Source organism: Rhineura floridana, chromosome 1, assembly GCF_030035675.1.
Source record: "Rhineura floridana isolate rRhiFlo1 chromosome 1, rRhiFlo1.hap2, whole genome shotgun sequence".
NCBI classification, from domain to species: Eukaryota; Metazoa; Chordata; class Lepidosauria; order Squamata; family Rhineuridae; genus Rhineura; species Rhineura floridana.
The window spans coordinates 292,945,102-293,017,190 of NC_084480.1; the positions used below are offsets into that span (position 1 = coordinate 292,945,102).

The 72,089-nt window shown below is 40.2% G+C and overlaps 1 protein-coding gene across 3 annotated transcripts; it reads left to right on the top strand.

Annotated features, from left to right (window-relative positions):
- The first annotated feature begins 2,768 nt into the window (after positions 1 to 2,768).
- On the top strand, positions 2,769 to 56,361 carry EMC2 (ER membrane protein complex subunit 2). 3 transcript variants are annotated; one of them, XM_061605148.1, is made up of 11 exons: positions 2,769 to 2,878; positions 12,956 to 13,069; positions 16,191 to 16,255; positions 23,768 to 23,853; positions 25,279 to 25,336; positions 37,290 to 37,375; positions 37,530 to 37,589; positions 43,422 to 43,503; positions 43,890 to 44,000; positions 49,942 to 50,046; positions 56,052 to 56,361. In XM_061605148.1, the coding sequence occupies exons 1-11, from the start codon at positions 2,839 to 2,841 to the stop codon at positions 56,136 to 56,138; spliced, it is 894 nt and encodes a 297-aa protein (XP_061461132.1). In that variant the 5' UTR covers positions 2,769 to 2,838; the 3' UTR covers positions 56,139 to 56,361. The 3 variants fall into 3 exon arrangements, with proteins under 3 accessions (XP_061461132.1, XP_061461146.1, XP_061461138.1); XM_061605154.1 differs by lacking the exon at positions 2,769 to 2,878 and adding an exon at positions 2,963 to 2,986; XM_061605162.1 differs by lacking the exons at positions 23,768 to 23,853; positions 25,279 to 25,336.
- Positions 56,362 to 72,089: the final 15,728 nt, after the last annotated feature.

The following is a 72,089-nucleotide window of genomic DNA, read 5'->3' on the forward strand; positions in this document are numbered from 1 at the left end:
AATTTAACCAACTGACGAAGGGTTACACAGTAGGGATAAGAGCATTGGGGGAGAGTGAGTGAGAAGTACCTATGATCCTACCCATTGCCATTTCTGGTCCCACATACTGCTGAAGGCTTAATCCAAGACAATCCAGCTCTTCCCACCCACCCCTTTTTTTTTTGCCAAAGAGGCAATGGGGTTTTTTTTTAAGAAAAAAAGGGGAGAAGGCTAGGTCAATGATTTCCAAACTTGCCCTCCCCCAGACCACTTGAAAATTTCCATGGGTCTTGGCAGACCACTTCATGATTTTTTTCCTGCTTGTTGTAGCAATTGTACTGCATTGTGCTAGATGCTGTATGACAGTGGTATCCAACCTGGGGGCTATGACGTAATCCAGAGGGGCCCCAAACAGTAAAGAAATGATTTTTTTTTTTTAAAGTCTTCATTCCCTGGATGCTGTCTATTCCCAACTGCTGCTGCAGACGACACCTCCCCCTTGCTCCAAACAAGAGGGGAGGACTTTTGCTGAAGCACCAGAGCATCTTTCAGGTGCGCCAAAGGCAGGCATCTGCCTATAAAACACATGACAGATGCCAAAGAAGGCTGAGGGTGGAACTACCAGGAAGAAGATGGGATTACTATCACTGACGCCCGTCTCCTCGCACTGCCGCTGCTGACGACACCCTTACTCAGAACAAGAAGAAAAGGCTTTTCGTGAAGCAAAAAGAAGCAAGGCTGCAAGGAAAGGCTGCTTTTCCCCTTCCTTCCTGGCAGCCAGCCTGCCTGTCTTTCTTGGCTCCTGATTCACTGCCATCTCTTTTTAAAAATATTGGTTATTTGCAAGGTTGCCCAGATCTCACCTTCGGCCTATATGGAGCCAAGGAGCAATGAGGAAGCTCAGGACTTGCTCGTCCCCCATTTCTGGGGCTAAGTGTGTGTGCCAGCGTCCCCCTACTTTCTTCCACCTACACTCTGCCCCCCACCTCTCTCTCCAAGATGCTGCAGCAGCTGAGGGCTTCCCCCCCCCACATGCCTGAATGCATGCACACCTGCAGATGCTTGCAGGAGAGTCAGGTGTGCTTATGTATGTGGGTGTGCTGATCCGTCTTGTGCTCTACTCTCATTTCCCAAGTGCACACTAACCAAGTCTTCAGTTCTGGTGATCATCCCAAGGCCTAAAAGCACTACCCCCCTACTCAATCTATCCAACCTTTTGTCTTCACCATCTAGCATCCCCACCACTACCACATTGCTGCTTATTTTATTTATTAATTATTTAAAAAGCTCAGCAGGTTGGCTGAGGCTGGGGTCCACATACTGTAGATGAAATGCATTTATGTATTTAAATATTATTGCATTTATATCCCACCTTTCCTTCAAGTTTCTCACAGTGGTGCACATAGTCCCCCCCTTTCCATTTTATCCTTACACAGACCCTGTGACATGGGTCAGGCTGAGACTGTGTCTGGCCCAAGGTCACCCAGTGGGCTTCATGGATGGACAGGATTTGAACCTGGATCTTAATCCAACACTGTAACCCACTGTTGTTGGGAGACAGGACTGTACATCTTCAGACTGTTGGGAGTGGAGGGGGATCCCAATTTGATTGGACCTTTGCATTGAGAAAAGAAAGCAACACCTCCCTGCGTGCAAGGAACTTTTTATGGAAAGCGGTATTTGGAGATGTGATTTTGCCACACACCATCTTTTTCAATTAACAGAGGCTAAAATTACAATTAGCATGGGGGGGTTCATTAAATTTTTTGAACTTGTAAAGGGGGTCCCTTACTCAGAAAGTTTGAGAACCACTGCTGTGTGATATTTGTGTTTTTTACACATATCGCAGACCAGTCGCATGAAGTTCATGGACCACTGGTGATCCACAGACCAGTTTCGGAATACTTGGTCTAGGTTACCTCTCTGGAAAACCTTTTTGGATGGGCAAACACTGACATTCACTTGGTCAATTAAATTAAATTAAACTAGTAAATCCCTCCCTCTTCTCTTCCTGTCGCTTTCCCCTTGTGTGTTTTGTCTTTTCGATTGTAAGCCTGCAGGGAGGGACTCCTTTTTAAAAACAATCATTGTACGTAAGCGGCTGTGGGAGCCTTTTTGGCGAAAGAGTGGAGTACAAATTCACTAAATCAGAGGCTCCCCAACTGTGGTCCACCACAAGCTTCATTCATTTGCTCTGATGCAGGGCCATATTAAATAGTCACACTGATTTTAACTGCATTTTTATTGCTGCATTTATTTTTTATATTGCATTTTTATTGTTTTACAGTTTGAATTCTACAGAATGCAAACGGTAATACAACAAAATTACAATATAAGAAATAAAAGAAGCAATAAAATACAATTTAAAAAAAATCACAGTGCACTGCAATTGCTACAACAGGCAGGAAAATCATTAAGTAGTTCCCCAAGACCCCCAGCAATTTCCATTTGGTTCGTGGGGGGGGGAGTGTGGGAACCACTGCTCTAAATAATAAATGCTGATGGCAATAATAATTAATAAACAGAATAAACTTAAAATAAGTAAAAGGCACCTAATTAATTATCTCATCCCCGCAGCACCGCTCTCTCAGAGCTACACAGAGCCCTGCGACACCCTGAATACAAGGACACGTTTGTGGTTGCATCGTAACATTTCTTGCCCACGTTGTTCGACTCAGCCCTACACAGAGTGGCCCTGGAGCGAACCCCCATAACGGATCGCTCTGTTCCAGCCCTCCGGGCGCTCAACCAATCCAACTCAGGTTTGTCGGCGGTTGCTCGGCATGGGCCAGAAAACCCTGTGGGCGGGGCTCCGGCTGGTCACGTGAGCCAAGCGAGGGAAGAGGGGAGCCGGGCAAGATGGCGAAGGTCTCGGACATGTACGATGTGACTTGGGAAGGTAACAACTCGCCGGCCGTTGAGTGAGAAGGGGAATACGGGCAAAAGGGGAGGAGGTCTCGACGACCGCAGTGGGAGCTCTGTAGGGAAGGCTTTCGTCGCTTCAGAGGTGTGGCTGAGGTCTTGGCTAGGCACTCTCCATTCCCAGGCGAAGCCTCGTCGCCTCAGCAGCTTCACCCCAAGGAAGGGAGAGTTGGGCAGGGAGCCCTTCTTAGGCCGTATTCTCGAAGATGATTTACGCATAATTCGGATTAATTAACCCCATAATAGCCGAAACCCTCTAAGGTTGCAGTCCTGGGCCTATTTACTGGGAATAAGCCCCACTGATTCAGCGGGGTTTACGTCTGAGTAGAAATGTATAGGAATGCACAGTCTGCATCTGTGTTGGAATTGCTTTTTAAGATGTTTTAAAAACTTTCTTTAAACGTGTTTTGTTTTAATATATTTTTAACACGTTTTGGTTTAATATATGTTAAAGTTTGTGTTTAAGATGTTTTAGAGTGTTTTAAGTGTTTTTGTTTGCTGTCCTGGGCTCCTTCAGGGAGGAAGGACAGAATATCAATTAATTAATTAATAATAAGAAATGTATAAGCTTCCCTTCACCACCCTGTTGTAGCCACAGGGAAGTATAAGGCTTAACCTTACCTCTGGTCCTTTGATTTCTTAAATCCATGTTGGAGATTGTGGGTGTAGAACTTGGAGGTGAAGGTGGAGTTTCTTTCTCCTTTCTCTTTCTTTTTTACTTCCTTTGTCTTATCCTTCAGGTCTCTTCCCAAGAATGTCTCTGAAAAGTTGTTGCCTTTATTCTTTCATCCTCCTTCCCAATTGTAAACATGCCTAAATACCTTTAAATGCACATCCTGAAATGAACATCCCATTCATGTTGCCAAAATGTGGAATGTAAGCCCTTTGGGGCAGGGACTTTAAAAAAAATGAAACTCTGTAAAATACTGTGTATGGGTCTGTATAAGTAATGATATATATTATATATATATATAGGATATATTACTATGTAATATACAGGTACATAGCCTAACACAAGCTGTGTTAGCTTGTTTAGCACAGATGGTAATACAGTGGTCATGCCTTGGTGGTTTCCTGTTGCCATGCTTGGGAGCATTGGGAAGGAAGGCAGCAGGGGACTCCCGACCCCAGTAATGATTTACCAGGATGTTATATGGATATTATTACTCAGTTAATTATACCCAGAAACATTAGATGTCTGCACTTCATGTTCATTCTTCTTCTGTGTTCCTATAGTGCAAGCTATAAGGGTTCCGTACATGTGAACACAGTTAGGCCTGCCTCTTAAACTACTCACTGTTCATATTCTCTATTTGGATTCAGTGGCCTTATAGGCCCCTCCAACTCTACTATTCTATGATTAATATAATATTCTAGTACAGAGTACAGGGGTGTGACCTTGTGGGTGGGTGGGATGTATGTGGATGTTAATTAGAGGGAGCTTCTCATTTCTGACAGTACCTTGTTTCTTTCATTGATGTATATGTTAAGGTGCATACTGAAGATCAGAAAATGCAGAATAAATTTGTTAATCCTTTATTTACAGCCAAAGTGGTAAAAGGGAATTCTTTCCTCTCTTTATGCTTTTGATACAATTCACTTTTGTAGATTTTCACATTGTTATATGGAGTGAAAACTCAGGATCACAAGCAGAGCAATCCTAACATGGCATGGGGAGTAGCACACCAGCCAGAGTAGAAGGTGTGTGTGGGTGGAATTATTTTGTACATTTCACTACACAGTTCATGTATGGTGTAGCTAAGGACTTGAGATCAGGTCCCTCAGGGGATCTGCTGGACTTTAGAACTAGCATATCCAAAGGTGCTGGTACCCTGCACCCAAAACTCCCCATTTCGGAAGTGTCCACTTTCTACTGCCAGGGAGTTACCAGCTTTCTACCTGCTAGGATGCAGGTGTTGTATAGGCATCTATGTGCCACCTTAGCCCTGTCTCCAACCGTCAGCACTGGAGGGTAGGATTGTGTTTTAAGTACCTAATCTTTCTGTTCTCAATTTAGGGTAATTAAAGGTTTATTTATTACAGATGCAGTGTTTCTAGGTGAAATTTGTGACAATGAATATGAGATCAGAGGGAATTGGTAATAGTGAATTTGTCTAATGTAGTTCAAACTCATATCTTGATCCAGAATAAACTCTTGTTTAATAGTCACAGTAGATGTGCTTGTTGCAGAAAAGTGGTTGAACTTGATATCTGTTTTTCATATTACGTCTGTATCCTCTTCCTCCCAGGAATCCAGGGTAGTATGGATTATGTCTCTTGTCTTCACAACCACCCTATAAGGTCATTTAGACTGAGAAAGAGTGACTGGATCTAGATGACTTAGTGTTCAGTACAGCACAGTGGCCTCTCTTATATGATACATTCTGAAAATGATAGAGAAGTACATCTTGCACATTTGTTATCTGGGTCTGAAGATACAGTAGTGCTATATGTTCTAATGAATGTTCTGATAAAGGTCTGTAGGTGTTATATTGGTATGTAGGGGGCAAGACAGGTTGTTTGTATTGATTTACTGAGGGCCTAAACTGTACCTCACTGGGCAATTTGTATAATCACTTCAGCATATTAGAAAAGAACTACTAATAATTATCATTTCAATATTACTTTTTGCCTGTTTGAAGCTCTTTACAATGCTTCATGACCAATATAATTGCGCTCAGTTGAGCGACTGAGGCTGGGAGAAAGTGGTTTGCTTAAGGTCAGCTAAAACCTGGGATTTCCTGTTTTGCAGCTCATACACTTAGCTATTACATTCCATCAGTTGTAAACTCATACATATATAGAAAAGCGAAAATGTTTCAATCACTCTTAAAGTTCTTGCAGATTCACCTTGTGCATATTTACTTGGAAGTAAGATCCACTGAGTTTGGTGGGATGAACTCCACGTAAGGGTATGTGGGATTGCAGTTTTAATTTCTTGCTTTCTTTGTGATTTTTGAAATAATTTCTTATGTTTGTAGATAGTTTGTACTTGACTTTTAGGTAACAAAGTGTTTTTACTAGAATATGGTTAGTCTTCCCTCTCTTAAAACTTTAGATAGACTTGTTAATGGCAATTTACTAGTGTGGAGGATGAAAAGGCCAAACAGATTACACCCTACAAGGCAGATCATTCAACTGCCTAACCCTTTATGTAAACAGAGCACCTATTGATAAGATGCTTGAGCAGTGTGGGGATCGTTCCCACATGCTTGTTTCCCATGTTGGTAACATCTGTAGGAAGCAGAGGTATGGGTTGTGCAACTGAAGTAATTCCTACTACATCTATTTTCTAGCCCCAAGATGTGGCAATACTACAGTAGTTCAGGGAACCATCACTTTCATAAAACTAGTTTGTCTTGTTCATGAAATACACATTGTGAACGGAGATTTCTTAATAGTTTCAAACATGCCTTGGATTGTTTTCTGACAGTAGAATAATATCCAAGATGGACAAATGTGGAATAAACATTTAGTGGGCAAAGGAATTGTTTTGTCACTCAGAGATACATACAGTTGTTGCTCTGTAAGTTATCCAGAATTCCTAAGGGACTTCCATTCTAAATTCCACCCATCTATGCGTATTCAAGATAATACTAGGCTTGTTTATGTAGCCAGTGCTAACCAAAGCCTCTGTTCATCATTTACCACGTTCAAGTTTGAGTTTTTTTAAGAACTCTTGTGTGGCTGCTTTCTGGGTCCAGTGATTTGTCCGTTTGTAATTTGTCAAGAAGGCCTAGAACATTGTCACCACTATTTGCCTCCGTTCCTTAGGGCCCCTTCCTGAAAAAGTAGGTTTAGGCACCGGGATCTGCCCTATATCTTCCTCTGTGAAGAGGGATGCAACAAATTCATTCAGTTTCTCTGCAATGTTCTTTTCCTTCTCTAGCACATCTTTGACTCCCTAGATGTCTCAGGGAGCTAGATGCCAGCCTCCCTAGTTGGTTTCCTGATTCATATGTACTTAAGTAGTTTTTTGTTGTTGGTCTTAATGTGTTTAGCAATGCTCTCAATTTCTTTCTTGCATCTCTTATTGTCTGCTTGCATTTCGTTTGCCAAAGTTTGTGTTCCTTTTGTTCTCCTCATATGGACAAGAGTTCCATTTTCCAAAGGGAGCCTTCTTGCCTCTAATAGGTTCTTTGACCCTGCTTATTAACCATGCTGACATCCTGCTGGCAGCTTTCCTGATCTGCGGTATGCATTCTAGCTGAGCTTCTAATATTGTGGTTTATAACAACCCCCAACATTCTGGAGAAATGTGACCCTCTTGACTTTTCCTTTCAATTTCTTTCTTTACTAGTCCTCTCCTGTTTTAGAAGTTTCTCTCTTTAACTCCAGACACTCACCATTAATATGTTTAAATATATTTTTATCTTTTGCCCTTCATAGTGCAAGCCTATTAATTTGCAAGACCACTGAAGAAGACTCTTTGTCAAAACACATTTGGCTGTTCTCTGTTTCTGTATTTCATCTTGTGGAGGCATTGATGTATTACTATCTGCATAATGTTATGGCTATATTCTGCTTTTTTATTTCATCTTTCATGGGCATTGAGTCAATACTACACGCAGAATTTTAGTAGTGATTTTATGTTGGTTCTATAATATTTGTGCATTAAATGTTTATTATACTTTATTTTGTGTTTTATATGTGCACCTTAACTCATTTTTGAGCATTGTGTTTTTTTTGTTCAGGTAGATTTTAACTTTCCAGTCCTTCTTATTTAAGCAGTTACAACATGACTGACTCCTTTGCATGGCTTCTTGCCTTTTTTTCATCTGAATGGAAGAAGGAGGATGTGCCCTATGCAGAGTCCTAAAGCATGGATAGAGAGACCTAGATGGCACTGAGCTTACCTGTCCCTGACCTAAATCATGGTTTAGGCAAGGTGTGGGGAAACCTTAGCCCTCCAGACGTTGTTGAACAATAACTCCCATTAATCCCAACAAGTATAGCCAGTGGCCAGGGAGCTGTAGTTCAGCAACATCTGGAGGGGCCAGATATTCCCTATACTTTGTAATGAGCCACATTGAGTCTTGACTCTGTATACTTTCTCTCCCCTGTCCTCTGCATGTAAGGGGTGAAGAGTGAAAGATTCTCTTTTCACTTGAAACAAACCACAGCTCTGTCCTATAGTTAAACTTGGGAAACTGTGGCTTGTTCTAACAAAACTTGGTTAAAACAAACCAGGATTAAACTATGGTTTCAGACCCTAGTTAGCAAATAAACAAACTATAATTTTCCAAGTTTGGATGTAACACAGTTTATTCTTAAAATGGGAGCTTTTACTCTCATGAAGGAGGGAAGAAGAAGCACCCAAGGCTTACTGTGGCTTGTTTTTGATCAACTACACCATAGTTTAGGGCAGGTAATTATATGAACTGGGTTGTATAATGGAAGAACTCCAGATTGTTTTCATGCAGACCATTATGTGAGTTTTCATTTGTAATGTTAAGTGTAAGAAACGTTCAGGCATACTTTCAAACAATATCAGAATATTCCAATCCACAGTATAATTGGATCCATATTTAAGTGCATATAAAATCTTTAGCTTTTTGTTTACTAGAATTTAACCTTTTGCTGTAGTATTCACACTTCACACTTTGAAATATTTCAGACTGTTGGGCCTCTTTACATTATGGCCATAAAGGCATACTTGAAATATACATGTAAATGGGAAATTCTATGTTGAACTGTCATTATTTGAGCAGTCTAGTATTTACAATAACATTTGAATTGGATTGTAAATGTTCTTCTCGGATATCAGCTAAGCTCAGAGGATGAAAACTTGATTGTAATACTTGAAATAACTTGCTTAATGACAAAGTAGTGTAATTATAAAATTGGATGACCTCGCATTGTGTATACAAAAATAATAATCAAAGCAGATAAAATAAATCCTACACTTTAGCACTCTCGTTGTGTCTTCTCAGCTTTTAACGTTGTCATCATCATCATTGCATACTTTTAAAAATCTCTTACTGTTGTGTAAGCTATGTGGCAGGTTTCCTATTTATTTATGGTTTAGAGTGATCTATTTGCTACCAGCATGTTTTACACGCCAGCATGTTTTCCATCATGTGAATAATTAGTTTAGTTTTAAGCTAATATTTTCTAATATCGTACGCATTGCAGGCACAGTAGTCACCTTATTAAACTGGTAACCTACTAACTCAGTGATTCACACTAATGAAATCTCTGTTTGCATGTGGAATGCATCTGCTACCTTTATCTTTTAAAATTATTAAAGTTCCGTAGGACTTACTCAAGGTGTGTATAGGATTGCTGCCTAATTCTAGTTATTTAAAATGTGTTATAAGCTGTTTCCAAATATGAGGGTCAGTCTTCTTCTATTAACTTGGTAGATTCTGCTTAATTTGAATGGACTGAGTTAAATAATTTTGTGGCGTCTTCCTTTTCTATACCCAACAATTTTGAGAAGAGCCAAGAGAATGACAAATACCCAGTCCTAATTGTGGGTGCTCTGTTGATTTTAGTAGAACTTTTTTGGGAAGTCTGCTCAAATTGCAACTAAAGTCTCTCAAGATCAGTCTTGCCCATTACTGTAGGAGTCTTGTCTGCAATCCTGTACACACTTATTTAGTTCAGTGGGGCTTACTTCTTAGTAGACATGCATAGGACTCCATTGTTAATAAAGTAGCTTTTGCTGAGGTAATAAAAGCCACAGTTTAACTTGAGAAATAAAAAACACACAGAGAAAACGTGACATCCACATCTTCCACTAAGTTTAAGTATCAGAACGTTGGAGACAGTATTCAAGTTCTATTCTATGGAAGTGTAGGGGGAAAGTGTAGAATTTGGGACTGGATACAAAATTTATGAGGATTTATTGATTCATTGAATTCATTCAATGGACTGATTTGTATGTAGTGATAAGCCAGAGTTATAGCAACTATGGTTTACTAGAGATGGGAAACTGTGCTGGTGCATGCTGCTTAAATTGCTCCTGACCTCCTCCTTCCTTTGCCGTGCTGGGAGGACTGACTTACCGTTACACGCAGACCAGACTAAGAGCTTTGAAATTTAATTCTACAGCTTGTATTCATGATAAAGTTTGACTGATGTTTTCTTCAGATCTGGGTTGGTGCCACCATACTGACAAAGGGGAAGTTGGTCCTGTTTCCCTTCAGAAATAATTATCAGTATGCAGCTCTGTGGACACCTCTTTGGGAGTAATCCCCACTGAACAGAGTGGGACTTCCTTCTAAGTAAACATGTACAGGGATCAGGCTGTCACACTTAATGCGATCATTTTCTTTATTCAGTGATCAAAAGGCCTGCCTCCTGTTTTTCCATTGCTAGAAATCCTACACCTTAATAGTGAAACATTATTACATTTGAAAGGTATACTGGAGTTGAGACTTTAATAGTGGCTAAGTAAATTAATGGAGAAAAGTTTCATTATTTTGTGTATGTTTGGACTGTCAGTCTCCACACTACGTTTGGGATTAAGTCACATTCTTTCTGTCTAATTTTTAATTTCCAAGGGGTCATCTTGAGTCAGGAACCATTTAGTTTTATTCAGGCACATGAAATATAATCCTGTGGTGGTTTTGGTTGACTTTCAAAATAAAATATAGCACAGTAACAGTCACCCCCACCCAAAAAAGAGAAATCTCAGATCATTATTTGTGGATGGAATAATATGTGGGGTAGACTGTAGAGAGAAATTTGTTTAATCTAAAACTGACAACTTTTCTAACTTGTAAGTTTTGTGTGATAGGATGACCAACAACTTCAGAGTTGTGTATTTTTCTATAAAGATGTCATTTAAAAATAGAAATCATTTTGCATTTAACTTATCCATAATAAGCAGAATGAAAAGTACTAGAACAAACAGTACCTACTCATTGCCTTCTGTTGTCGCTACAGATTCTTTCATCATGTAAAATTGCTAGTCTGAAAAAAGTATTCAAGGTTTATGAAGGGTGAAACGGGCTGTATTGTGCAATATGATTTTAAGAACTTGTTGGATAGCTTTCAAGATCTTAGACCATCACAAAAGCACTTTTGACATTAGAAAACATGATATTTTATATTAGCTAGTGGTATTTTCAGCTCACACTATCATGTTCTTGCATTCTAGTTTTCTGTGTTCTTGTCAATAATTTGTTCAGATACTGTTGGGTGGAGATTTTTGTGGGGGGGTTTGCTGTATGATTTTGGATGCTTGTGAAAGTTTTAAAAAAATCACCCTTTATCTTTTTCTCATAATGTGTATGAAGTGCAATGACCACTCTATTAAAAAACCTGTAAAGTATGTACATAAATGCTGTCATATTAATTTTAGTGATAATATTAAATTTCTGTATCCTCCCTCTCTCAATATGTGGTTTTATATTAGTTTAGGAAATAGTAGTGAAGACATATATATATGTTGCTATTCCAGTTTTATAATTCTTAGTGAGATAGAAATGGGGGAGCCAGTGCCCATGGAATAATGTGTAGTCTATGGGAATACTGAAAACAATCCCAAAAATTGCCAGATGAGATGGCAGAAGAAAGTGGTTTGTCTTGTAGCTAATACAACGAAGCAATAATAGTATATAGTCATTTTAAGATTGAACTTATTCCTACTTCTCTTAGATATGCATTAGGAAGTGTTACCCCAGGTATGAGGAGCCTTTGGCCTTCCAGATGTTGCTGAACTACAACTTCTGTTATCCCTGACCATTGATCATGCTTGTTGAGGCTGATGGGAGTTGTAGTTCTGCAACATCTAGAGGGCCAAAGGTTCCCCACCTTTCTATTACCCAAAGCAATTGTAAGTGGAACCAGATCTTTCATGGAAAGAGAGCAAGTTGATGGAATAATGATCACAAAATAAGCATAATAAAAAAAAAGAATAAAAGGAAAAAAATACTGTAGTTTCAACTCCTTTATGCATTAAGACTGAAATTTAGGATTTTATACTACAATACGTCTTTGGCATCCAAAAAGACTAACTCAGTCAGTAAGCGTCAGCATGCTATGAATAAGATTAGTCACCCCAATGTAGGAATGGTGATCTTAAACAGGAGAAGAGATGTCCGCTTGTAGACATTGGCCCAATTTGAACATCACAGTAAACCAAACTGTGACTTAATAATGAATGAGCCAGCAGGCTGGTGACCACTGCTCAGATCACACCTGCCCCACTCCTCCCTTATCCCAAGCCAGGAGGAAACAGATAAAAGAGTGCTGCCTTAGCCTTATGTGTGAACCAACACTCATGGTTTGTTTCTCTCCAAACAAATCACAAGAGGGAGCCAAGTTTTGTTTTTGTTGGGCTTGTTTTTTCCTGGCTTGGGAAAGGGAGGAGTGCGGCGAGTGTCATTTGAGCAGCCTGCAACAGCATGCTTGTTTGTTCATAGTCTGACATAGTTTGGCTTACCGGTTTTTCAATACAATCGGCACAAAACTAGTTGGGAAGAGGCATCAGAAATCTCACATTCATTATCTGGCTATATGGATGTGAACAACAACTGAATGAGAACTATGCTTTCAGCTTTAGCATCACCAATTGCTTATTAAGTTGATACTATGATTTTACTAGGATTTTAATTATGTGAATGGCCTTGAATGGTTGGAGAAGCTTAGATAGAAATGATTTAAAAAAAAACTTTATTTGGAACGGAAGCAGGCATCAAACTTGGTCCATGTATGCGTCTGTCCTTATACTTCCCTTTTTGGCTACCGAACAGGTGCCCAATATGATGATCATCTGCAGACAATGTTAATCTCTGCAAAGAGAAGATTTTACACTTCTAAATGCCTTGTGCAACTTTTCTCACATTTTGCCCTTTTGAATGTACTGATCAGTATTAAAAGATGTGTTTGGGAGTTCAGGATGTGCTGGTTTACACTGCAGATGGGATAAGAATTGTTAGCCAATACCTAAAAATGCAATGGTTAGTTTATATTCCACAAGTTACGCCAAACATGATTTCAAAGCTACAGTCTTTGTTATCGCAGGGAAAATACATGTCTCAATCCATTTCAGAATTTTTCTTTAGGAGTTGTCATTCCACTGGTATCTGTTTTTGTTTTGCAGAGATGCGAGATAAAATGAGGAAATGGAGGGAAGAGAACTATCGGAACAGTGAGCAGATAGTGGACGTTGGAGAAGAATTAATTAATGAATATGCAGCTAAGCTTGGCGATGACAGTAAGTCGAAGCTGTTTCATGTCTCCAGCTGTCTTTATTATTTGCAGCTGATTTTTTATTACCTGATGGATTCTCTTATTACGCCCTCTATATTATTTTTTTACTTCACTTTTCTTGTGCATGCTGATATATGGTATGTCCATAAATTTTTTAAGTTCAACGTCTGCCAATATTCTTGACTCTTGATCTGCTTTCCAACTTAAGGGTGTGGACAGGAAGATAATATACCTAATAGGATGTATAACCTGGCCCGCTAGTCATGCGAATACTTTTGAGAGAACCCGTGGCCAAGGTTGCTTGGCGAAGCACCTTTGGCCAAATTTCACTTGGTGGTTGTCTACGCTTTTCTGAGGGATGGCTAAGTTTTGAAATGAAGAGGGAAGGTTATTCCTGAAATTAAACCATAACTTCAGCTACACAGAATCAATATAAAGGTTGCTTTTATTATAGTGTCGGCCATGAGAATCTAGGGTGTGTCTGGATTTTCATTGCATACAATATCTCTACATCATTTGAAGGGATTGCAAGTGAACCATACTAATTTGCCCCAGACAGAAACTTGGCACATAGTATTTTATAGCAGAAGGAAATTGTTTAAAAAGAGAGTCACAATAATGCAGTACCTCTTTTTATGTAAGCACAAGTCCAGAGTGCTTTAAGGCAAGAAAACAGTGTAAGGTTGACTAAGGCTCTTATGTAGGAAGGAAGGGAAATAAGTATCAGTGATTATGGAACGCCCTGCCTGACGAGATACGCCTGGCGCCTTCTTTGTTATCTTTTCGGCGCCAGGTAAAGACCTACCTCTTTGCCCAGGCATTTTAAATTTAATTTTCATTTAATTTTAATCTTTTGTCTTAATTTTGTTTTTAAAAATGTTTTCTATTGTATTGTACTCATACCCACATGTATTTTAATCTGTTTTTACTCTGTTGTACACCGCCCTGAGAGTTTGTTGCTATAGGGCGGTCTAAAAATGTAATAAAATAAATAAATAATAAAATTTGTTTTTAATGAGCTCATTCTACTTTCTCCCTTTTCCTTTCTGTAACTTAGTTAACCTCATTCAGACAATATGAAGAGGGTTTTTTTGGCATAAGAACATAAGAAGAGCCTGCTGGATCAGGCCAGTGGCCCATCTAGTACCCCTCTTTATTTAATTTTAGGAAGTTTTTGTCTCAATAACATTTACATGATACAAGAGCGAGAGAGAAAGAAGAGAGCAATATTTTTGAAATGGGTTCATTTCTTATAACTCTCAACCACAGGACTTTTACTATGGGACGTTGCCAAAAGGTGTTACTAATAGACCTCATAATGATGAGTGTTGGAATTTTTTCCCCAGAGAATAGCATAGATAGTGCACGTTTGGAGTCTGCACATAACAATGCATCACAATCATTTTCTTATTCTATAGTTTTCAGAGTGAAAATTTAAGGTGCCCAAGAAAACGAATTTGCATATGCTACCTCCTGAGCCTTATGTAAACTTAATGGATGATAGAAAGGGCAATAGCATCAATAGGGAAGCTAAGTGTACTGTTTTCCATTGTCCTGCACTTAGTGAACTGTAATACAGATTTATAAATAAGACATATTTACTTCTCCCATTTTATCCTTGTTGATAATAATCAATAGTATTTCTCCTGATTAATAGTGCTGATGTGATGTATGTATGTCAGTCTTATAGAGGGCAGCAAGAATGAACCCTCCATATGTTCCCTGGAATCATGTCCAGTTGTTCCCATAGTCTATGCAACTTCTGTTCTAAGAAGGCAATCTGATTTTAATCAAGAAGACATAACCTACAGTCCACACAGTCACAGAAATGGTAAAAGACAAAATGACAAATGGCTATTGTGTTGTATGGAAAGGTGGATCTCCATTGAGGGGCAATCTGTGAGCCCCCGATTCCTTTAGCTTTTACACAGAACAATTCTAAATAGGTGTGCATCACAGAAGTTTGCACACTTGTCTATTTCGTGCTCATGCCTTTCCTCTTGAACGCCAAACACCCTTAATATAATAGGGTCATTGAAAGCAGTTTGGTAGTTCATCTGATTAGGTTCTTTTTGTCAGTGGGATAATTTAAGTCAGAGATAGCCAGTGTGGTGACTTCCAGATGTTATTGGACAACAACTCACATTAGCCTCAACCAGCATGACCTATGGTCAGGAATGGTGGAAGTTGTAATCCAACAGCATCTGGAGGACACCACGTTGACTACCCTTGGCTTACATATTATGTGTGGGAAGGAGGAAGGATGCCATCTTGGCAGGGGCTTGGATTCATCTTTTAGTCATGGGTGAATAATGAGGTAGGACACAATCTGCAGGTGTGCATAACTCTTTCTGACCTCAAATGCAGTCTTCACAGGAATTTGGGATTAATTTCAGTTAGTAGTTTGGGGATAGTAAAAAGATTACTTAAGCTGGCCACATGCTAGCAGTGGGTGTGGCCACCCCAGTCTCTCACATGCACACACAAGGTGCACAGCCCCCATCTCAGTTGATCTGTGCAGATCAGCTGAAGAGGGGTTGCCTCCTGCCCACTCATCAAATGATCAGTTGGGTGACTTGGGAGGGGGTGGTTTGCATCCCCATCTGGGATAAATTTAAACCTCTCCATCTATCACACTGCTGTATTTTCTTACACTTTCCCCCCTTTTTGCCCCCACTGTCAAAATTGGTGGGATCCTGGGTGGGCAGAAAAAAACTGCTTGGGGCCTGATCTAGCTCTCATGCCAGAGACTAGCCACCCCTCACTTAAAGGGAAAAAAAGGAGAAAAACACCTGACTTGACAAATGTATTCTCTAAAAAATGATTGCCACCATGCTGTCTTTTGGGAGGAAGGGCAGCATATAAATTGAAATAATAAAAAAATCAGATTTAGTGATATTGCAATGCAATATGGAGCTCTTTATAAAAGTACAGATGCAGCATAAATTGTTTTCAAATGTGTTGAAAAGCACACATTAAATCTCATGGTAATTATAACAGGTTCACGTTTATGTTAGAAACAAAATGTAAATGATTTTATTTGCTCTGTAGAAGTTAGCCATTGTTTTGAGGAACAAATTGCCTGCATTTCATATGACTGGTGTATTTTTGTGTGTGTTTTGTAGTCTGGATAGTATATGAACAGGTGATGATTGCTGCGTTGGACTGCAGTCGGGATGACTTGGCACTGGTAAGTGTCCAACTGACTTCTCCTGCAAACATAATGGCTTGTAACTGTGGTTGTTCAAAGGCACCTTCTGGAATGGTGTGGGACAGACGGGCTGCAGTGAGAGGAGGAATTGTTAGAACTGGAAGAGGCCACCTTGCATGAATTGAAGTGCCTTTTAAAATTTATGTAATTTGAAGCTTTGAAGTATAATTTTGTAGAGATGCAATAATAGTCTTTTGGATGGTCATTTTATAGCACAACAATATGCTGTTGGGGAGCTAAACAGCTCCCCCACACCCAGGGAATCTGTACTACGTTCTTCCATCATTCAAACTGAAAAATGTTGTTGTCTTGTGAACTTCTAAAAAGTAGCTTTGTGTTCTTGAGAGATTGAGAACTCCCCTGACTGCTCCTCTAAGGCATGGAGGCACCTTTAACAGTCCAATTATAGTTTTCCTCAGTATAGCTTTCCTCCCCCCCCCCCCCAAAATCATGACTTGGCATTTCTGAAGTGATCTGCTTTTTAAACTTTACTGCTTTGAAGACTGTGCACTCTACCTTTTCACTGCAGGAGTGCACTCTTTCCCTGTTTGTTTTTAAGGAACAGCAGTCAGCACTCCTTCACAACAAACCTACCTTCCATTTTATACAGATATGCTCTTGCAGTTTTGGTCCTTCAATGGGGCTAGCATGAGCACAAGTATTATGGAAAAGCAAATCTTGAGCTTTTTATTGTTGTGTAGGCCCTGTGACTTGTAGCTTCTTAAAAAGAAATAATGCCTACACCAAGATTTCCCTTATTATCACAGGTCTTTGAACAGTTGTAAAAATACTTGCAACTACTTAGATACAAGCTGGGTGCTATAATATTAATTGACATATTGTAAAGAAAATATTGATATAAAACTTCAGTAGATGTCAGCTTTTCAAATGAAAAATCTGCTTCAATCTACTGGCTTTTCTGTGGTGTCTACAGTCGATGTTTTGCATGTGGGTTTCATTGCATAGCTGTTACAGCAATATTTGTATTACGGAAATCCTTTTCATTTTGGTCAAAAGAGAAAAGCTACAAAATAGGGAATCTGATACCTTTTCTCTAACCAACATCTTCTTCTGAAGGAGCCATGTAAATGCTTGAATTATACAGAAATTTTGAACTGAAAATGTGTTGCTTAGTTTGGCAGTAAATGTGAGCTCAAGGAAAGGTAAAAAGTCAATGCTTTAAAAAGATCATTTATGAATTTAAGCTAATTGTAGTCTCAAGGGAATAGTGTTGCTTGATTAATACTTTATGAACCATGAACACAGTTTTGGAACACAGTTTTATTATTACAGTATCTCATTCTGATATTTCAAATATGATGGGTTTGCAGAAAGTGAGATGCAGTTAACATTGCTCTTTGTTCAGGAGATCTTGCCAAGTATCACCCAATAAAAAGAAGGTAGTGGTAGAATCATAGAGTTGGAGGGGGTATGCAGGCCATCTGGTCCACTCCCTTTTTTGATGAAGGAAATCTAGAGCTAGAGCATCCCTAATAGATGGCTATCCTGCCTCTGCTTGAAAGACTTCTAATAAGGGAGAGCCCATTCCCAAGGGAATTGGTTCTACTATCGTACTGCTGTTACTGTTAAGTTTTTCCTAATGCTGATCCAAAAGCGAACTTACCAGCTGTATATAGAGCAGAAGATGGAGAACAAGAGGCATATTTTGCAATGTAAAAGTGGTGAAAAAACAGCCCTTTTTGTATTACATCATTTCACTTGTATCCTATTTGCCTTCAGTAGAAACCACTTTTGGAGTGTTTTAGGAAAGTGTTTTTGTGTATATGTAAACTGAGTTAAAGATGGCCCGAGGGTGAGAGTAAACGAAGTAACTTATTTTTCTTTGAAATTCATAGTTAAATAAAGTAAAAGGGCTTTCAAAAGTAGCTGTTCATCTTGTAATTAGAGTCTAGAAGTGAAGCCAAATCAAAGGATCTCTGATTACTTCAAGCAATTGGTCCCTCTACTAATGGAAGGCTCTTTGATCCAGTGGAGACTCCCATCAGTAAAATGCAGAAGGAAGGCAGTTTTCAAATATTCACTTTCATTCTTGCAGCCCCCATTGCCCCATCCCCAAATCTGTGCCAGAGAGCAGGAAGACCCTTCAGAACTTTGTTGGAGGTGGCACAGGGGAGGACAAATGAGTGGGTAAAAAAGTGCCCCCTTTCTGTTGATGGAGTCCTCCACTGGATCAAAGAGCCTTCTATCAATAGAGGGTCAGCAGTGTATACAACCTAATTGGCTTGAACCCACAGAGGGTACTTGGGAACCAAATAATGTGGCTGGGTTTAATAGCACCCAAACTGTGAATCTGGTCTTTTAAGGGTATTGTAACCCTATCCAGGAGAGACTGAATACCACCTGCTACTCCACCCATCCACAGCAGCTTTAGCTTCTTGTCCCCTATCCAGTCCATTCCTGTTTGTCAGCACTAATTTAGCACATCTGCAGCTTCATCTGGATTTGATGAAATAGAGAAATAGAACTGGGTATCATTGGCATACTGATGACACATGACTCAGCAGCTTCTACTAGATAGTAAAAGGCATTGGAACAAAATAGATCCCTGTGGATCAACATAGCATAACTCTCACAGAACAGAGCAATAATCTCTGGTACCAGTTTCTGGATGACACCATCAAGATAAGAACAGAACCCTACAGTTCATTGCCTCCAGTTCTGACCCCAGACAGTCAGTCCAGAAAGATACCATGGTCATTTGTATCAAAGGTTGCTGAGAGGTCCAGGAGAATCAACATGGTTGCTGGTGCACTTTCATCTGGCATCATATGGCTAAAGCAGGTTCTGTACCAACCTCTGGCCTGAAACCAGATTTAGATAATTTGCTTTATCCAAGAGTCTTTGAGTTGTATGACCACCCCTCAGTAGAGCACCTTACCACAATATACCGCAAGGTTTATTGTTGATTAATTGATATTTGGCATAACCATTTGGGTCCAGTGAGCCTTCTCCAGGAATGGTTCTTTATTGTTATAACACCCTAGGACAGTGGTTCTCAAACTTTTTTGGTTCGCGGCGCACTGTAAAACATATAGTAATTTTCTGGCGCACTTCGTGTACAAAATTAAAAATATATTAATATATTTTAAACTATGAATAAAAATAAATTATAGAAGACTATTACTTACCGTATACAAATGGGTTTCTTCTCATTTTTAAAATATACTTTCATAATATTTGAGGCACACCTAGCCGCCTCTTAGGGCGCAGCAGTGTGCCTGGGCGCACCATTTGAGAATCACTGCCCTAGGACCTAAACAGTCAACCCACCTTCCCTCCCTTCTTGCAACTTCAGAGAATCAACAAGAAAGTTTTAAGACAGAAATTTACAATGAACTATTTTGTGTTGCTGCTGATCATGTTGTGATATGGTAGTAGTAATGAAATGATCTTGAATTTGTCATATATAAACAATGTTTCAGAAACTACATAAAGTTAAGAGATACACAAGAACATTTTTCTTTTTAAATATGCTTAAGTTGTTCTTAAAGGAACCAACAAACAAATTCAAACCTGTTTTTTTTTAAAAAAAACACTAATAATTGCAGCAGCAGTTTGAAGTTTTGGCCCCAAGTGTCCTATTAGAAGCACAGCATGATGCAAGCAGTGTAACTATTTGGTCTCCACACTGAGAACAGTTTAAAGGCTTAATGAAAACATTAGATTTTTATTGGTCCACATACTTAATTGAAAGGGCATTCAAAATAGCCACAGTTCTGACTGGCCTTCTGCCACAGCTGCAAGCGCCAGATTTAAAAAATGGTGTTCTCACTCTAACTTCCTGGCTATAGGAAACTGAACAAATGTGAGGCCTTTGTTGTGAAGAAATAGGTGCGATCAGTTCCAGATGAGGTGCGCTAGACCCCTTCTTAGCTATTCACCTGCACTTTTGGTCTTTTAGGACTGTTTTCACCATGTAATTGCTGTTCATAACTTGTTGCAGTATTGCAGCCTCTCGCTCTCGCTCTCATGGCCTTAGTGAGATCACCTGCCTTTGGCAGCCATCTGCAATACTTGTTTATGAGTAATTAGATTAAAGTGAAATCTTTTTCACATTTTCCTTTAATGTTATTAATTTCATTTCTGGTTGCCCCCCCCCCATGACAAACTAGAATAGAAGGAAAGAAAGTCTGTCATGACTTTGGGCTGCTTTAATTAAAAACAGTTTGTACATGGGTTGTGATACCATACTACTTAAAATAATCAATGTGCCCATTTTATAGTGTTGAAATAAATAAATACTAAAGGGGGAAATGGGCTAGTGAAGAGTAGCCAACATTACTTCTTCTAGTTCTCATCATTGTTAACTGTTAACTATGCTGGCTAGGGCTGATGGGAGTTCAACATCTGGAAAGTCCCATGTTAGCTACCCCTAGGCTAGATTTGCAAAGAACACTTCCCCCTGCTGCTAAAATTTTGATTCATGTTCTTGGTTTTTTTCCTCTTTGACCAATGTCTTGTCTCACCTTCCTTTGTTACATCATGATTATTTCACTGCTGACCAAAACAGTGCTATTGTGTTTAGTCAGTTTGCCTGCCACACTGACCATTTTAAGCCTCTACTCTAGAGATTTAATTAGATTGTCAGGAGGGCCAACTTATTTTCACACCTGCCTGCTTGAGGTAGTAAGCTGTGTGGTACACCTAGTGGTTGCCAATGTTTGGTCCTGGCTACCATTCTTCTTAGTCTGTGTGCAGGGTCAGAGAAAATATGGCAGATAAAGCTACAGAGGGGTGAATGGGGGTGACCAGGGAGATGGGGAAGAAACAGAAACTCACTTCAGCCAAGCTCATTGGTTGCACCTCTTGTGCTGAGCAGAACCCTGTTCACCACTTTACCAACATTTCTTTTCCTTTTGCATCCATATCCTCCTGGGGCCCAGAGGAGGGATTTCTCTGTAGTGGCCCCACAGCTTTGGAATGGCCAGTAGTGAGCAGGACCAGAGACCAAAGTGGCTGGGGCAGTGAATGCAAATGTTATTTTTGTACAGGATGCTAGTTTCTATACACACTTGCTCACCCTCCCTCTCTGCCATCCAGACAAGCAAGAGGCATCTGTTGGAGTTCAAGGACATATTCCAGGCAGACAAAAACACTTGGGGTGCAAAGCAGGACAAGTGTGGAAAGCTCTGAAGGCCAGATAGAGAGGCCTAGAGGGCTGCTTTTTTCCACCAGGCCTGAGGTTTCTTCTCCCTGCACCGCATTATTTTCATTTATCACCCAACAGACCCACCTCTTTGACCAGGCTTTTCAGGAAGTTAATGATGATATTTTATTTTTGCTTCTGCTGCTCGTTTCATTTGTGATTTTTAAAAAATGTGTATGATGTTGATTTTATTTTTCATTTTTATTTTAAAGTCGTTTGCCTCCCAGAGACTCTTGAGTGGAGAGTGACTTGCAAATCCCTCAAATATATATTCCACTCCTTACTTTTATGATCAAACCCAATCTTACTTTTCTTCTTTTGTATTCCTCTTTGATAACTTCGCTGTTCTAGGTTTCTTACTCATTGAGCCACTTCACATGTTGCACTAAGCTGTAGGGTTTTTAAAACCGTGGCTTAAGTATGAACATGGTTTCCATCCCTCTCATGGCTTCCCCCATCTCTGTGAGGAGCACAAACAAGTTATAATATGACTTGTCATATCATGCGAACCTGGACTGTGGGTTGTTTGTTTCAAGCCGCCCTGGACTTTTACTAGGAGGAAGGTGTTGTTGTTATGTGCCTCCAAGTCGACTACGACGTATGGCAACCCTATGAATCGGCGACCTCCAGGAGCATCTGTCATGAACAACCCTGTTCAGATCTTGTAAGTTCAGGTCTGTGGCTTCCTTTATGGAATCAATCCATCTCTTGTTTGGCCTTCCTCTTTTTCTACTCCCTTCTGTTTTTCCCAGCATTATGGTCCTTTCTAATGAATCATGTCTTCTCAAAATGTGTCCAAAGTATGATAACCTCAGTTTCATCATTTTAGCTTCTAGTGATAGTTCTGGCTTAATTTGTTCTAACACCCAATTATTGGTCTTTTTTGTAGTCCATGGTATCTGCAAAGCTCTCCTTCAACACCACATTTCAAATGAGTTGATTTTTCTCTTATCTACTTTTTTCACTGTCCAACTTTCACATACATACATAGAGATTGGAAATACCATGGTCTGAATGATCCTGACTTTAGTGTTTAGTGATACATCTTTGCGTTTGAGGACCTTTTCTAGTTCTCTCACAGCTCCCCCCCCTCAGTCCTAGCCTCCTTCTGATTTATTGACTATTGTCTCCATTTTGGTGAATGACTGTGCCAAGGTATTGATAATCCTTGACAAGTTCAAAGTCAACTGTAAAGTTACATAAATCTTCTGTTGTCATTACTTTAGTCTTTTTGACGTTGAGCTGTAGTCCTGCTTTTGTGCTTTCCTCTTTAACTTTCATCAGCATTCGTTTCAAATTATTACTGGTTTCTGCTAGTAGTATGGTATCGTCTGCATATCTTAAATTATTGATATTTCTCCTTCCAATTTTCACACCTCCTTCATCTTGGTCCGATCCTGCTTTCCGTATGATATGTTCTGCATATAGATTAAATAAATAGGGTGATAAAATACACCTCTGTCTCACACCCTTTCCGATTGGGAACCAATCGGTTTCTCCATATTCTATACTTATAGTAGCCTCTTGTGCAGAGTAGATAAATAAACCAACCAATCAATCACTAGCAGTAAGCCAGAAATAAACCCATGGGTACAGGGGGAAGAGGGGTGGAGGCCCCTCAACAATTAAGCTATGGTTTAAAACAAACTATGGCTTAGCATGACATGCAAATCAGCTCATTCTGATCTCCTGTTTTCCTTATCAAATCAATCTGTTCTTCTATATATAAACCTTCCAGCTACAAAATATTTGATCTTCTTGTTTCCCTGTCCAAAACCTGATCTTTGTGTTCAGATTCTTGCCCTCTACTAATCATGTTTCTAAGAACCTCTGATCTCTAGAAATGGTTCAGCTTGGAATTTGCTTTCCATCTAAAAATGTCTGTTTGCCTGTTATTGACATCCCATAAATAGTTGTTTGCCTTTAATCAAAACTCACATTCTAAGTTGTAGTTTAGTCTATTAAGAGCTTAATTTCCCTGCATTGCATAATTCTTTCCACAGGAGTGTAAATCACATTATGTGGTTGAAGCTGAAAAGAATGGTCTTGTTCTTTTTTTGGGGGGGGGATGTTTTTTAAAAACTTATTACAGGATATTTTTGTAGTTTGAAATCTGGGTTCTGTCTATGTGTCCTGGTATCTCTCAAAACATTGCTGAAGAAGTGTTGATATGGTACTTTGGATTATGCTAAGAGAGACTGTTGCCAAATGAGCCTCTCAGTTACTATTCTCAAATAAACATCACTCACATTTTGGTTTCGAACTTGAGAGAAAACTGTGTTCTTTACCTCCTCCTTTTCTTTGTGTTGTTCTTAAAAATACAGTTTTGTCTTCAAGAACTAAGACGGCAGTTCCCTGGGAGTCATAGAGTTAAGCGGTTAACTGGCATGAGATTTGAAGCCATGGAGAGGTAACTAAATTTAAAAAAATCTTTTCCAGACACAGCTTAAAAAAAAAACACCTCCCACAATCAACATAACTGTGAAGGGAATAAATTATGTGCAACAGAGGTATGCTTGTCACTTATAGAAAAATAAACTTGGTGTGGAAATATTTTAGAGAATTTAATATAGATGTTACATAAGACATTTTTAAAAATGGCTGTACACAGTTTCTAAAACTTACCAACCACTTCTTGGACTTCAATAGCATAGCCCAGATCTTTCAGTGGTGTCCTGTGTTCCTTATTCATAAGATAATTTATACTACTCTAGTGTAGATTTAGAATATTGAGGATTTGTGTTGCTTTTTCTAAAGAAGTCCCTTTTGTTTTTAGAGAAACATTTGAAAGCATCTTCTTCCATTTCAGATATTGAAATAAATGGGACACCATTGAGATCCTTAGCTTCACAAATCTTAAAGAGATCTTCAGTATTTTAAACCCAACTTTGGTCTACAAAATCCACTGAAACATTTCTAGAGATGAGGGTGGTGTGAGAGAGAAGCTTCATGAGGATGGGATGTGGGAGAGGCTTCTAAAAGTCATCCCCATTTAGAATGTGAAATTGTATATATTGGTTGCAGATTTAAGTTCATATGTGAAGGAGTTGGAAGAACATGCTAGTTGGGAACTTATGGCATAGCAGCTTGCTTTTCAGCAAGTTGGAGTGCCCCTTGCCACAAAGTTGCCTTTAACACTGGCTCTGGAATATTGCAAGGGGAAGCATTTGAAAAAGTGTCATTCTTTTGAAGGCTGATCTTTGAAGAGATTGTCAACAAAAGGGAGAAGAGTCTGGCTATATCAGAAATGAGTCCCTCGTGGTGAAGAAGAGAACCCAAAGTCACAGTTTAAATTCTCAACATCTCAACAGGCAGGACTTCCTGAAATTTTGCAGAGCCATTGCTAATAGCATTGGGCTAGATGGATTAGTTTTCTGATTCAGAATCTGGAAGCACTTGCATTTTTAGTCTTGGCCGGAAAGCAAAGCTGTTGATAAAAGTATTGCATGTATTTGAAGATATATAACCCACTACCTTTCAATTAAATGATGAATGACAGCTTACGACAGTTTTGCAATAGAAAACAAAAACACACATAAAAAAATCACCTATGGATTCACAGTAAGCAAGACATTGAGCACAATTTACCATCCAGGGCTGAGTCACGTGCAGTCATTTACACACACACAACTTAGTGGGTTTAGAATATTGAATATACCTCCAGTCAGTTTAATGGAACCAGGTGAGCATCATGATGGAGATTCACATCCAGATTTTCCCCAGTGGCTGTGCCCATGCATTTTTTTTGCTTTGTTGGGCTGAAAGGCCCTACATGGAATTGCTAAGAGTTCTGTTGAATTCACCTCCAAATATTTTTGTTTGCACCTTACAACAGGTATGATGATGCAATTCAGCTATATGACAGGATTTTACAAGAAGATTCAACTAATACTGTAAGTTGAGTAGAAAAATAACTTTTGAGTTGCGTGCTTTGTGCAAATACTCTAAAACTTTCTTCATAGAATCCCTGGTTAAAATTTTCTAAGTGGGAAACATCTGACATTAAATACATTTCTGAGATAGTGAGTTTATATTAACTTTTCTAACCTATGCTATGGAATGCTACAACTGTTCCTTATTGGGTTCATAATCTGGATGGCAATATATGTAAATTCAAGACCCTGGGTTAATTGGAACTTTGCTTATGGAATGTTAGTTTGGGAGAAATATTAGATCTGAATAATTCTGTCATCTGAAAATCTGCTCCACGAGCTAGAGGGAGCCCCAGCTGACGAAGTGTCAAGGCGAGTTAAGCAGCAGAGCGAGTTCGGCAGCAGGGCGAGGAGTCCAGGGCCCCCCACTCTGCCTGTCTGTTCCCTGACCTCAACTAAACCGCAGTCTCCAATCCATTGATGTAATAAACCTTAAACAAAACTATGCAGGTAAGAAGCCAGCAGGGGTGTGGGGGCTTTCCAGTGTTTTGCACTGCCTGCAGCATGTACGACTATCTGCCTATTGGACAGAAGTCGTGGGTGTGCTCTCGGTGCAATGAGCTCCTGGCTCTCCGGGAACGACTTCATTTCCTTGAGGCCAAGGTGGCGGACCTGGAAAAGCTGAGAGAGGCAGAGAGGTGTGTGGAGGAGGCCTTCAGGGACGTTATAGCTGTGTCCCACTCCAAGGATGATAGCTCTCCTGCTATCATGGAGAACGATGGTCTCGGGGAAGGAGAGCATCCAGCTAAGGAAGAGGGAAACGATCCCTTAGAAGGGACCCATTCCTTGGGGGATGAGCAGCTATCCTCTCGTGCCGAGGATATATCTCCAGGGGGTGGAGGGATCCTTGTAGTGGGTGATTCGATCATTAGGAACATAGACAGTGGGGTGTGTGATGGGCGTGTAGACCGCAAGGTGTTTTGCCTGCCTGGTGCGAAGGTTGCGGATATCGCCCGTCGTTTAGATAGTTTGGTAGACAGTGCTGGGAAGGAGTCAGTGGTCGTGGTGCACGTTGGCACCAACGACATGGGGAAATGCAGCCGTGAGGTCCTGGAAGCAAAATTTAGGTTGCTAGGTAGGATGCTGAAAGCCAGGACCTCCAAGGTGGCTTTCTCTGAAATGCTGCCGGTTCCACGCGCAGGACCAGCCAGACAGGCCCAGCTTCGCAGTCTCAATGCATGGATGAGACGATGGTGTCGGGTGGAAGGGTTCGGATTTGTTAGGCACTGGGGAACATTTTGGGACAAGCCGGGCCTGTACAAAAGGGACGGGCTCCACTTGAACCAGAATGGAACCGGACTGCTGGCACTTAAAATTAAAAAGGTAGCAGAGCAGCTTTTAAACTGACTGAGGGGGGAAACCCGACAGGAGCTGAGAAAGGTCCGGTTCGGAATAAACCTCCCCCCTGGGATAAAGACCAAAGAAATGATGAAATTTTAAAAGGGGTAGGCCTAGAAGTAGGCATTGTGAGAGCAGGGGCACAGGATATAAATTCAGAAGAGCAAAATTACCACAGGCCTAACCACAAGTGCCAAAGACACTTGAAGAGAGACACTGCTTACAAGTGCCTGTACGCTAATGCTAGGAGCCTCCGAACCAAGATGGGAGAACTGGAGTGCTTGGTCTTAGAGAAGAGCATTGATATAGTGAGCATAACAGAGACCTGGTGGAATGGAGAAAAACAGTGGGATATGGTTATCCCTGGATATAAACTATATCGGAAGGACAGGGAAGGACGTATTGGTGGCGGAGTCGCTCTATACGTGAAAGAAGGCATTGAATCCAGCAAGCTCGAAACCCCAAAAGAGGCAGACTCCTCCACAGAATCGTTGTGGGTGGTGATACCGTGCCCCAGGAGGGACTTAATACTGGGAACGATCTATCGTCCCCCTGATCAAAATGCTCAGGGAGACCTTGAGATGAGATATGAAATTGAGGAAGCATCCAAACTAGGAAATGTGGTAGTAATGGGTGACTTCATCTACCCGGACATAGACTGGCTGCATATGTGTTCCAGTCATGACAAAGAAGCAAAGTTTCTAGATATTCTAAATGACTATTCCCTAGACCAGTTGGTCATGGAACCGACCAGAGGGACGGCAACCCTGGACTTAATCCTCAGTGGGGACCGGGACCTGGTGCGAGATGTAAGTGTTGCTGAACCGATTGGGAGCAGTGACCACAGTGCTATTAAATTAAACATACATGTAACTGGCCAATTGCCAAGAAAATCCAACACGGTCACATTTGACTTCAAAAGAGGAAACTTCACAAAAATGAGGGGATTGGTAAAAAGAAAGCTGAAAAACAAAGTCCAGAGGGTCACATCACTCGAAAATGCTTGGAAGTTGTTTAAAAACACTATATTAGATGCTCAACTGGAGTGCATACCGCAGATCAGAAAAGGTACCGCCAGGGCCAAGAAGATGCCAGCATGGTTAACGAGCAAAGTCAAGGAAGCTCTTAGAGGCAAAAAGTCTTCCTTCAGAAAATGGAAGTCTTGTCCAAATGAAGAAAATAAAAAAGAACACAAACTCTGGCAAAAGAAATGCAAGAAAACAATAAGGGATGCTAAAAAAGAATTTGAGGAGCACATTGCTAAGAACATAAAAACCAACAACAAAAAATTCTATAAATACATTCAAAGCAGGAGACCATCTAGGGAGACAATTGGACCCTTGGATGATAAGGGAGTCAAAGGTGTACTAAAGAACAATAAGGAGATTGCAGAGAAGCTAAATGAATTCGTTGCATCTGTCTTCACAGTGGAAGATATAGGGCAGATCCCTGAACCTGAACTAACATTTGCAGGAAGGGATTCTGAGGAACTAAGACAAATAGTGGTAACGAGAGAGGAAGTTCTAAGCTTAATGGATAATATAAAAACTGACAAATCACCGGGCCCGGATGGCATCCACCTGAGAGGTCTCAAAGAACTCAAAGGTGAAATTGCTGATCTGCTAACTAAAATATGTAACTTGTCCCTCGGGTCCTCCTCTGTGCCTGAGGACTGAAAAGTGGCAAATGTAACACCAATCTTCAAAAAGGGATCCAGAGGGGATCCCGGAAATTACAGGCCAGTTAGCTTAACTTCTGTCCCTGGAAAACTGGTAGAAAGTATTATTAAAGCTAGATTAACCAAGCACATAGAAGAACAAGCCTTGCTGAAGCAGAGCCAGCATGGCTTCTGCAAGGGAAAGTCCTGTCTCAGTAACCTATTAGAATTCTTTGAGAGTGTCAAGAAGCATATAGATAGAGGTGATCCAGTGGACATAGTGTACTTAGACTTTCAAAAAGCGTTTGACAGGGTACCTCACCAAAGGCTTCTGAGGAAGCTTAGCAGTCATGGAATAAGAGGAGAGGTCCTCTTGTGGATAAGGAATTGGTTAAGAAGCAGAAAGCAGAGAGTAGGAATAAACGGACAGTTCTCCCAATAGAGGTCTGTAGAAAGTGGAGTCCCTCAAGGATCGGTATTGGGACCTGTACTTTTCAACTTGTTCATTAATGACCTAGAATTAGGAGTGAGCAGTGAAGTGGCCAAGTTTGCTGACGACACTAAATTGTTCAGGGTTGTTAAAACAAAAAGGGATTGCGAAGAGCTCCAAAAAGACCTCTCCAAACTGAGTGAATGGGCGGAAAAATGGCAAATGCAATTCAATATAAAGAAGTGTAAAATTATGCATATTGGAGCAAAAAATCTTAATTTCACATATACGCTCATGGGGTCTGAACTGGCGGTGACCGACCAGGAGAGAGACCTCGGGGTTGTAGTGGACACCACAATGAAAATGTCGACCCAGTGTGCGGCAGCTGTGAAAAAGGCAAATTCCATGCTAGGGATCATTAGGAAAGGTATTGAAAATAAAACAGCCGATATCATAATGCCGTTGTATAAATCTATGGTGCGGCCGCATTTGGAATACCGTGTACAGTTCTGGTCGCCTCATCTCAAAAAGGATATTATAGAGTTGGAAAAGGTTCAGAAGAGGGCAACCAGAATGATCAAGGGGATGGAGCGACTCCCTTACGAGGAAAGGTTGCAGCATTTGGGGCTTTTTAGTTTAGAGAAAAGGCGGGTCAGAGGAGACATGATAGAAGTGTATAAAATTATGCATGGCCTTGAGAAAGTGGATAGAGAAAAGTTCTTCTCCCTCTCTCATAATACTAGAACTCGTGGACATTCAAAGAAGCTGAATGTTGGAAGATTCAGGACAGACAAAAGGAAGTACTTCTTTACTCAGCGCATAGTTAAACTATGGAATTTGCTCCCACAAGATGCAGTAATGGCCACCAGCTTGGATGGCTTTAAAAGAAGATTAGACAAATTTATGGAGGACAGGGCTATCAATGGCTACTAGCCATGATGGCTGTGCTCTGCCACCCTAGTCAGAGGCAGCATGCTTCTGAAAACCAGTTGCCGGAAGCCTCAGGAGGGGAGAGTGTTCTTGCACTCGGGTCCTGCTTGCGGGCTTCCCCCAGGCACCTGGTTGGCCACTGTGAGAACAGGATGCTGGACTAGATGGGCCACTGGCCTGATCCAGCAGGCTCTTCTTATGTTCTTATGTTCTTAAATGGTCCAAACTGCAGACAGTTTTACCTTTTAAAAACAAGTCCACCTGAACTTTGTGGACCAAAAGTAGTAATTCTGCTAAAAACCAAAACTTCATGTGGGACATCAAAGCTCTACTCTGTGCATTCTTGATATGAGTAGTTGTCATTTTGGAACCAGATTAAAAAAAGCAACTAAACAGATTAAATGGTTTAATATGAAATAATGTATTATACTGGTTGCTTTGTAAGAGGTTATGCTTTTTGAATGCACAGAAAGATATGGAAAGTTCATACACATGAAGGGTACAGGATTGTAGAAATTGCTTTTTACATATTCTAAAATGTAACAGGCAATGCAGCCTCCAATAAATAAATAAGAAATAATACTTTCTGGAAACATTTTTGAAATGTTTTCTCTTTGTACTTTCTTTGTACTTATATATTCTTTCTGTTGCTTATGAATCCTACTGTTTCTAAAAGCATCAGGTTTGCCAGACAGTAATTCTGAAAAGGGTACCATTACATATTGAAATATTAGAACAGCTGATTACTTGCATTTCTTACACTTCTTAAAATTGGGGCAATACTAAGCAAATGCCATTTCTTCAGTTACTGGTTAGTTTGATTTTTGTATGCTAAAAATGAAGGTTAAGTAGAAAGTTTTGATAAATTGTCAGGTATTGGAGTTGTTTATATGTCATCTACCTGTTAATTATTTCCATGTGCACATATGGCTGCTGTAGGAAAATAAATGCTTCATGGTTTTAAACTGAAACTATTGCTGAGTTTGTCTTGGCACTAACTTGAGTTTAAAGCAGTCTCTTCTGGTGTGCTGACACATGGAGTTGCTTAGATATATTAAACATTTTCTCTTGTTTGGCAAGTGAAACATAGACTTTTGTTCACATAAGTCATGTAAAAATCATGCATTGCAGGAGCTGACAGTTTCAAACAGGAAAGATAGGGGCTGCACAAGGATTAAAAACAACTTTAATATCCAACAGCTTTTTCCATCAGGGTACAGAGAGTTGTAAACTCTAGCTTATGTAATAGAAAAGTGCATCTTAGTGCCAGTCATTATTACATCCTGCAGCTATGGAATAAAGATGGGGCAAATATTTTAATATTTGTAAAGAGCTGTTAAAGTAGATCAGTTTTTTGATTAATATAAAAGGGTCACTTAAACTCTAAATTAAAAATGGGACACTTGAAAGTCATAATCCAGGTGCTATGTAAGAGCCATGTAGATTTGATGTGTGGTAAAAAGCAGTTCTGAGCAGTGTGTCTTATGTATGGCCAGGTTCTGTTATACTCCATTAGGCTCAACCAGTTGAATCCTTGGAAAGGAATTCATCTCCTTCTCCAAGGTCTTTGTGTCTCATAGATTTCCACTTTGAAACTTCACTGCATTGAGAGTATTCTCCAGAAAGTAATTCTGAGTTACAGGAAGAAAGCAGATGAAGTTGGGTTATGAAAGTGAATTGTATCATGGGTGAGTGAGTGAATGAGAGGAAATGAGTGCTGTATTTGGTCTCCCATCTCTGCCAGCCTTACAGATTTCAAACTTCTGAAAACAAATCATTGTTTCAGAACCACAGGCTTGCTACCTCTTTGAAAAGTTTCAGATCATTTTGGTTGCAGAGAAAATCTTTCATTCTTATTGTGTATCAATCAGGATACAAGAATATGAAATCATGCTTAAGTTTTACCTTCTATTTTCTACTAATAAAAAGATGACCTTTAAAAATGTTTAAGATAGAATTTCAGTTTTCATCTTTTAGCAAAAGATAAAAACAAATATAACAAAATATGCAGTGTATGTGTGTGATATATAGTGCTTGCTTTCAGTTTTTTAAGCTATATACTGGGTTTCTGACATGCTAATAATTTTAGTAAATGGGGAAGCTAAGTTTTCAGGTCTTGGTTGTGCTTTTCAGTGTTCTGCAGATTCATTGTTCTCAACCTCATTTTTGCTGTTTACATGTAAAGAAGAGGTACTTGTAGAACGTAGAGTTATAATTAAGAAAGCATAATAAGGTTTTGGATGAAAGGAGATCATACTCTTTCAAGTTCTGTGCTTTGTTTCTCTGACAAAGCAAGGAGAACAGATAAAAAAAGTCTTGTAAAACAAAAGATTAAGTCTTCGTGTCTCAATTAATGACAGTGCTCTATGAAAGTACTTTTTGCAGAGGACTTTGAAAATAGGGGATGGCATGTGTGGTAATCTAATAGTCTGAAGTCAAATACATGTTATGTTAGATTATGTATGCATATTAGTCTTCAGTGTTGTATCCTGGTGTAAATAAACATTTAATAAAATGTCTTTCAGCTATTGTTTTTGAATTTGATTGTTCCTTTGAACTTCATTGCCTTATTTCAAAGGTTGGTCACAGTGTAGATGCTCATTGATAGGTACTGAAAACAGAGCCCCCATCCTTCCTGAATTGTTAAACCTGTGTGGCTCAAGTGTCTCTTTAAATGCTTACCACTTTTTTCTGTGCACTCAGTCTCCTGATCTGCAGCATGTGGGCTTAACTTCATTTCTGGCTGAACTTCCTTCACATTTGAAAGAAAGCAACTGTTTGACAGGACAATTCTCTTCCTAGGCCTTGTGAACTAATAGGACCTGGTTGCTGCTAGACAGAAGAAAGTTTTATGTTTGAATTGCAGTCAAGGTTAGAAATGACTTTTTGAAATGTTATCTACAGTATGATCTAGATCTGGCATTCCCAGCTTGGCACCTGTGGGCTCTACAGCACCCTCAGACACACATACACCCCATGCTTGCCAAGGCCCCTTGGCCCTTCTAATCTTTAATATATATTTTTAATTGAGGTGTTTTGGCTTTTTTTTCTTTGGGGGGAGATATTGCCTGATATTGTTGTCAGCTCTTTTTTTGTCCTTTATGGTTTTTTTCCACCTTTTGGGTGGAAGGGGACAGGGTCTGATGACCACCAGTTTTTTTTCCTGGTAAATTGATGTTTGTGGTGCCCACAGCAATTTCTTAACTATGCTATAAAATCACTACCTAGAATAAAGTATAACCTACTACTCATGTGAGAAAGAGGTCACACCTACTTTTGGCATGTGTCCCTTGGAGTTCCCTGGTTTGCTATGAGATTGTGCAGCCCTGAGGCCAAAAATTGCCCAGTCCTGCCATAATAACTTCTTTAACATTTCAGAGAGCCAGAATTTTTTGAATTTTTTCAAAAGTTGGATCCAAAATGTACCAAGGTTCCTTTTCATGAAAGTTACCACCTTCAAACTCTTCTAGTAAAAGCTCTTTCCAAATTTAGTGTCATTCTCTCTTGTTAATCAAATGCAGAACTTGACATATGTTCAAATCCTCACTTTGCTTTGAGTCTACCTAATGCTAATTTTTAAAAAATCATGACAAATGGAGGATTAGTTCTTGAGCCAAATGGGGGATTATTGGCCTTTTTAAAAGAAATACTTTGGAGTGATTCATTGTTTAATAAAGACATATGGGATATACTAAAGCACCTTGGCTCATTTGATACTAATTATAGCATAAGTGTTTCTTTATGATGACCTATATCTTTCCATTAAGAATGATGACTTTACAGAGCCAGCCAGTAATCTCTGTAGGGTTTTGTTCTAAACGCTGGGAAATGGATAGGGGGAAACTCTATGTCCCCAGTTCTGCATGGTCAAGCAAAACGGATCTGGTTGCATTCATGTTTTGACCAGGTCCTCCAGTACATTTTGAATGAAAAGGAGAGTGGGGGGATCCTCTTGTATGTCAGGCTAGTTCTCAAGAATCTCTTGTTTTGAGAAGAATTCCAAATACTTTTATAGATACAGCAGCCTAACTTTTGAAGTGAATCATTTTCTCACTCTCCTACCCATCTAGTGAAGAATAATGTTAGAGGAGAGCTGCTTAGTATGAACTGTTTGCAATTCCATACGTCTGCTACAGTACATAGACAAATTGGTTTCCTTTGTATCGAATGGATCTTCTGGTTACTTTTAATGGATATTGTTCCGCATTTAATGCAAAACCTAAGGGAAGAAATTTCATAAAGTGTAAATCATTTCTGTTGGAATGGTTAGATGATAGACAGGTTTGGTCATCACAAGAATTTCTGCAAGTCAGAAGTTAATGTAAAGCTTCAGTTAACAGTAGCCACTTTGTCTAAAAAGGGCATAGGTGGTTGAGACTGGACCAAGACTACTTAGTATGTCACATCACCTAAAGATCATCTTAACTATTTCAAATAGTTTTGCCTAAAATATCATTCAATTGGAATAGGATAAAAAGCCCATACTTCAAACCACAATCAGTAAGCCAAGAGCAAACATTGGCAATAAGTTCAGACATAACATTATGCAAGAGATTTTGGATTGTTTTTCCTCAGCGCTCGTGGGAAGGAGCAAAGTGGGTACAGTTGGCTTATGCATGATCAACTATGGTTTATCATGATGTCCAAACACTGCCAATTTCTGCGTATTATAATACTAGGGGGCAGAGCCCTCCTGCTTGCTTCACTCCCCCACCACCAAACATATACACACACCCTGAATGCCCCCAAGCACACAGGGGGTCATACACATAAACACACAGGCATTCACAAACAGCTACCCCTTCCCCACTGCGCCCCCAGCACCCACACTCTCCAACGCAACCCAACTCACTTGCCTTTGATGTTCAGCTACTGCTGCTGCCCACCATCACCATCGGCCACCCACCAAGGTGGCTGCTGCCAACCCAGCCTCTCGCTGACCTGCCGCCCACCCAGTCAGCCATCTTTGCTGCTGTGCCCTGTGAGGCGTCCTTCCCTGGCTCTCCCTGTCAGGTTCCTACCTGCGCGTGGTTACTGCCTGTCTCTAGGCACCACCAGGGACTCCACCAGTCCGGACCGCACTCTCTTATGGTTTTTCTCCCCGCTCTAGCACAGATCTCAACAGATCCCCCTGCTAGGCAACCTCCAGTAACGTCCCAATACTAGTATTCCCAGAGACTCTGAATACTGGTATTGTTATTCTCTTCACCGCTGCCACCATTTGTTACAGTTCCCCTTCAGCCTTGGTCATTACCTTACCCTCCCTTCTGGTCTGTGAAACCCCAGCCAAGGATCAGGCCTTTGGTAAACCAAATTAAGTATTTATTAAAGATAACAAAGCTAACAAGATTAACAAGATTTCTTCTTAAGGCACATAAGCATATGGTTTTACTCAATACTAATCCGAACTCCACCTCCCTCCTTCTTCACTCTCTCCTGGCAAACAACTCTCTCAAACCCCACCAAGCAATCCACTCTTTCTCTTCTCCCCCCAGATTCCACAATTCACCACCTCACATTCACCCAGATTTACCTGTCATCCTTTCATTTATACTGTCAGCCATTTTAAACATTCAGCCAATCATCAAGCATTCTATTGCCCATTCACTCCCCCTCCTCTTTCACTACTTACCATGTATACTCTAAACAACCAGCACTTACCATATATACACTAATATATAGGAACATCACATGCTCCACCCCTGATATCATGTGTGATGGAATGGTAGCTTACATTTTTATTATATAGGAAGATAGAAACACTAGAATGCATTTTCTGCAAGTAAATGTGTTGTACAAAAACTGTGTCGTCTTCATCAGACTTCATAGATGCCTTCTCTAACCCAGCAGTTAGTTTTCCTGTTGTAAATTGCAATGTATGAAGTAGCTATGACTATCTAAATCTGCCAGTCAGTACCACATTTCTACAACTAAAGGATACCCATCATTCTGTAAGGGACGTTGGATAGTGCCAGAGGATGGGGCACAAATCATTTCAAGTCTCTTACTGGTAGTAAACCTATCACCAGTCAGAGCTCAGGACTTTTGGGGTTATGACCCCTCCTGGATCATTAAAAGAGATGAATGGTGTCACATATTTAGAGAACAGTGTTATAAATGCCTGACTGTTGTGGAGTTTCTTCAAACTGGTGATGGAGATGTTGTGGGCTGATGGAAATAGTGATATGGAAGTCAGTTGGCCAAGTCCAAGGAGGATTTTTTAAAGTTATAACCAAGTCCAGATTTCCATAAAGTTTCAAAGAAAAACCCATTTCAGAACAGAATATAGTCTTTCAGTATTGGAACGGTAAATTGACAATATCATTAAAATATTATCTATCAGTAGTGTTTCACAAACTTATCAAAACTCCATATTTTGGGTTTGGGTTTAAAAAGAATGATGTATATTGAACCCTAAAAGAAGAGGGGTTGAACAATTAATATACCTGAAGCTGAAGAAAGTTGCTGGGCTGTAGTGCAAGGAATTCCATCCACTGCTTAATACAGGTGACCTTAAAACTCACCAAACTTTGCAGTCCTCTGATGTGATCAAATGTCTGCTAGGAGTTAGTGCAAGATAATGATCAGTTTATGCATGTGCTCTAGAAATGGGTATAATGTTTCCATTAGTAGGAGGCTTAGGGGTCTGAATGGCTTCTGTTGTGTGGGAATACTGTGGTTTACAAATAGAGCAGCAGCCACTGGAAAGTCTAATTTCAAACCATTTGAGGAGGCCCTCCTTGTTTGTTTCTGAAGGAATGGCATTCAGAGATGGAAAGAAAGAACCCGTCTCATGGTTATGAACTGTCAGGTCTGTTGCTGCAAGTGAAATAAGTTTTTTAAAAAAGGATCAGTTGGCTCAGTAATCTATGTGATAGTTTACACTCCCGGACTAAAGTTCTTCAGCTGTGACTTTTTATCTGTTTTTCTGTTACGAAGTTGTTAATTTGATGAAACACCAGATAACATGAAGCTGAAATAGCTGTGTTAGGAAACTGAACTTTTCAAGACTCTTACACTGTCAGAAATACATCATACAGTATTGCCTGTCGTTTGTGCGGTCACTGCCACATGCATAGGCTGTTGCAGCAAACCCAGACATCTATTTTGAGAGTTGTGTAATACTACTTGAAACAGAAGTTTTTGGAAACCCGGGGAAAGTTCTGGTGAAATGTCACAGTATAGCTTTGTAATCTCCAGTGACTGGCTATCCCTGAGATGCGAGCACATGAATGATAGATCGGTGGAGTTTGGGCTGGATAAAGATTAGCATCTCCTGCTGCTTTGTAATTATTAGAATGTGGACAGTCGCTTATTTGGCTGAAATGATCCATACAGCTTGCACATGAAAAGTAAAACCCACACAATGTGATGGAAAGAAGAGTTTTTAAACCTCTCTGTAGGATGTCATAGGGTATATTTATAAATTCCAGCGAAGCAGTTGCTCTGCAGTAGAATTTCTCTGGCATTGAGATAATAATTTGCACAGTCAGATTGCCTGCTTCCCAGAAACCCGGGAAATTATGAGCACATAATCTTCTGTTAATGTCAACCTGTAGGCAGCAAGAAAGCGTAAGATTGCCATTCGAAAAGCCCAGGGGAAAAATGCAGAAGCCATCCGAGAGTTGAATGAGTATCTGGAACAGTGAGTGTTTTATAAGAATACGGATTGTGTTTTGCTAGTCTGATAAATCTTTTTTAATTAAAATGGAATTTACATTTGATTTACTACTTTTCCTTCCATGCTGTTCGTTTTACAGAATCCTTCATGTTTTGTTTTGTTTCCTTGCTTTGGTTAGATTTGTTGGTGACCAAGAAGCCTGGCATGAACTTGCAGAACTTTACATCAATGAACACGAGTAAGTTATTTGTGGAGCCTCTTTCAAGGGTTTTTTACATGTGAGGAAGAAACTGTTTTCTTAAGGCATTTGTTGGAAAACACAATTTCGTTTTAGTAGGACAAGCAATATACATATAAGCATTCTTTTCTTACTGTCAAATCCCTTTATTTTTTATTTAAACGATAGAAGGTTGTGTGCATGTGTTTCTCATGGTGATTGGAATAAATTTCACCTACTTGTCAGTGGGAAAAATATTTAAACATAGGTTGAGCAGACAGGTTGGCAGCATTACTTAATTTGTTTTGCTAGGTGCAAATAAAAATCCTCTACGTTTTAGAAGTGGCAAGCGTGAACTTGCATTTAAGGTTTAGGAGTTCTCAGGAGACATGCTAACATGGTTTGAAAACCTACTCTAATGCTTTCTTTAAAATCTGAGAGTTTGGTCTCCTGGGTAAAAGACACCATGCAGTCAAGTATGTTGAGTGTTGTAGGAACTTTCTTATTGGATATTTCATGTTTTGTTAGCTTTTCATTGCTTTAGTGACAAGAGGAAATCCCAGTGAGAGTGGATTAGCTCAAAGCCTTAGTTCAGGTTTTGTAATATCACGGCATTAATTCTGACCTTCATTCCAAAGCAAATTATTGTGGTTTTCTCTGCTGTCTTTATTTTTTCAGTCCACGCCTAAATTGTACTATGTTATTTCCTTCCTTGCTTTTCAGAGAATAGGAAAATAATGAAATCCTGAGGAGAAAAGGCAATCATTCCTGTTGGGTTACAAAAATCAGCTCTGTTTCTCACAGAGAAGAAATAACACGAGCTCTTTTTGATCATAGCATTTAATAAATAATTTTAGTGTCCCGATTTCCAGTGTGTGTCAAAATAGTCCTCCAACAAATAGCCATATATGAAAATATGTATTTATGCAATAGTTACTTTAAAATCAACTTAGAGTGGTTTCCGATGTAAGACATACTCAGAGTAGACCTACTGAAACAAAGGGCAAGTAAGTAATTGATTGATTTCAGTGGGTCTACTGAGTATGACATTGTAGGATACCACCCTTACCATTTAAATAAGGGTCACAAAAATATATAGTGGCCATGTTAATTTGTTTATCGGGAGATCAAAAGACCCTTGTACCACTTTAAAGTCTGACAATTTTATTATGGCACACATTTTCCTGGACTAAAATCCACTTTGTCAGAAGCATGAAGTTTTATCCTCTGGTGGCAAGTGTAGGGGTGTAAAGTTTGTAAATAAGGGGGGCAAAAGGCAGGGTAGATAAAATTAGTGGTAGCTTCCTCCCTCATTTAAATTATATTTTATTGGTTTTATAAAATGTCTTATTAAATATATTTTTAAAAATAATGTGGTTCAAAATGAAATATGAGCTGAATGCAAGCAAATTGAAATCTATATACAGTTTATTTAGAATGTTGTATTTTACTTGGATCAAACGTACTATTTTGGTGAGTTATGAATATTTATCACAAACTAGGGATGGGCAACCTTTTTTTCTGTTGAGGGCCACATTCCCTTAGACACAATCTGTTGGGCTGAATACTGGCAGCGGGTGGGCCCAGAGCCAATCCTTTCCCTTTATGACACTGCCTGTTGTTTTGCATTCTGCCACCTCCACCTCCTTCCTTGAAATTTGTCCATGGACTGCAGGTTGCCCACCACTGCTTTACATAAAAGGGCATGGGCACTTCACATCTTAGGGAAAATACTATTTTGCCTTGTAATTATCAAGCCTTGCTTCTAGAAAGATCTAGGTGGTTAAGCTATAATTCAGCAAAGAGTAAAACGTGCTTAAGCCCATTGATTTTAAATGGATTCAAGCACACCTAACTCTGTGCTTGATTGTGGCCTTTGCCTTTAAGTGATCTTGGTCAATGTATCCTAGCTATAGATAAGGTGCCAAGGACAAATCTATTCATTATTGACTCCCCTGTTGCTAAGAATATGTCATTCTAGGGTGTCAGAAGATGTGGGCTGCATGAACAAAGGTTCTGGATTATGTTCCTGGACTATTTCAATGCTTTGCATGTAGATAGCCTTTGAAAATTATCTGGAAACCACAGCTGATCCAACATAGGGTTCCAAGACTGTTAGCTCAGACTGGAAGATTTACTCATTTTATGGCAGTGCTTTACCAGCTGCACGTGCTCCCAGCCCATATTCAGTCTCAATTAAAAGTGCTGGTTTTAACCTATAAAGCCCTTAATGAGTTGAGACCAGTGTACCTGAAAGGATGCCTTCTACTACATGTATCTACTTGACCCTGGGGATCCTTTTTTGAGGGCCAACTACAGAGCCTGTCAAATGAAGTTATGGGAGTTGCAGTCTGACAACATCTGGAGGGCACCATGTGGGCTACCCTGGTTCAGATCAATCCCCCAGGCCAAAAGGCCATGAGATGGAAGAGGTAGCAGTAGGTCTACAGACGTTTTATATGCATAAACAATATGATTACATAAGACTTATTCACAGGAGTATTCACTGGTTGATAATACTCTTTTTTTCTTCTTGCTATGCTGCCTTAATAGCTAAAAAAAACCCCACTCAGTTTCTGTAGTAAAATAGAAGGTACTGTAATGGACAACATACTCAGTCATAGAAAGATTTCCAAATTTCCCATGATTTAATAAAGACAGATTAATTTGTTCAGTTTCTTGTATGCATTACAATTTTATTGAATTGTTTCATAGTGTTAAAACTGAATGAATGAATCATTTATTACAGTCACAGACCAGAAGAGAGTGTTAAAACTAAGCACTCTGCAAAAGTTTAAAGATACAAGCCATCTCACCTAACAGGCAGAAATAGCACTGTATAAGTGAGAGATTAATATCTGAGAGAGTTTATATAAAATTAGAGGCTAAAAAAAGTTTACAATACAATTTGAACCATGTTTTGATACCCCTTTTAGTCTGCAATGCTAAACACACTTACTAGGGATTAGTACTGGAGAAATGAGGACTTCCTTCCACTTGAACCAAAATGGGGATTGTTAGCCGAGTAGTCGTAACAGCATGCATAGGATTCTACTGTCTTGTGTAGGAATCCTTCAGAGACCAGTATGAGGAGTAAAGATTTATAGGGCCACATTTGTGGCCCTGTGTTAAGGGTGACTTGAGTGAATCACATTTCACAATTATAATGAGAATTCGGGGTGAGAAATAGGCTTTACAGCCTTATAGTTAAAAAATGGTTCAACATACTGCTTTTGAAACTTGGCTGTGTAGGAGAAGTAAGTTTGAGGGTGGTACATGCTGAGTTTGGGGTAGAATGTATAAGAAACATCTAATATGTGTTTTTGTCGAATAGTAATGCAACATATTTGCAAATTTTATTAAAAAGGCATTTTTCTGGCCAGTGTTAGATAATGGACTTTTTTATTCTGCTGTTACTAGAGAATAGTTTCTGGCCAATCTTAACTTCTGGAAGTATAAAAGCTTGATGTTGCCAGGCAAGATTCTTACAAACCAGACCTCATCCTCGAAAGGTTTACAGATCAATAGGTTAGATGTTAGGTGTGAAAGGAGATGGAGAGAAGAAATGACCGGAGATAGGTAAAAATCGTTTGAGAGGCATTGGATGGGGGAAGAGGAAAATATCTCTGAGGTGCACAGTGGCTGAATCTATGATGGGCAGCTTTTGGAGGCATAGGACAGCCTTCAAGAAAAAAAGGGGGGGATGAGATTTAAGGTGTGACTGTGTATGCCTGCTGAATTTCCTCATTTCAATGTTTAAAGGCTAGGCTTGCCAACTGAACCACAGATCCCTAACTGGGCCTGTTCCTGTACCTTTAACAACCATATAATGTGCAGAAATCAGCCAGAGTTACTGTGGGGCATGGGAATCAACGTGATCTGCTGCTAATGAACAGGTGGTTATAGGCAGAGAAATAGCGGCAGCCAGTATAAGTCGGCAAACTCATTAAAGACACAGAAACCTGGTTAGGAAAAAAAGTTGGCTACCCTTCGTTCACTTGATTAATTATCCACTTAATAGGCATAATTTGCATGTGAATTCTTGCCCTTTTAACTGGGGTGTGATTGCATATTAATAAGGATATTTCTTCCTTTTTCCACTGGGTTTCTTATTTTCAATTTCAAGTTCTCTTGATGAGAGAATTGAAGGCATAATCAAATTCAGTTTTAAAAAACCCTTCCATTTAACATCTTGTCTAAGCTCAAGATATTACAGCTTTTAAGCTATATCCTCCTCCATCATTTAATCTTCGCCACAGCTTTGGAGCTGTATGTCTGTCAGTGACAGAGTAGTGGACCTAGCTTCCAGAAGAGGTTAAGCACACTGCCTTTCCATTTTCTTGTTCCTTCCTCCCCCGCCTCCCAACATTAAGATCCAGGAAAAAAAACCTTACTGTGAATATTGGTGGTTACTGACATTAGGCTGTCTTCAATAAGCAGCAAGGCTTTTAGTGTGGTGGCTCCAAAATTTCTGAATTTCCTTCCCTTGAAGCACCCCCACCTCATCTGTGTTTAAAAGAACTTTTGAGGGCCATTCTGAAGTCTTTTTTTAATAGTAAAGGTGGTGCTTTTTTGTTTTGTCCTTTGATCCTTACCTCTGCCTTTGTGAGTCTGTCTTGTTATTGTTATACTCCATTTTTAATTTTAATATCACTTCTGATGGTTTTTAGTCATTCTGTGTAAACTATGGGAACCATTGTTTGAATGACCTAGAAACTGAATAAGTAAATAAATAGGAAAGTGTGGGTTTCAGAACATGCATTTGCTGAGGTAATGTGTAATGGTGTCTGAGTGTCACTTTCTGTCTTAGCAAAGGCGTAGGGAATGAAGGACACAGATCTTAAGAGCTGGGCTGGTGCAAATGTTTAGTGATAAATGTGTGTTTTAAGGGAGAGTGCTTACTTTATATCTTGATACTAAAACAGGCTGAGATCTAACCATTTTCAAGTTAAAGTCTCCTGCCTATCTACTGATGCTTCTCTTTAAGGCACTTATTGGTGGTGCTCTAGAAACAGTTCTAATATACATAAGCATCAAGATTTTACAGTTAAGCATGGCTTAGGGCTAATTTATGCATGCAGGTCAACTGCTCTTTCTCCAGATTATACTGCACCTCTGAACTGTTCCTGGGTGAAATCACACTTGTGAAACTTTCTTGTGGAATCATCTATGTATGGATGTGGCTGGCAGCAATTTTGCAGGCAGTGCGTCCCTTTTCCAGCTGCTATAGTTACAGGAATTACTGCAGGCTGTGTCTATGCACAACCTAGTTCATAATGACATTTCTCCGTACAGCCTTATACACTGGAAGGCATAGTGTCATAGGGGAAAAAGTTCCATGTGTGTGAGAACTGTTCTTTTTGAGCTGGTGCAAGTTTTGCATAGCATTTTGTTGGAGGGAGTAGATGTGCAAATGAGTTTCATGAGTGTTTTCTCCCCCGCTGCTGTAATGTTTTTTAAAAAAGTGTTTTTAAATTTGTATATTTGTTTTTAATGTTTTTACTTGTTGTAAACCGCCCAGAGAGCTTCGGCTATGGGGCACTATACAAATGTAATAGATGATGATGATGATAAACCTCATGTATAGTGGAATCACGAGCTTCAGATGGGCCCTGGAGTCGTGTGTTGTGCTGTGGGTGAGGTTTGTGAGTCCCTCTTTGCATGTTAACATCAGAAGAGTGGAAAGTAGAATCACGACTACCTGTGCTTTTGCTTTCTCCTCTTCTGTAAAAAATAAAACTGAACTAACTTTTAGTACAGAAACATTGACGTTGCTGTGCTCCTGATACTGCAGTACCGGTGGTAGTACTAGCAATAATAATAAAGTTGTCATTTCCTGGCTTTGTTCTTTAGTTATGCAAAGGCAGCCTTTTGCTTGGAGGAGCTCATGATGACTAACCCCCACAACCACTTATACTGCCAGCAATTTGCGGAGGTGAGTATTTCAGACCAGTCTAGGTAGCTTGCAGTTGTCCTTGCCAAGCAGCCAGTTGGCAAGGTGCAGCTATCTCCTGTGGATTCCGCTTATATTCTTTTTTCCACCATTGAATTGCATCCTCCTTAATTGCACTTGGTGGTGGTGGGGTGTTTTACTCTGAAGTTTTTGTCTTTCAGTAATTGACCTTGTGTTTTTTAATGATTAAATTAAGCACCAAATATCCCTTTTGCTTTTTAATTCCACACTTCAAGCTGCATTAGTCTGGTACCATTTTCTTTATGGAGGAAAAAATCCTCTGTTTCCATTTGTGGGGCATATTATAAGTGAAATAACGTTTCAGAATGTTAAAGTAAACTTGTTCTTCAATTTTACATTTGAAATAGGTTAAATATACCCAAGGAGGGCTTGAAAACCTTGAGCTTTCAAGAAAATATTTTGCACAGGCGTTGAAACTGAATAACAGAAACATGAGAGCATTATTTGGACTTTATATGGTGAGTATGCAGGTATTTAATTTCTCCCCCCAAAATTATTTAATTTGATATTTAAATTTAGGAAAGTAAAGTTGAGATAAATTTGCTGAACTCCTTAGTAGAAGTGAAGGAGTAGTATCAGAAGCTTTTCTGTATGAATTGGTGTTGGCTTATTTTCTCCCTAGTTTTAGTAAACATTTTATGTAACATCAATAAATCTTGTCTCTCCCTATCATTATAGGTAAGCACGTTCTAGTGCCATTCAGATATTAAATTTAGGTATTCTGTTTGAAGTATACAAGTGTTTAGCTGAAGCATTAAAATGCCCAATAATTCCTATTAATTAAATTGTTCTATAGCTTCTTGCGAAGTTTCAGTAGGATTTAGACCTAAAACTGATACATTAGAAAGACAGGCCTGAGAAGTGTTGGGAAGTTTTTGATTCCTAGTGTTTAATCTTTACGGTTTTGCAGGAACTAGCACTGTGTATTTGGATATCTCTTCTGAGCAGAAAGAACATATACTGCATATAATGAGTGTGTGCATGCCTTATTTTATTGTATGAAGTGCACAGTGAGCATGCATAGAATGATATAGATATGCGTACTTGCAATATGATAGTGTAAGCACAGTTTTGTTACACTGAAATTTTATCTGTATAGGGAGTCATTATGTACACTGTACAGAATAACTCTGACTGCAGCAGAACTCTTGAAGGTAGTGAAATAAAGCCAGAAGAAATTGGACAGAAGTGCTTTTGGAGTGTATATACTCAAAACATTTCTACCCAGACTCATACACTGCAAGAGCCATGCACTTTACTTTTATTTGCACTTTTATTTACTTACTTATTTCAAGAATTGATATACCACTTAATTGCAATAGGCTCTAAGTGGTGTCCAAAAAACTCAACACAAGGAAAATAAAAATCATTTGAAATTATAAAATCAGGATTCAGTTAAGTTCCACTTTCCACCAGATATTTTCAGTAGGTGCCGGAAGTTCAGCAGGGAGGGCCCTGTCTGACCTCATCTGGAAGGGAGTTCTATAAAATTGGGCAAACAATATTGAATGCACAGCTCCTGGTAGATACGAGCCGTTTATCTGAGCCACAATGACTCCACTGAAGACTTCAGTGATTGGGTAGGGATATAAAGGATCAGGCAGTCCCTGTGGTATCGTGGACCCATGTTAAAGGGTTTGTAAAGTACAAGAACCATGAACCTGTCCTGGTAGCACATGGGCAGCCAGTGCAAGCTTTTGAGCACCAGAGTTGTGTGCTGATGGTAGTTTGTCCTTATCCGCATCCTCAGTGTTTTGTACCAGCTGGAGCCTCCTGTTAAAACTATGTTCCTCCTTGTTAAGGGTCAGGCTTTTCCCGAGGTTGATTTTCCACTTGTATGTCAACAGTATAAGTATAAGGATGTATAAGTTTTTCTTTTCTTTGTCCTCCTGAATGTCTTCCTAGCAGGGAATCAAGCAACAGCGGTCATAAATACAGAGAGGCAGCAGTACTGAAACTGCCTGCTTGGCACTAAATATTTGGGAGATAACGGGAAGGCTAAAATTGAACAAACCTCAGGGCATTTTGGGGAAAACCTTTTCTGGATTCAACTTAAAGAACTCTTAAGTTTATTACCAAATGAATTCCGTGGTATAACTGCCATGGCTGTATTATTAATATACTTGTTCTTTTGTGCTAACAACAGATGAAACCTCTACATCTGCTGTAGTGATGAAGATTGCATTTAAAATCTGTGACTAATAAAAAAGGCGTTAAATAAAGGATTTTGGGTATTTTAATTTGGTGATCTCCATCTTGCACACTTTTTAGAATAGTGCTACAAATTCCTTCTAATGATCCTTAAACAGCAATTCTGTGAACTGTGTAAGAATCTGGATACTTACGATTAAAGCATTTTTTAAAATTGCTGACAGCATAGAGGATCAAAGATTGATTTATCTTATGAAACTGCAGATAAAACCTTTTCCTTCTCAAGGTCTTTTGTGACACTTGCTTTACTATCTGTGGACAACATTTGAGGTTATTTAATGCTGCCAGATCAAATAAAAACTCTCAAAGAATTAGCAGTCGGGATGTGCTGTCCAAATGTTAGCATTTTCTGGAACCAAGATCGTTCTTGCTTTGTACATGTTAACAGCAATTCTTACATTTTATGTTTTAGGACTTGAAACTGAAATAACTTTATTTTTATGCACATTCAGGCCTTCATTTTTAAAAGTGTTGCTTCCAAGGTTTCTAAATTGTTCAGGCTATGGCTGGTATCCAAAGAGCTGCATTAGATGCACCTCTGGGCTTGCGAGTGGGTGCAGAATGTTTTGAGTTTGGTTTTGAATAGGAGATGCCTATGCAGTATGCAAGCTGATTTAGAAATTGCCTGGAGTTTCAAAAGTGGTTGCCATGTGGCCTGGGGAACTGCTGTTTGCAAAGCATAAACCTATTGAAATGCAGGAATCAAGCTGCAATCCAGTACACACTTGCTTGGGAGAAAGTCTCATTGAACGCAGTGGAGCTTACTTCTGAATAAATATGTATTGGATTGCAGCCTTTGTGTGCCTATTTCTTTGGCTTAAAAGTCCACCACTGTCTGCCTCTAGCAAAAGAGAGCCTCTCTTGTCTAGCGGAACCAAAATGTCCATTTCTTACAAGTTAGTTTTATTATTCAAAAACTTCCTTAAAAAGATTCACTAATAGGCAAAAAAAGCTTGGAAGAATTTGGTAACATGTGCCTCTTAGCATTTGGTGAGTGGTGGCAACACCTGTAATCAGCCCAAATAAGAGAAACAAGACATGTGCTGTGCAGATCTTGTTTTAGCAAGGAGGAAGCAACATTATTAAGACAGCTGATATAGTTCAGATGGTCACTTTAAATATGTCTGATTTACTGTGCAATTTTAGTAAAGTTTCCTATAGGAAATCATTCTTTTGTTTCTATTTCTGTGAATATATGAAGTACAGCAACACTTTGCAAAATTTACACTAAAAAAACTCAAAAAATAATTGTGGAATAATGGCACTGACTATTCTGCAAAATAGTCTCCAGTGGACCTCAGGAGTGTCTCAGTTTGCACAAGATAAAACAGTGGGAGGTGAAATATATTCTATAAAATTTTTAGGTGTGCTCTGTGTTTTTAATTGACCATGCCCACCTTGTTTTAAATGAAGTGGTTTAAACATAGCAGGCTGAAAACATGCATCCTCTTTCTTCCAACCGCTAGATTCATTGCTGAAGTAGCAACATATTGTACTTAGTCTGATTTTACATCAAACTGCCATTTCAGATTCAACTGTTAATGCACCCAAAATAGAAATAAAACATAACCTCCAATTTGAAAAACAAACGGCTGTCTTCACCATCATATGACATTGACCGATAAAAAGGCATTGAAATTAATAAAAATAAATTTGAAACAGATTTCTCGGATGAATAATGAGGGAAATAAAATTTTCTAGATTAGATATTCTGTAGAAACAGTAGTAATACAGGAAAGAAGCAAAGTAAGAAGAACACCAACAAACATACAAAAATATAATTCTCCATCTTTGGAGATGGCAGGTGTTGCCACCACTCACCATATGCTCAGAGGCACATGTTACCAAATTCTTCCAAGCTACACAAGAAGTGGATTGGACTGTGAAAGACCAACCCAGATTGTGTTTGAATTTTGACAAATTTGTAGGGCAGTCCAATATCTCAGAGAGGAGATCAGGTCTCCTGCTCCCCTGGTGCATTCACTATAGCTGTCCAATTTCACTGCTTTTTAAAGTTTGATAGAAACATCTGTGGACTATAGGTACGTTCTTAAACCGCAAGGTTTTTTTGCCTATTAGTGAATTTCTGTGCTTTTTAATCTGGGAGGTAAAAAATGGGATCCTGCACAAGTATGCTGAGAATGGATTGATCATTTGCATGCTTATTGAATTCAGTGGGATTTACTCTCATGCAATCATGCTTAGGATAGATGAAACTGACCACAGGGGATGGGGAGGGGAGCAGGAGGAGGAGGGAGGGCAGAGGGGAAGAGGGAGATGGGAGCAGGAGGAAGGGGAGGAAGGGCAGAGGGGAGCAGGGGGAGGGGAACAGGCGGGAGGGGGAGGGGAGAAGGACAGGTTTGATCATTTACATGTTCATTGAATTCAATACGATTTACTCCCATGCAAGCATGCTTAGGATAGGAAAAACTGACTGGGGGGGAGGAAGGGAGGGCTGTAGTGGGCAGGGGAGGAGGAAGGAGGGGAAATGGAATTTACTCCTATGCAATCATGGTTAGGATAGATAAAACTGACCATGGGGGAGGAGGAGGTGGAAGGAGAAGGAGCGGATTGGAGGGGGCAAAGGAAGGGGGAGGGGAGGGCCAGTTCGATCATTTGCATGCGTATAGAGCTCAGTGGTATTTACTCCCGTGCAGTCATGCTTAAGATAGGTAAAACTGGCCATGGGAAGGAGGAGGGAGAGGGGATTGGAAGAGGATTGGGATGGAGAGGGAGGGGGAAAGGAAGGGGGAGGGAAGGGGCAAAAGGGAGGGGATAGGAGGGAGGAGAAGGGAGGGTGGGTTTGATTATTTGCATACTTTTTGAGTTCAGTGGGATTTATTTCTGTCTTCAAGTCAGTCCCGACTTATGGTGACCCTATGAATAGGGTTTTCATGGTAAACAGTATTCAGAGGTGGTTTTACCATTGCCTTCCTCTGAGACTGAGAGGCAGTGACTGGCCCAAGGTCACCCAGTGATCTTCATGGCTGTGTGGGGATTTGAACCCTGGTCTCCGAGGTCGTAGTCCAACACTGACCCGGGGGAGGGAAGGTAGGAGGAGGGGGAGGGGAGGAGATTGGGTGGATGGGCACTGGGCAGATGGGAAGCCCCTTTCCTTTCCAAAAGGACTGTGAACAGTATCATTGCTTTTCAGGGTTTCCCCCACCTTTTTATTCTACAGCAGGCACATGTAGCCTCCCACCCAAATTGAAACCAAAGCTGTCCCTGGCTACATCAACACCAGGCCTTTATTTCACTTTGGACAGTCATGGATTCTCTCAAAGCATCCTGGGAAGTGTAGTTAGTGAAGGGTGCTTAGACTTGGTAGGAGAGGCCCTGTTCCCCTCACAGACCTTCAGTCAGAGCGGCTGACTGTTAAACCAGTCTGGCCAGTGGAGCTCTCTCAGGAGAATTGGGAGTCTCCTCTCAGCAGCCTTCACAAACTGCACTTTCCAGGATTCTCTGAGGGAAGCCATGACTGTCTCACGTGAAATCAAAGTCTGGTATGGGTGTGGCCCCCTGATTAGCCAAGCCAAGCAGCTGTGAGTCTGGCTTTTAGAACACTCACAATTGATTCTTACTGAACATGTCTGACGTTATCATTGAGTTCAATGCAAAATTTATTAAATTAATTAAAAATCAGCCAGGCATTTTTTTTAACTTTGAAACTGCTGTAGATGAAGGTCAGAGTATGGGGCAAGGTCAGGAATAGGATTACAGGTACTCTGTGAACATGGATGATTTTTAATGAATTTCAACAGATTATGAGAACTCTGGCAGAAAAAAATTTTTTCTCCCTTTTTAGACTTTGAACTCTCGATTCTCTCTATTTTGTGTATCGCCATGAAAATTGAGAGGGTTGTTAAGTAAGTGTTTCTGAGTTCAGGACTATAAATTTTCTTAGGTTTTGTTTTGAAATAAGCTTATGGGAAGCATCAGAATGGCATGGGGGATATTTTCAATTTAACATTGACGAGTGTGAAAAATCCACGCTGGCTAGAGTGTGCAGCCACTCTTGTGGCTGTATAATATAGTTGTACTAAATGGTTGGTGGGACAGTATTTTATTTTAATAATTTTGCTCACACTGTTTCTTGTGGTGCCGTTCCATCATGCTCCAAGTGTATTCAGTATTTTGTTTTACTTTTCAAGATTCTATTACTGACTTTGTTTCCTGTCATACATCTAGTCTGCCAGCCATATTGCTTCTAATTCCAAGGCAAGTGCAAAAATGAAAAAAGATAATATGAAGTACGCTAGTTGGGCAGCAAACCAAATAAATAGAGCGTATCAGGTGAGTAGTGTATTAAAACTCTGATATACTATATGCACTGCATTGCAAGAGGTCTTTTAATCTTGTATAGGTGGTGGAGAAGCAGATGGGGAGGTTGGGGAAGTTATCCATATTTCAGAGAGTTACATAAAATAAGAACAAAGGGAATGTTGCTGTTTTTAGTGAAATTTGAATACATTACAAAAGTTGCCTAACCTTTGAGTGTATGCTTTTATTGCAGCGTACTAATGAATCCTTGTTCATCCGCATGTATAGAAATGCAGTATTTGTTCAACTATAAATATAATTAATTGTTGACAATGTTACCATATTGCATCATTGTGGTTTGACTGAAAAGGCAGTAAGCTTACCTTAGTTTGATAAATGAGACTGTTATTTATGAGATTGGTTATATTTAGTTGCTCAGTTTTAATCACTGTTGAGATATGTTAAGCTGAACCTCTGATTCTATTAAATTGTTTTATTTATTTTCTATAATTCTATAAGCTAAGGGAAGGAAAAGTTGTGTGTGTATAAAATAGATCACACTTTGAATCAATGATTAATTAATTTCTAAACTTACTACTATTAAATCTCAACTCTGTAACATTAGGTACTCACAATGACATATGTAATTTATCTCTGAACATCACAGTGTAAATTGGAAAATGCAGCTTGTATTTTTTATAACCTTATGGTCCAGTTCCATAGCTATTGTGTAGTTATGTTGAAGTTGGATCAAAATGATTGCAAATTGGCCCCTCTCTCAGTTGATACTTGCCAGAACAGTTCACATTTTTACACAACTACAATATATATAAAACAAATGTCAGAACTTCTTCATGACTTCATATGTTTGTGATGTGTTGCATGCTTCAGCTGTATCTTAATGGGAAAGTGACAAATACCATATCTAGCTGAAAACTGCAAGGGGAATTTAAGTATGCAAGATACAATTATGTAAATTAGAAGTTGGCCAAAATCTCAACTTAACATGCTACTCTGGCAAAAGGTATCATAATAATCTTTACTGAATAAAGACTAATCCTTCTTTGACTTGTGTGTACTGCATGGTTTGGTGTGTGTGTGTGTAGATAGATATAGATATATTTCCTTGAAGCACCTAAAGCCGACATTCAACTGTCTGAAAATGTGGTAGGTGGCTTTCTTTTGGTTGAGTGAATCTGTTCACATAAGTATAATATTCTGCTAAAGGTTGCTATCTTGTGAGCAAAAAAAAAATGAAGTATTGATACTTATTTTGAGAGCAAATATTCTATATGGCAAAGGTGGCGAATCCCCAGTTTGGGGGCTTGATCTAACCTGCCAAGCTAATTTTTCTCCCCTTCCCCCAAAAACCAAAAAACCCACACCAACAATTGATTTTGGCAGCTCCAGGAAAAAGAAAATAAAGTAAACATAGTGCTGGGATAAGTAGAGCCAAGCACCCTGGTGGGGACGCAGATTGCCTCTCCCTGATCATCTAACTGATCATTTGTGTGGATCAGCTGAGGAGCAACTGTGTATGTTCATGCAAGTGTATGGGATGTCCACACCTACTTTGGCCATACCTACAGCTGGCATGCAGTCCAAAAATGTTTGGCCAAGGTGAATGCAGCCCTTGAAGCAAAAAATAGTCACCACTGTTTTATGGGCTGTAGTGTGAAACAAAAGCTTCTGAAGTTAAAACCAACAGCATCCAGCCCATTATCTGTGCAGTTCAGCCACATTCATGTCCGTGAAGCATATCCGTGTGTGCATGGGAACTGTGCCAGTTCTGGCTCCTGCATGACTTGATGGTGTTGTGGGCCCCTAGAAGTACTACATTAATAATATACTAATGATATAATAAACTACCATAGATCTAATTTACCAAAACTAAAGACTCCTTATGTGTTGTGTGTGCTTAACACCAAGGCGGAATGGTCAAAACTGAGACACCAGACTAAGATGCATCCAAACGCAGAGGAAGGCAATGGTAAACCACCTCTGACTACCTCTTACCATTAAAACCCTATGAACAGAGTATCCAATGTGCAATGCGAGATAATGCTGGAAGATGAGACACACACACCCCGGTCAGATGGCACTCAGCGAGCTACTGGGGAAGAAAAACCGACAAGTACTAGTAGATCTATGACTAATGACGCCACTGGGTCAAAGCTGAAAGGAAGCCCAGAGACTGATGTGCACAGATGTGGAAAGACAGTCCAGAGACGTACAACAAACACAATAGGAACATGGAATGTGAGAAGCATGAACCAGGGAAAGTTAGAAATTGTCGAGAAAGTAATGGAACGCATCAACATTACAGTACTTTGCATGATTGAATTAAAACGGGCAGGAATGGGACATATTCAGTCAGGCAACTACAAAATATTTTATGCAGGAATTGAGAAATTAAGAAGAAACGGGGTTGCTTTAATAGTGAGAAGTGATGTAGCAAAAGCAATTAGGAGCTATAACGTAAGGTGATATCAATGAGATTAGACAGGAATCTCATCCAAGTCTACGCTCCAACAGCAAACACAGAAGAAGAGGAATTGGAGAGATTTTACACAGAAGTACAGGAATAAATTCATCACACACCAAACCAAGATTTTCTGATAATCATGGGGGATTGGAATGCAAAAGTAGGGAACAGAGAAGAACTAGGAATTGTGGGGAAATGGGGCTTAGGCGATATAAATGATGTGGGAGAGAAACTTATTGAATTCTGTGAAGTAAGTAATTTGTTTCTTGCAAACACATTTTTTGAACAACTGAAAAGAGTGTACATGTGGACATCACCAAATGGTCAATATCGAAATCAAATGGATTATATAATTCATAGCAGAAGATGGAGAAGTTCCATTCTTTCTGCGAAAACAAGACCAGGAGCAGACTGTGGTACAGATCATGAACTGGTCATATTGAAAATCAGAGTAAAGCTAAGAACAGCAAAGCAACAATAATGCCAAATTACAATTTAAATAACATCCCAGAAGAATATAAAGATCAAATAAGGAACAGATTTGAGGTTTTAAACTTAGTTGATAGAGAACCAGAAGAAGTATGAATTGAAGTCAGAGACTGATGAAACTCTTAAAACAATTAAAGAGAGAAGGAAAGCAAAAGGAGATAGAAACATGGCCAGAACCCTAAATGCAATAATACAGCGACTAGTACGTAGGGACAAAGATCTATTACAATAGTTATTGTATAGAAATAGAAGAGGACAAGGTAGAACAAGAGCCCTGTTCCAAAAGATTAGATAAATTAAAGGGAAATTCAAGCAAGAGTAGGGATGGTGAATCATCAACAGGGGAACACTATCCGAGATGAAATAAAAGGAAGATGGAAGCAATACACTGAAGAACTATATAAAAGAGATGCAAGGATGACAGATTTATTCACGGTATGATGAAGAACCAGACATTTTAGAATGTGAGGGGAAAGCTGCTGTTAAAATGCTAGGAAGAAACAGATCACCAGGAACAGATGGCATACCAATAGATTTGCTACAAGTTACTGAGACTGAAACCGTCCAAATTTTGACAAAAAATTGTCAACAAATATGGAAAACTAAACAATGGCCCACAGACTGGAAGTGTTGAATATATATCCCAATTCCAAAGAAAGGGGATCCCTGGGAATGCAGTAATTAATTAACTATTGCCTTAATATCCCGTGCAAGTAAAGTAATGCTCAAGATTCTACAACAAAGGCTCTTACCATATATGGAGCAAGAAATGCCAGATGTCCAAGCTGGATTTAGAAACGGAAGAGGTACCAGAGAACATATCTCAAGTGTTCCTTGGATAATGGAATGCAGCAAGGAATTTCAGAAGAAAATCCCCTGTGCTTTATAGATTACAGCAAAGCCTTTGACTGTGTAGATCATGAAAAACTATGGAATGCTTTAAAAGAAATAGGGGTGCCACAGCATCTGATTGTCCTGATGCACAACCTGTACTCTGGACAAGAGGCTGCTATAAAGACAGAATATGGAGAAACCAATTTATTCCCAATTGGAAAGAGTGTGAGATGGGTGTATTTTATCACCCTATTTATTTAATCTATATGTAGAACATATATGGAAAGTGGGATTGGACCAAGATGAAGGAGGTGTGAAAATTGGAGGGAGAAATATCAATAGTTTTAAGATATGCAGACGATACACTACTAGCAGAAATCAGTAATGATTTGAAACGAATGCTGTTGAAAGTTAAAGAGGAAAGCACAAAAGCAGGACTACAGCTGAACTTTAAAAAGACTAAAATAATGACAACAGAAGATTTATGTAACTTTAAAGTTGACAATGAGGACATTGAACTTGTCAGGGATGATCGATACCTTGGCACAGTCATTAACCAAAGTGGAGACAATAGTCAAGAAATTAGAAGGCTAGGACTGTGGAGGGCAGCTATGAGAGAACTAGAAAAGGTCCTCATATGCAAGGTTGTATCACTGAACAGTAGAGTCAGGATCATTCAGACCATGGTATTCCCGATCTCTATGTATGGATGTGAAAGTTGGACAGTGAAAAAAGTAGATAAGAGAAATATCAACTCATTTGAAATGTGGTGTTGGAGGAGATCTTTGCGCATACCATGGACTGTTAAAAAGACAAATAATTGGATGTTAGTACAAATTAAACCAGAACTCTCATTAGAAGCTAAAATGATGAAACTGAGGTTATCATACTTTGGACACATCATGAGAAGACATGATTCACTAGAAAAGACAATAATACTGGGGAAAACAGAAGGGAGTAGAAAAAGAGGAAGGCCAAAGAAGAGATGGATTGATTCCATAAAGGAAGCCACAGACCTGAACTTACAAAATCTGAACTGGGTGGTTTATAACTGATGCTATTGGAGGTTGCTGATTCATAGGGTTGCCATAAGTTGTAATCGACTTGAAGGCACATAACAACAGCAATATGAGAGCATTGGTCAGGTGTATGATTACTTTTGCAAGACACTATATACAGTAGGGCCCCACTCATATGGCAGGTTATGTTCCAGGCCCCCACCGAAAAGCAAAAACCGCCGGATAGTGGGGCTTAATGTATTCCAGCCGCCTCTCTACAGCTGACCGCAATCATCTGTAGAGTGCTATCATCTGTAGCGCAGGGAGCTCCAGCCGCCGTGCTCCATCTGACAACGATCGTGGCTGGAGCTCCCCGCACTATAGATGATTGCCCTGCTGGTGCTGCCATTTTAGCGGAACGCCAAAAAGCAGGGCCCTACTGTAATTGATCTCCTTCCATTTCCTAGCCCTCTGGGTTCCACATCAGTAATGGAAGGTATCTGTGGGGTGGGCCCTTTGTTCGGTGTGCTTTCTGTTTAGTTTCCCTTTGTATTTAGTTATTAGTTCGGAGTATTTATACTCTGCCTATTAAGATAAGATGTGAGACAGCTTAACACTATGTTGTTGTTGTTAAAATTTATAGACTGCTTCACAACAAAACGCCATCGAAGAGGTATATAAGAATAGACACAAACACAAAATCAATGCATCAAACTCTAAAAACAATAATGCCATCCAAAAACAACAAAACAATTTCACCCGATCTGAAATTGATATTCCATAAATGATTGGGTTACACCTCAAGAAAGACTTCCCAAGCAGAATGTCTTCAGTTAGATGCCCTAAACATCATTTAATAAACTGTGTAAGAAAACAGAAGCAGGGCAGGGTTTTTTCACACAGGTGACTGCTGCTTCTGTTGTCTTGCAAAGCTTCTGGCTCCTAGTGGCAGATGCAAGACACACTGGGTAAGCAAATGTGTCTACGAGCATCCTCCCAGTTGTTAGAGGTTCCAGCTGCCATTCACTGCTTTTACAGTCTATGGGCTTGTGGTTACTCCTCGCAAGAGGGGACAAGAAATTGATAGTTTCCAGTGCAGTTGTGGTACCGATTTTAATGGAATTTTTCTGTGGTACAAGATTCCTTGTGTTTTCTTGGCTGTTGCAGTGGTGATGCACCTTATTTCATTGCTTGTTTTTTAAAATGAATATTAACATTTCTTTTTTCTTTAGTATGCTGGTCGCAGTAAGAAGGAGACCAAGTACTCTCTCAAAGCAGTAGAAGACATGTTGGAAGCCCTGCAGATCGCCCAATCATAAACCACAGCAAAGCTGCGCAGTGACAGATTTTTTTCTATCTTCACATCCATACCCCAGTTATCTAAGACTTATGCTAATTTTAAATTCCTAGTTGCGTTAACAATGGTTTCATGTTAGTGAAAGTGACTATCTTAAATAATGTTTTATAAAGATATAAAATTCCTATTTATTGCTGCTATGATGGAAAGCCACTGAAATGAATAAAAAGAATAAATTTATTGAACATGAGTCTCTTCAGATCTTGTATGTACAGTAAATGCTTAAGCCATAACCTGATGTAGAAGTAAACTTAAGTGATGATAAAGTAGAATGATTTATTGAATGTAAGTAGGAGTGCTAGAGACCTGCACAAAAATGAATACCATATGGTGCATAAAATGTTCTAACAGAATAGTTGATGGTGGTATAGTAAAGTTATGCATGTACTAAGCAGTGGACTGACCTTTTATTTTTCCTGGGTACACTTTATTGCAAATGATATTAATATCAATTTTATTGCTGTGCCCTTCTATTGTAAGTAAGGTAGTAGTATTAAGATGAATGTGCCATACATTTGATTTTATGGGATTAAGTATCTGTTGTTATTATTACTCTGCTCTTCTTTTAAAGGAGCCCAGGGCAGCAAACAACAAAGCCTTAAAAAAAATACAAAGATTTAAAACATGTTTTTGAAATAATCCAATACTGTCACAGCAAAATAATTTCAAAAATGCCCTTTTGGTGTGGGAGTCCTATGGCTACATATACGCTTCTGCTACAGTCACAGATAAGATTCCTCTCATGTCGTTTAAAAGCCTAGAGTGTTCCAGGCCATCCCTGTGGTGGTTGCTGCATTTGGCTTTATATGCAGCCTTGAGAGCAGTGGCTCCTACACTACAAAGTAAAAAGTGGGATCAAATAGATGGATACACACCTGTGGTAAAAAGAAAAAAAAGAAAGAACATATCTTTCTCTATGTAGGTTGAATCTGAATCTACTTCAGTTGCCAGTCTGTTGTAAGCAATCCAGCTTTGTTCATTTGGGTTTGGTTCCATTGAGAGCTAATTCATCTGAGATTTTGATAGTGTCCCTTCAATAAAAGCTGTCTTAAAGGCTCTAGAGAAATAGGTTTCTGTAGAGTGAAAGGGGATATTCTAACTTTGATTCTTAGCCCTCCTTGGCGATTCTTGCTGCAGAAGGAATAGTACGTGTTAGTGATTCTATTCTTAGTTTTCCAGCACAGAAGCACTTTGGGGAGAAAAAGTAATGCTTTATCTTCCAGTTCTAGATGTTCATTTAAAACAGGATACATGCAACTCCTCCCGGACCAGGAGCATTTCCAGGTCTAAATACAGCGCTAAAGCAAACTCTTGGAATGTAGTATGAACACAACCTTTGTGTACAAGCTCCCAAGCTCCTGCCAGCAAGAGGGTGCAGCTTGTTGTTTTCATTGGAACTGTGGGACAGAGGAGCAGAAATTCACAGTGTTTTCACTTTGCTATGAGCAAGGGGATAATTTTCCCCTAGGAGACAGGGAGGTGCAGTGGGAGATGCTCAACAAGGTACGGTACTATTGCATATTTAAATTAAATTGATTTAATGAAAAAAAAACATGCATATAACGAAGGGAATATGGGTTTTATTTCATTGCTAAGAACTTGGGGCCCTCAAGAAATATAATACATTAGCAAGGCAATAGTTTATACCTTTTTTGTCCCCCTCTTTTGATATGAGCTAGTTCAGACGTGCCATGCCATGGTTTAATAGTATGTGAGCAAGCCTTTACGGATCCTTGGAATACTTCCCCTCTTGTGTACCACGATCCCCATCTTCCCTGATTTGCAGCAAACCATAGTCTACTTTTGAGGGGTGGTATCTGAACTGGCAAACTATGATTTGCACATTCCCTGCAAACCAGGATTGAGAACTTCAATTTAACCCTGATTTTTTAATCCTGATTTGCATTGAAAGCATGAATTTTCCAGTTTGGTCTGTGTCTTTCCCCCCCCTGAACCAGCAAACTATGATTTGCTGCAAATCAGGAAGGGAGGGAATTGTGGTTCTCAAGGGAAGGGGACCAGGAAGGGTGCAAGTAGTTTGGTATTGTGTCTGAATTGTTTAGCTTTTTATTTAACCAGTAGCAGTCATCTCAGTGCGATCATTTGGGAACAATAATGATGAAAATAGGAATCGAAATAGTAAGAGGATTATGGGAGCCAATGAAAATTTTTCAAGACTTCATCTTTTTTTAAAGAAAGTTTAAAAGTATCTATATATACCAGCCTTCAGTCATAAAAGAATAAATCACGTTTTCACCAACCTAGCTGAATGCGTCCCAGCTCCCAGTAACTTTCTTGTGTAGCAGAGAGATACCTGCAGCAAAGACCAATTTGGTTGAAAGGTGACAAGGAAGTTCTTTTTCAGAACTGGACTCACTGAGCTACTAAGCATCCAGCTCTCATGGTGTGGCAGGCTGACTTGTATGGGTCAGCCTTGAATGGGAGACGCTAAAGGGGGTGAGAGCCTGCTGTTGTGGATCTTGCCCCCCACCCCAGAGTGAGGGTTGGGAAGGGATTAAATGCTGTAGGCCAGGTCCATAGAATTTTTTCTTCAAGCTCTGTGTATTATTATGGGGAGTTAATGAGTTTTATATCAGCTGGCTTGTTGGTTGCAACAGGAGAGAGAAAGGTTTCTGCCCCAGGATGAGAGTCTATTGGTGGAACACACTCTCTTCCCGGGTGAGAAATGTGAGGTGAATGTGTACACCCTAGCTGAGAAAAAGAGGTGGCTTGATTGACTGTTTTTCTGTTTCTTCCTGCAAGGTTAATTGGTGTTCCTAATGTATATCCTGTGTGATTGATTTGTTTTCTGTGATTTTGCTATTTTATATTGTTTACAATCATTTGTTGTATTGTATATTTCTGCTGTATTAGCAAGTGTTTTTATTCATGCTGCGTTATTGTTGAGAGCTGCTCTGAGCTCAACTTGGTTGTTGGAAAATTTATTATTTTTATTAGCAGCATACAAATATTAAATCAAAGGTTAATGTTGTTGCTGGCTGCCATAGAAGGCAAAAACAGGAGTTGTCGTTGTTACGCACGTGGAAGGACACAGTACATGATTGGTACATTGTCTGAAGGGTCAGAAATTGTGCAGGCTTGGAATTATACTACCATACTGTTTTTACACCATTTTCTGACATATGGGACTAGATGATGCTGGGAATCATATCAGAATTTTGGCTAGTTTTTGTTTTAAATCTTGGTGGTGTCTGCTTTAATGCAGACACCAATAGCAAATTGACTTAAAAAATAGCAAGTTGATTTTTAAAAACTCTCATCAAATATGGCCATAAAATTTTTTGATCTTCAAATTTACCATACTGTTGTTAGCAGTTAAAATTGATATGTTGATGGTAGTTCATGTGTTTGAACATAAGGCGTGGTATTTGACTCGAGTCATAGTAAGAGTAGACCCAGTGAAATCAATGCACTTAAGTTCGTCGTGACTAACCTAAGTCCGTTGATTCCAGTGGTTCTGCTCTGAGTATGAAAGTCAGATAACATCCAGTATCACCTCACCACACCCGATGATTACATTTATATCCCGCCCTTCCTCCCATCAGTTCCTACTTACTCCCACTTACTATCCTCATAGGCCTTCCCCAAGTTGTCTTAGCCTGGTAGAGATTGCTACCTCTATTGGCATTTTGCTTAGAGAAAAGCGATTGGGAGGCAAAGGCTGTGGGAAGATAACCTGCAGTTTGGTTGAGAGTGTTGTACATTCCTCAACCCCAGTCGTCTCTTGCTGTTAAATTAGACAATTGTCATTCTCCATGATTAGGTTTCTTTTTTAAGAATATCTAGCTTGGACCTAAAGCAAAAGTGTGCATGCTAGCTAGCTAGCTAATATTATGCTTGTAGACATTAGAGTACTTATTACTGTTGCATTTAAGCAGTGTTGTTTGAAAAGATGTAGTCAACTTGTTGCAGATGTGTTGGGAGAGTATGCCATCTAGAGGATGAAAGTGCAAAAATGCTGTTTTTTTAAAAAAAAAAACACTGGTTTGCATTTCTAAAATTACCATTTTAAAAGCTTTCATGATTCCTGTTTATAATACAACATTTTCAAATGTTTTGTAAGCCACTCAGAGTGGGAATAGTTGTTGAGAGGATTCATTGCATAAAACGTTATGCTCACAGGTAATATAATTAGCTTTAATGTCATTGGGGTGCTGGTGATTTACCTCCCAGTGAGTTTTCAGTGCTGCTTCTTCCTTATCCAACAATTCATGATATTGCCTGCTTTCTCCATCAACCCCAGTCAGTGTGGTCAATGGTCAGGGATGATGGGGAACTGTATCCAGCGTCATCTGGAGGGCAGCAGATGGGGCAAGGCTATACTGTACAGTGGTTTTTTTAAAAAATTGCTCAAGCTCCAAATTTTAAACCAGGGAAAAGAATGAAATTTAGAATATGGGATGACCGTTTGTCCCCAAAAGTGGAGTTTTATTTATTTGAAAGATGCTTATATTGTCTATCTGCTTGATTGCAGGGCAGTATTAGATGAATTTAAAAAATCAAAAGCACAACCTAAAACAGCAGCAGCAGTAATAATAAAAAGTCACTAGTGGGGTTTAAAGTGGCTGAGTAAAAGGTTTTTGTGTGCAGCCTAAAAGATGAACAGCATTGGTGCTAGGCATGCTTCATTGGGAAGGGCATTCCATAATCAGAGTGCCACAGCCCACAAAGTTTGACTTTACCTCAGATGAGGGAGATCCATTAAGGAGGGCACTCTGAAAAGGAATTGCCTAAAGGAAGACAGGAAGTGGAGATGGTTCACTGGCAATGCAGGGCCTCGCCAGCCACAGTCCATTCTTTTCAGTTTCCCAACCACCAGGAAGGATTAGCAACATGAAAGGGGATCTTGGAAAAGAGGAAAGTTCAGCCAGTGATGAAGAATCCTTCCCTCTTGCAAGGGGCTGACAACTGACATAAATAAGGATCTCCAAGCTTGGCAGCAAAGATAACAGGGAAGGGCCATAACTCATTTTAGAACATATGCTTTGCATGCAGAAGGTGCCAGGTTTAATCCCAGCCCTACCTGGAGTTGCCAGGGAATGTCCCCTGTCTGAAACCCTGGATCATGTCTGCCAGTCAGTATTGGGGTTCCCAGGTGAGAAGTATCCCAAATCATCTGATTTCAGTGGCAGGCCCTAGTGATTCATTAAGCATGATACATTAAGCATCATCCACAGTTGCTTGGAGCATACCACTCACAAAAAAGTTTCTGATTGGAAATTAAGATAGAAACCTTAGCTAAATTAGGGTGTTCCCAGGTCAGGCTGAAGTGATGGGATCGCTCCTTCTGACTTGATTAGGAAGTGTGGGTAGGGAGCATTTAATCTAGGCTACTCGCTTCTGGCAAGAAGGGTTTAAGTGCTCTCAGGCCAGGCCGGTCACCAGAAGGCCATTGTAGGAGGAAGGGAGCCTAGCGTGGCAGAGATGTTAGATGGGAGGACTCAGAAGTAAACATGGATGCTCCTGAAGGCTGCAATTCTAAATGCACTTACTAAGCCCCATAAAACTCAACAGGACTTAATTCTGAGTAGATATTGTTGGGATTGTGCTGTTGGTAAGACTTGACTAGGGATCCTCTGCAAAGATATCCATATCAAAGCAGGGTTGGCAGTTCCCTGCCTGGAATGCCCTGCCTGCCTTTTAACACGGCTGCTCCAAACTTCTTTACAGACTTGACCAGCAGACAGAAGTTTGAGAAATGAGTAAAGAGTTAAGAAGATTATGTACCCTTTCCTACCTATGCTATGGGCTGCTATAAACTCACTTTGACAGCCAACCCAATTCCAGTGAGTAATAATTGACAGACAGAAAATGCACATGGTTTGGTCTACCTTCAGAGGTAGTAGGTTGGGAACAACAGCAATTGAAGCCACCCTTCCCAGTATGTGAATTCTGTTTTACTACTATTGGGCAAGAAACCGTCATGAAACAACAAGGTGCATCATCAGTGAGTTTAAGGGGGTTGTGCTGAGCCCATGGAACCACTGTCATTGCTTCTGTGGATGTAAGGGACTGAGGTCAGAGGTAAATGCAAATAGAAAAAGAAAGAAGACCGTGATGATTTCCTAAATGCAATACCATACCAACCACAACAAGATTCCTATGAGTAAGGCAGTAAACTCAGCATCCCACAACCAGTTAGAATTCCTAACCAAAACCCAAAACTAAAAAAAACTAGCAGCCAGTCATCCAAGGTTGCTGAAATCCCCATGCAGCACAAGCTGACCTGGGGACTGCAGTTAGTGCAGAATGCTACAGCATGATTGTTGACATGAGTGAGACTCTGTCAGCACATAATACCTCTGCTCTGAATTCTGCCAGAGATTTGCTGTTGATTTGTTGCCAGGCCAGGTTCAAGGTATGCTTTCCATGTTAGGGGTGCCACATAGTATTTGTTCTGCTCTTATAAGAAATCAATCCTTTAATGTGGCAGTACCTATGCTTTGGAACTCCCTGCCTAGTGACAACAGGCAGGCACCTTCATTGTCCTCTTTTTGGCACCTGCTAAAAACATTTTTTTTTAGACAAGCCTACACAGGCATGTAGCAGCTATTAAGTTTTCATCTGATTTTAACTCTATTGGTTTTATTATTTTGAATGTTTTAAAATACCTGTCTTTAACTGTTTTTGCCAATAATGTTATTGTTTTAACTCCTTTTTTAAACTATTGTAATAAGGGGTTATAAAACTTATAAGTAAAATACACAAATTTTAGAGTTACTGTGGCCCTTACAAACAAAGGAATCTGTCTTATACCAACTCAGGCCATTTGGTACTCATTCATTCATTGGCGATCACTCATGGCCGAGTAAGTTTGTCTTCCAGGGTGAGGTCTTTAACAGTGGGTCCATAAGTGACTGTGGCCAATTCTGGATCCACACAGCCTCCCACAGTGAGGACATACGTTTCCAGATGGAAGATGGTCACGATGAGGATTTGTTTGAAGCGCCTTCCGTTTAGCTCATTTGTCCCTTTCGCCCTGTACTCGTGCTTCTTCAAAGTCCATAGCACCTTTGATAATGGCTGACCTCCAGTTGGGACGCTCATGGGACAAGACTTCTCAGTTCTCGATGCTCATGTTACATTTTTTTAGATTAGCTTTGAGAACATCTTTAAAACTCTTTTGCTGTCCACCGGTATTCTATTTTCCGTCCTTAAGTTGGGAGTAAAGTAGCTGCTTTGGAAAACTGTGATCAGGCATTCGAACAACATGGCCAGTCCAGCGAAGTTGATGTTGGAGGATCATTGTTTCAACACTGGTGGTCTTCGCTTCTTCCAATACGCTAACATTAGTCCGCCTATCTTCCCAAGTAATTTGCAGAATTTTCTGGAGGCAGCATTGGTGGAATCTTTCAAGAAGTTGGGAGTGGTGTTTATAGATGGTCCATGTTTCATAGGCGTACAGTAAGGTCGGTAGTACAATGGCTTTGTAAATAAGCATTTCGGTCTCCCTGCGAATATCCTGATCCTCCAACACTCTACGCTTCATTTGGGAGAATGTGGCACTCACAGAGCTCAGACAATGCTCCACGAGCTAGAGGGAGCCCCAGCTGGCGAAGCATCAAGGCCCCAGCTGACAAAGCGTCAAGGCAAGTTAAGCAGCAGAGCGAGTTCGGCAGCAGGGCGAGGAGGCCAGGGCCCCCCACTCTGCCCATCTGTTCCCTGACCTCAACTAAACCGCAGTCCCCAACCCATTGACGTAATAAACCTTAAACAAAACTATGCAGGTAAGAAGCCAGCAGGGGTGTGGGGGCTTTCCAGTGTTTTGCACTGCCTGCAGCATGTATCACTATCTGCCTGTTGGACAGCAGTCGTGGGTGTGCTCTCAGTGCATGAGCTCCTGGCTCTCTGGGAATGACTTCATTTCCTTGAGGCCAAGGTGGCTGACCTGGAAAAGCTGAGAGAGGCAGAGAGGTGTGTGCAGCAGGCCTTCAGGGACGTTATAGCTGTGTCCCACTCCAAGGATGATAGCTCTTCTGCTATCATGGAAAACGATGGTCTCGGGGAAGAAGAGCATCCAGCTGAGGAAGAGGGAAACGATCCCTTAGAAGGCACCCATTCCTTGGGGGATGAGCAGCTATCCTCTCGTGCCGAGGATATATCTCCAGGGGGTGGAGGGATCCTTGTAGTGGGTGATTCGATCATTAGGAACATAGACAGTGGGGTGTGTGATGGGCGTGCAGACCGCAAGGTGTTTTGCCTGCCTGGTGTGAAGGTTGAGGATATCGCCCGTCATTTAGATAGATTGGTAGACAGTGCTGGGGAGGAGTCAGTGGTCGTGGTGCACATTGGCACCAACGACATGGGGAAATGCAGCCGTGAGGTCCTGGAAGCAAAATTTAGATTGCTAGGTAGGATGCTGAAAGCCAGGACCTCCAAGGTGGCTTTCTCTGAAATGCTACCGGTTCCACGTGCAGGACCAGCCAGACAGGCACAGCTTTGAAGTCTCAATGCGTGGATGAGACGATGGTGTTGGGTGGAAGGGTTTGGATTTGTTAGGCACTGGGGAACATTTTGGGACAAGCCGGGCCTGTACAAAAGGGACGGGCTCCACTTGAACCAGAATGGAACCAGACTGCTGGCACTTAAAATTAAAAAGGTGGCAGAGCAGCTTTTAAACTGACTGAGGGGGGAAACCTGACAGGAGCTGAGGAAGGTCCGGTTTGGAGTAAACCTCCCCCCTGGGATAAAGACCAAAGCAATGATGAAATTTTAAAAGGGATAGGCCTAGAAGTGGGCATTGTGAGAGCAGGGGCACAGGATATAAATTCAGAAGGGCAAAATTACCACAGGCCAAACCACAAGTGCCAAAGACACTTGAAGAGAGACACTGCTTACAAGTGCCTGTACGCACCAAGATGGGAGAACTGGAGTGCTTGGTCTTAGAGGAGAGCATTGATATAGTGAGCATAACGGAGACCTGGTGGAATGGAGAAAACCAGTGGGATACGGTTATCCCTGGATATAAACTATATCAGAAGGACAGGGAAGGACGTATTGGTGGCGGAGTCGCTCTATATGTGAAAGAAGGCATTGAATCCAGAAAGCTCGAAACCCTAAAAGAGGCGGACTCCTCCACAGAATCGTTGTGGGTGGTGATACCATGCCTCAGGAGGGATTTAATACTGGGAACGATCTATCGTCCCCCTGATCAAAATGCTCAGGGAGACCTTGAGATGAGATATGAAATTGAGGAAGCATCCAAACTAGGAAATGTGGTAGTAATGGGTGACTTCAACTACCCGGACATGTTCCAGTCATGACAAAGAAGCAAAATTTCTAGATATTCTAAATGACTATTCCCTAGACCAGTTGGTCATGGAACCGACCAGAGGGATGGCAACCCTGGACTTAATCCTCAGTGGGGACCGGGACCTGGTGCAAGATGTAAGTGTTGTTGAACCGATTTGGAGCAGTGACCATAGTGCTATTAAATTAAACATACATGTAAATGGCCAATTGCCTAGAAAATCCAACACGGTCACATTTGACTTCAAAAGAGGAAACTTCACAAAAATGAGGGGATTGGTAAAAAGAAAGCTGAAAAACAAAGTCCAGAGGGTCACATCACTTGAAAATGCTTGGAAGTTGTTTAAAAACACTATATTAGAAGCGCAACTGGAGTGCATATCACAGATCAGAAAAGGTACTGCCAGCGCCAAGAAGATGCCAGCATGGTTAACAAGCAAAGTCAAGGAAACTCTTAGAGACAAAATGTCTTCCTTCAGAAAATGGAACTCTTGTCCGAATGAAGAAAATAAAAAAGAACACAAACTCTGGCAAAAGAAATGCAAGAAGACAATAAGGGATGCTAAAAAAGAATTTGAGGAGCACATTGCTAAGAACATAAAAACCAACAACAAAAAATTCTATAAATACATTCAAAGCAGGAGACCATCTAGGGAGGCGATTGGACCCTTGGATGATAAGGGAGTCAAAGGTGCACTAAAGAACAATAAGGAGATTGCAGAGAAGCTAAATGAATTCTTTGCATCTTTCTTCACAGTGGAAGATATAGGGCAGATCCCTGAACCTGAACTAACATTTGCAGGAAGGGATTCTGAGGAACTGAGACAAATAGTGGTAACGAGAGAGGAAGTTCTAAGCTTAATGGACAATATAAAAACTGACAAATCACCAGGCCCAGATGGCATCCACCCGAGAGTTCTCAAAGAACTCAAATGTGAAATTGCTGATCTGCTGACTAAAATATGTAACTTGTCCCTTGGGTCCTCCTCCGTGCCTGAGGACTGGAAAGTGGCAAATGTAATGCCAATCTTCAAAAAGGGATCCAGAGGGGATCCCGGAAATTACAGGCCAGTTAGCTTAACTTCTGTCCCTGGAAAACTGGTAGAAAGTATGATTAAAGCTAGATTAACTAAGCACATAGAAGAACAAGCTTTGCTGAAGCAGAGCCAGCATGGCTTCTGCAAGGGAAAGTCCTGTCTCAGTAACCTATTAGAATTCTTTGAGAGTGTCAACAAGCATATAGATAGAGGTGATCCAGTGGACATAGTGTACTTAGACTTTCAAAAAGCGTTTGACAAGGTATCTCACCAAAGGCTTCTGAGGAAGCTTAGCAGTCATGGAATAAGAGGAGAGGTCCTCTTGTGGATAAGGAATTGGTTAAGAAGCAGAAACAGAGAGTAGGAATAAACGGACAGTTCTCCCAATGGAGGGCTGTAGAAAGTGGAGTGCCTCAAGGATCGGTATTGGGACCTGTACTTTTCAACTTGTTCATTAATGACCTAGAATTAGGAGTGAGCAGTGAAGTGGCCAGATTTGCTGACAACACTATATTGTTCAGGGTTGTTAAAACAAAAAGGGATTGCGAAGAGTTCCAAAAAGATCTCTCCAAACTGAGTGAATGGGCGGAAAAATGACAAATGCAGTTCAATATAAACAAGTGTAAAATTATGCATATTGGAGCAAACAATCTGAATTTCACATTATACGCTCATGGGGTCTGAACTGGCGGTGACCGACCAGGAGAGAGACCTCGGGGTTGTAGTGGACAGCACGATGAAAATGTCGACCCAGTGTGCGGCAACTGTGAAAAAGGCAAATTCCATGCGAGGGATAATTAGGAAAGGTATTGAAAATAAAACAGCTGATATCATAATGCCGTTGTATAAATCTATGGTGCAGCCGCATTTGGAATACTGTGTACAGTTCTGGTCACCTCATCTCAAAAAGGATATTATAGAGTTGGAAAAGGTTCAGAAGAGAGCAACCAGAATGATCAAGGGGATGGAGCGGCAGTTGCAGCATTTGGGGCTTTTTAGTTTAGAGAAAAGGTGGATCAGAGGAGACATGATAGAAGTGTATAAAATTATGCATGGCATTGAGAAAGTGGATAGAGAAAAATTCTTCTCCCTCTCATAATACTAGAACTCGTGGACATTCAAAGAAGCTGAATGTTGGAAGATTCAGGACAGACAAAAGGAAGTACTTCTTTACTCAGCACATAGTTAAACTATGGAATTTGCTCCCACAAGATGCAGTAATGGCCACCAGCTTGGATGGCTTTAAAAGAAGATTAGACAAATTCATGGAGGACAGGGCTATCAATGGCTACTAGCCATGATGGCTGTGCTCTGCCACCCTAGTCAGAGGCAGCATGCTTCTGAAAACCAGTTGCCGGAAGCCTCAGGAGGGGAGAGTGCTCTTGCACTCCGGTCTTGCTTGTGGGCTTCCCCCAGTCACCTGGTTGGCCACTGTGAGAACAGGATGCTGGACTAGATGGGCCACTGGCCTGATCCAGCAGGCTCTTCTTATGTTCTTATGAATTTCAGTGTCTCCTCGTAAGGGAGTCGCTTGTGATGTCAGCTTTCACAGAGAGATGGCTGCCAAGATAAGAAAAGTGATCGACATTCTCCAGCGTCGCACCATTAAACTGGATTGATGGTGCTACAGAGGGATTGGTTCGCACTTACTGATGAAGCACTTTGGTTTTTTTTTATGTTAAGCAAGAGGCCAAGGTGTTCATATGCTTCTGCAAAGACATTTAGGATAGTTTGAAGATCTTCCTCTGAATGTGCGGAGACTACATTATCATCGGCATATTGAAGTTCTATGACAGAGGTTGTAATTACCTTACTTTTTGCTTTCAGCCTACTGAGGTTTAAAAGCTTTCCATCTGTTTGGTATGTGATTTCCACGCCAGTGGGAAGTTTCCCCTCAACAAGGTGTGGAATCATGGCGATGAAAATAGCAAATAAGGTCGGAGCAATGACATCCCTGTTTGATGCCTGATCCCACTTTGAATGGATCACTTTGAGAGCCATTGTTATCCAAAATTGTTGCTGTCATGTCATGGTAAAGGTAAAGGTGTCCCTGCACTTATAGTGCGAGTCATTTTCGACTCTTAGCGTGACGTCTTGTGACATTTACAAGGCAGACCGTATATATGGGGTGGGATTGCCAGTGCCTTCCCCGGCCTTTCTTTACCTCCCAGCATATGCAGGGTACTCATTTTACCGACCACGGATGGATTGAAGGCTGAGTGGACCTCGACCCCTTTTACCGGAGATTCGACTTTCTCCTTCTGTTGGAATCAAACTCTGGCTGTGAGCAGAGCTTCGGCTGCGTTACCGCCACTTACCACTCTGTGCCATGGAGGGTCATGTCATGGAGGAGTCGCAAAATATTCACAAATTTATCAGGGCATCCAATTTTAAGAAGGATGGTCCAGAGAGCAGTTCGATTTACAGGATCAAAGGCTTTAGTCAGATCAATAAACGCCATATACAGAGGTCGGTTTTGCTCCCTGCATTTTTCTTGAAGCTGTCGTGCAGTGAAGATCATGTCCATTGTCCCCATGGAAGGGTGGAAGCCATTTTGGGATTCAGGGTGGACGTCTTCTGAGATAGGTAGGAGATGATTTGTGAAGATCCTTGCAAGGATTTTACCTGTGGTAGCTAAAAGAGAGATGCCTCAGTAGTTACCACAATCTGTCCTATCACCCTTCTTGAGAAGAGTGATAATTATGGCATCCCTAAAGTCTTCCGGGATCTCCTCCCTCATCCAGATTTTTTTGATGAGTTTATGAAGTTGTGTAAATTGAGGCCCACCTTCTTTAAAGACTTCAGCAGGAATCCCATCAGGTCCACTAGCTTTGTTATTCTTCATTTGATTAATGGCTTTACTGACTTCATCCAGATTAGGGGATACTGCAAGCTCATCACTAATTTTTTGTTGTGGGATTTGTGAGAAGACCTTACCAGCCACATAAGAGTTATGATTAAGGAGGTCGTGATAATGCTTTTTCCAACACAGTGCGATAGACACTTTGTCCTTTAGAAGTTTGGTAACATTTATTGAACGTAAGGGATTTGTACCATGATCTGTTGGTCTGTAGATGGCCTTTGTGGCATTAAAAAAGCCTCGTGCATCATGAGGATCTGCAAAATGCTGGATTTCTTGAGCTTTCTTTATCCACCAGGCATTCTTAAGTTCTTTAGTTCTTCTTTGGACCTCAGCCTTTGCATAGATTTTTTTTCTTAGCAGCACAGTTAATGTCTTTTTGCCATATCTGGAAGGCTTTCCTTTTCTTGTCAATGATATGTTCAATCTCACTATCATTCTCATCAAACCAATCCTGATGTTTCTTAGTTTGATATCTAATAGTTTGTTCACATGCTGCAATAATGGAAGTCTTCAGTTTAGTCCAGTGTTCCTTGATGTTTTCAGGGAGTTCCGTAGGTAGATGTTTCTTGAGAGTTGTTTGAAAGCAAGCTCGCTTAATAGGATCTTGAAGGGCATGGATGTTCATTTTACGCCTTGGTTTTCTTCCTTGGAGCCTATGTTGAGGAACAGTATTAATGGCCATAGTGGATGGAATTAATCGGTGATCTGTCCAGCAGTCATCAGCACTCATCATGGCCCTAGTGAGGAGTACATCATGACGATCTCTGGCACAGACAATTATGTAATCCAGGAGATGCCAGTGCTTCGACCAAGGGTGCTTCCCTGATGTGTTAAGTTTATCTTTCTAGTGAAAGAGTGTGTTTGTAATAAGATTATGCTCTGCACATTTAGTAAGAAGGAGAATTTCATTCAGGTTGCTATTGCCAACTCCTTCCTTCCCAATGGTTTCTGACCATAAATCAAAATCACGCCCAACTCCTGCATTGAAATCGCCCAAGAGGATAATTTTATCCTCCTTAGGTATCTCTGATAAGATGATGTCCAGCTGGGTATAAAAATTTTCCTGATGACATGATCTAGCATTAGCTGTCCAGGATTCCAGGCAATAGTCTTTTCCAGAGATTGAATTTTGGACTTTCACATGCAAAGCATGTGCCGTTCCACTCAGCTACAGCCCTTCCGATTTAATAAAGTATATTTTTAGTTGTTATTTTCAATTCCTTAATGAATACACAGCATACTAGGGTAGATCCACACCATGTATTTAAAGCACATTCAACATACATTTGAAGCATATGAATCCCACCACAGCTTCATGGGAACTGTAGTTTGTTAAGGGTGGTGGAAACTATAACTGTGAGGGGGAAACTACACTTCCCAGGATTCTTTGGGGGAAGTCATGTACTTTAAATGCGAGTTGGATATGCTTTAAATTATTATGTAGATCCGCAATACTTCATGAACTGCCTGCAAATGGAAATCAGCTACAATGGTGACCCTGGGCTACTCACCATCTCTCAACCTAGTCTGCCCCTCAGGGTGAAAACAACAGAGGGAGACTATGACCAACCCAAGGAAGAAGGGCACACTTAAAATGTAGAGGAAATGATATTGTATAACCATTGTGTGAAATCGGATACATATCGAGGCATAGTATGAAGAAATTTTTATATCAGCAAGAATATCAAAGATTTTTATTTATACAACCTGTAAAGATATTTATAGTGCAATCTTATACATGTTTACTCAGAGGCAAGTCCCAATGTATTCAGTGGGGCTTACTCAAAGAGGGAAGCATGCACAGGACTGCATTTCAGTGATGAGGAACTTCACTTACCCAACCCAAGATTTAGGATCATGCCACTGTAAACTGTTTTGCAATGCAATGCATGTTTACACAGAAGCAAGTCCCAATGTATTCACATCTCCTGCACAGAGAAAGTACTCTTGATGTTGCTAAAAGTTATAAATTTACTGAATTCCTGATGTGCAGACAAGCAGGAAAAGGAAACTGTTTTTAGAACTTGCAATGGGGTTAAGCTATTGCCTGGAGGTCAACAAATATCTTGTCAATCACAATCCTAAGCTTACTTATTGGCTAAAAAGCTGAAAGTGCTGGGATTAGAGCAGCCGGTACTAACTCAAGTTGGGGGGTGGGGGTGGCTGACATTTTGCTGAGTATCTCTTTAACCAGGCCACCTAGAAACTTATTTTTTTAAAAAATGAAAGCTAAGAGTCTGGAGATTGGGGTGACTCACCTGGAGACCCAGAGATGACCCCCAAAAACCAGAGTCTCTAGGTGAGAACTGGAGATCTAACAACCCTAGTCAGTATAGATAATACTCTGGTATAAGGCAACATCTTATATTCAACCCTTATATACACAGTTGATCCCTATGCTCTGCTGGTGAGGGCCTCCTGCAGATACTAGCTCATCAGGAGGTCCATTCTGCACACCATCGGCAGTGAATCTTTAGTGATGTAGGGAGGGACAGTGTTCCTCTTGCTGTGTCTCCCCCCCCTCCAGCCAAATGCATGGAAAAATGCATTTGTGGGGGCTATGTTAAGCCACCAGGAAATTTCAGCCCAGTCTTATGTGTATTTAGTCAGAGGAAGTCCTGCTTTGTTGGTGCAACGTATTTCCAATTTCTTATGCATACCATTGCACCTCAGCTTTAAAATATTAAAAATAGTAAAAAAAATACCGTAGATCTCCTTAGGCTAGGATAGAACGGATGAAGAA

What these genes read in the sequence shown, in the direction of transcription:
- EMC2 (XM_061605148.1), top strand. Translation starts at nt 2,839, where the DNA reads ATGGCGAAGGTCTCGGACATGTACGATGTGACTTGGGAAG. An exon ending in AGATTTGAAGCCATGGAGAG is followed by an intron (nt 23,854 to 25,278) that starts GTAACTAAATTT and finishes ACCTTACAACAG; the next exon opens with GTATGATGATGCAATTCAGC. An exon ending in CTTTACATCAATGAACACGA is followed by an intron (nt 37,590 to 43,421) that starts GTAAGTTATTTG and finishes TTTGTTCTTTAG; the next exon opens with TTATGCAAAGGCAGCCTTTT.